Source organism: Mobula hypostoma, chromosome 10 (genome assembly GCF_963921235.1).
Source record: "Mobula hypostoma chromosome 10, sMobHyp1.1, whole genome shotgun sequence".
NCBI classification, from domain to species: Eukaryota; Metazoa; Chordata; class Chondrichthyes; order Myliobatiformes; family Myliobatidae; genus Mobula; species Mobula hypostoma.
Window position 1 is genome coordinate 134,353,787 of NC_086106.1, and position 63,632 is coordinate 134,417,418.

Genomic DNA, 63,632 nt, shown 5'->3' on the forward strand with positions numbered 1-63,632 from the left:
CCTAACATCCTGCAAGAGATCCCTAAACATTGACCACATGTCCATAGTACATTTCCCTGCAAAAAATTCACACCCGCAAGTTCTAGCCTTGTAGCCTCATAATTTGCCCTTCCCCAATTAAAAATTTTCCTGTCCTCTCCGATTCTATCCTTTTCCATGATAATGTTAAAGGCCAGGGAGTGGTGGTCACTGTCCCCCAGATGTTCACCCACTGAGAGATCTGTGACCTGGCCCGGTTCATTACCTAATACTAGATCTAGTATGGCATTCCCCCTGGTCGGCCTGTCCACATACTGTGACACTTTATATGTTAGATCTGGCTTTACTCCATGCACTATACTTGCAGTCCTCGCATGACCTTTATCCTCCTCCACCTCACTATCTGCTCTAACACTCTGGTTCCCCTCCCCCTGCAAGTCTAGGTTAAACCCCTGGAGCAGCACTAGCAAACCTTCCTTCAAGGATGTTAGTCCCCCTCGAGTTCAGGTGCCACCAATCCAATCTGTACAGGTCCCACCTTCCCCAGAAGAGATCCCAATGATCCAAAAATCTAAAACCCTGCCCCCTGCACCAACTCCTCAGCCACACATTCAACTGCCATCTCCTCCAATTCTTACCATCACTATCACGTAGCACTGGCAGCAATCCTGAGAACACCACCCTTGAGGTCCTGTTCTTCAGCCTTCTGCCTAGTTCCTGAAACTCACACTTCAGGACCTCATCCCTCCTCCTGCCTATGTCATTGGTGCCAACATGTATCACGAGTCTGGTTGCTTTCCATCTCGTACCAGGATGTCGTGCACCCAGTCAGAGGAATCCCGGACCTTGGTACCCGGGAGGCAACAAACCATGCGGGTGTCCTTCTCACGTCCACAAAATCTCCTGTCTGCTCCCCTGACTATAGAGTCTCCAATTACGACAGCTCTCCTCTTCTCCGTCCCACCCTTCTGCACCACAGGGTCAGACTCAGTGCCGGAGGCCCTGCCACCGTGGCTCACACCTGGTCGGTCGTCCCCGCCAACAATATCCAGGACGGTAAACTTATTATTCAGGGGAATGGCTACAGGGGTGCTCTGCACTACCTGTCTGCTCACCTTTGCTTTCCCCCCTCTGACTGTGACCCAATGACCTGCTTCTGGCAGCCTCTTTGTACTCTGTACTCTTGTATGTAGAAACTAATAATAAATATTGAAAGAGAAATTTACTTTGATCTTTGACTTCGGCGCTACTGCCACCTTGCCTTAAATACCACACATCTAAGTACTGTAGGTGTTAGATTGGGGAACAGCCACAAGGACTTCTGCACTGGCTGTCTGCCCCTCCTGGTGGTCACCCAGGAGTGACCACCTCCCTAAAACTGTAGCCTACAACACTGCCTTCTGTGTGTGTTCCTCTGTCGGATCCGTGTGGTCAGACAGATGGATACTCTTCCACAGATGATGTCAGGGACACTTGACCAGTCTTTGATCACACAGGAAGAACACATAACTCCGCTGGCTGCCACATTGCCCTTTCAGTAAACTGGAGACTGAAGGAAAAGGATAAGCAAAAGCTTGACCTATGTTGTTACTGCCGACCTCCTGATGGAGACCTAGAGACATCAATCAGATTGAAAGAATATAGAGAAAATTTATAGGGCTTTTGCTGAGGCTTAAGGACCTGAGTTACAAGGAAATGTTAAATAGATTAAGACTTTACTCCCTCAAACAGTGGAGACTAAGGGGAGCTTTGATAGAGGAATACAGAATTATGAGGAGTTTAGAGAAAGTAAATGTAAGCCGGCTTTTTCCACTAAGGTTGGGTGAGACTAGAACTAGAGGTCATGTGTTAAGGTGAAAGGTGAAATGTTCATGGTAGGCAAATTGTTGGAGAAGATCCTGAGAGACAGGATTTATGAGCATTTGGAGAGACATAATCTGACCAGGGATAGTCAGTCTGGCTTTGTCAAGAGCAGGTCATGCCTTACGAAACTGATTGAATTCTTTGAGGATGTAACAAAACACACTGATGAAGGTAAAACAGTGGATGTAGAGTATATGGATTTCAGTAAGGCATTTGGTAAGGTCCACCATGCAAGGCTCATTCAGAAAGTCATGAGGCATGGGGTCCAAGGAGATCTTGCTTTGTGGATCCAGAACTGGCTTGCCCACAGAAGGCAAAGGGTGGTTGTAGATGGTTTGTATTCTGCAAGGAGGATGGTGACAAGAGGTGTTCTACAGGGATCTGTTCTGGGACCGTTCCCCTTTGTGATTTTTATAAATGACCTGGATGAGGAAATAGAAGTGTGGGTTAGTAGGTTTGCTGATGACACAAAGGTTGGGGGTGTTGTGGATAGTCCGGAGGATTGTCAGAGGTTACAGTGGGACATTAATAGGATGCAGAAGTAGTGGATGGAGTTTAACCCAGATAAGTGTGAAGTGGTTCATTTCGGGAGGTTGAATTTGAAGACAGAATTTGGCAGGATGGAGGATCAGCGGGATCTTGGAGTCCATGCCCATAGGACACTCAAAGCTGCTGCTCAGGTTGACAATGTAGAACAGAGGGATCTGGGAATAGATACAAAATTCCCTAAAAGTGATGTCACAGGTAGATAGGATCGTAAAGAGAGCTTTTGGTACATTGGCCTTTATTAATCAAAGTATTGAGTATAAGAGCTGGAATGTTATGATGAGGTTGTATAAGGCATTAGTGAGGCCGAATCTGGAGTATTGTGTTCAGTTTTGGTCACCAAATTACAGCAAGGATACAAATAAGGTTGAAAGAGTGCAGAGAAGGTTTACAAGGATGTTGCCGGGACTTGAGAAACTCAGTTACAGAGAAAGGTTGAATAGGTTAGGACTTTATTCCCTGGAGCGTAGAAGAATGAGGGGAGATTTGATAGAGGTATATAAAATTATGATGGGTATAGATAGAGTGAATGCAAGCAGGCTTTTTCCACTGAGGCAAGGGGAGAAAAAAACCAGAGGACATGGGTTTAGGGTGAGGGGGGAAAAGTTTAAAGGGAACATTAGTGGGGGCTTCTTCACACAGAGTGGTGGGAGTATGGAATGAGCTGCCAGACGAGGTGGTAAATGTGGGTTCTTTTTTAACATTTAAGAATAAATTAGACAGATACATGGATGGGAGGTGTATGGAGGGATATGGTCCGTGTGCAGGTCAGTGGGACTAGGCAGAAAATGGTTCGGCACAACCAAGAAGGGCTAAAAGTCCTGTTTCTGTGCTGTAGTTTTTCTATGGTTTCTATTTTAAGATGGCGTATGGTGTGATGGCCTTCATCAACCAAGGAACTGATTTCAAGAGCCATGAGGTTACAGCTATATAAGACCTTGGTCAGACCCCACTTAGAGTACTGTGTTCAGTTCTGGTTACCTCACTACAGGAAGGATGTGAATACTATAGAGAGAGTGCTGAGGAGATTTACAAGGATGTTGCCTGGATTGGAAATCATGCCTTATGAGAATAGGTTGAGTGAACTTGACCTTTTCTTCTTGGAGTGACGGAGGATGAGAGGTGACCTGATAGAGGTGTATAAGATAATGAGAGGCATTGATCGTGTGGATAGCCAGAAGCCTTTTCCCAGGGCTGAAATGGCTAACACAAGGGGGCACAGTTTTAAGGTGTTTGGAAGTAGGTACAAAGGGGCTGTCAGAGATCTGTTTTTCACACAGTGTGGTGGGTGCACGGAATGCACTGCTGTCACGGTGGTGGAAGCGGATACAATAGGGTCTTTTAAGAAACTCTTAGACAGGTACATGGAGCTTAGAAAAATAGAGGGCTATGGGGTAGGGAAATTCTAGGCAGTTTCTAGAGTAGGTGATTTGGTCGACACAACATTGTGGGCCGAGGGGCCTGTAATGTGCTGTAGATTTCTATGTTCTATGTTCACTCAGAGGGTGATGAGAGTGTGGTACAGGCTGCCAACAGAAGTGATGAATGCTGGTTTAATTTCAACATTTAAGAAAAATTTGGATATGCACGTGGATGGGAGGGATCTGGAGGGCTAGGGTCTGATGCAGGTCGATGAGGCTGGGTAGGTTAATAGTTCAGTATGGATTAGATAGGTTGAAGGGCCTGTTTCTGTGCTGTAGTGTTCTATGACTCTGTCGCTCCTCGCTGAAGCACAGTACATGATGTTTTGCATCTGCCATGACAACAGATACAACATTTCTCTGCTCTCTTTCAGTGTAACAAACCTTGACTCAATCTGTGTCAGTGAATGTTTTTAGCTTTTTCTTTTTCAATCACAAGAAATGTTTCGACTGGGTGTGCAGCTTCCGATTACTGATGTAACATTTTGCTTTTCCATCTGTTCCTGGATTCTGAAATTCCCCCAATGGTCAGGGTGTATGTGAGTGCTTTTTCTTCCCCACAAATTGTTTCCTTTGACCTTACGTCTAAATCTGACACTTCCTTTTGCCGAAAGGAATGTATTATATTTGTTTATTTAGGATATAGCAGAGAAGGTCCTTCCTGCCCACTGAGCCGCGTTGCCTAGCAACCCATCAGCTTAGACCAAGCTTACTCCCAGGACAATTTCCCATGACCGATTAACCTTCTAACCAGTATGTCTGGACTGTGGAAAGAAACCGTAACACCCAGAGAAAATCCACATGATTCACAGGGAGATGTATACTCTCCTCACAGGTGTTACCAGAAATAAAGTCAGAAATACCCTGAGCTGTAGCTCGCACTAATTGCTATGCTATTGTGCTGCCCAAATGTACTTGTAAACAACACATTTATTTTTCATTGTATCATTACTATCACTAAGTTCCTACCTTTATCATTTGTTTTGTCCAATTAATCAAAACTTTTCTCAGACTAATATAAAATTCATAAAGATCTAAATCACTGACAGACAATGTGAAAGGCAGTGGTCCCAAAACTGACCCCCCGAGGAACACCACTAGTCACTAGTAGCAACCAGAAAAGGCCCCCTTCATTCCCCCTCGCTGCCTCCTGTGCGTCAGCCATTCCTCTATCCATGTCTGTATCTTTCTTTTTTTTGTAATTTATTTTTTATTGAAGTTCATCATCAAACAAACATTTTCATAAGATCTATTTCAGACTATACATATATATCATGTAGTCATATTTGCCAGAAATCTCCACATAATATTTATCTGAGGTATACACCTATAGAAAAGAGGAAAGAAAGAACAATCTGAAGAAGAAAACTATGTACAAAGTAGGGAGTGATTTTTTTACAACCTATTCATTGACTTGTGAGAATAAAATCAGGCCTATGAGGTGTTATGTAGTTAAACCATTTTTCCCAGTATGAATAAACTTGCTCCAACTTATGATTAACAGATGCTGTTATCGTCTCCATTTTGTAAATGTCCATTGTAATTTCCATCCATACATTTAAAGTTGGGCTCTCCTGTGATAACCATTTCCTGGTAAGGGTCATTTTACCAGCCACCAGCAGTACATTCATTAAATATTTATCTCTTTTCAACCATTCTTGAGGTACATACCCAAAATATATGGTCTTACTCTCTAAGGGTATTCCACATTTAAACGTGTCTTGTAGGGTATTGTGTAACCCACTCCAATAGTCTTTGATAATGAGGCATTCCCAGAAAATATGATAATGGTTTGCATTCTGATTCCCACAATTTCTCCAGCAAACAGCGGGGTTACTACCATAATGGGATTTCTGAGAGGGTGTAATAAAATATCTTATCAAGTTTTTCCACCTGAACTCGCTCCATTTCTGTGAACTGGTACACTTCCATTGATACCTCCATATTATTGTCCAGTCTTCCTCAGATATTATTATCCCTCCTTCCTTCTCCCATTTTGTTTTAATGTATGAAGTGGAATGTGGTTTAAGATTTGACAAACCCTTATACATACTTGAAATGATTCTACTACTGTTGTCTGAATTATATGCTTTTCTAAATAGCTCTATCAGACATATACTTGCCTTGGTTACATTTTTAAACATCCTATTAACATACAGTCACATCTGTAAATACTGGTAAAAGTCTTGTTTTTCTAGTAAGTGTTTCTCTTTGAGCGTTTCAAAACTGAACAGTATTCCTTCTTTCATTATATTGCAAATAGCTGTTATTCCTTTAGCTGTCCAGTCCTTAAATCTAGCATCCAGTTTATTTGGTGTAAAATCCAAGTCATATGCACACCATTTAAGAATTGCAATGTTTCTCTCTAGATTATATTCTCTTATAATAGTTTTTTCATATTTTAAGAGTCCATTTCACCCACGGGTTGTCAATATTATTTATGTAACTTTGTAGGTTGTTATCAGCCAAAATTGCCTGTTTGAGGATGGAAAGTATCCTCTCCTCAATGTTTTTCCATTGAGTGTCATATGATGGGTTGCACCAGCATATCACGGCTCTCAACTGTGCTGCAAAATAGTAATCTCTTAGAGAAGGTAGGCCCCACCCCGCTTCTCCACGGCTAATTGCAAAGTTTTGAGACGAACCCTAGGCCTTTTACCTTGCCATATGTATCTTGATAGCATCTTGTTCCATTCATTGAATTGATTTTGGTTAATCTCTATTGGTAGGGTCTGAAAGAGATATAGTAGTCTGGGCAGTATATTCATTTTAATAGATTCAATCCTTGAACTGAGAACAAGAAAAGGACGTAAACATGAGGAAATCTGCAAATGCTGGAAATTCAAACAACGCACATCAAAGTTGTTGGTGAACGCAGCAGGCCAGGCAGCATCTTTAGGAAGAGGTACAGTCGACGTTTTGGGCCAAGACCCTTCGTCAGGACCAACTGAAAGAAGAGCTAGTAAGAGATTTGAAAGTGGGAAGGGGAGGGGGAGGTTCTGTGGGAGAGATCGAGAATCCCGGATGGTCTGTTGCCTCCCTGGTGCCAGGGTCCACGATATCTTGGATCGAGTTCTCAGTATTCTCAAGGGGGAGGGTGAGCAGCCAGATGTCGTGGTCCATGTAGGGACCAATGACGTGAATAGGAAGAAGGAGGAGGTCCTGCAAAGAGAATTTAGGGAGTTAGGTGCAAAGTTGAAGGACAGGACCTCCAGGGCTGCAATCTCAGGATTGCTACCTGTGCCACGTGCTAGTGAGGCTAGAAATAGGAAGATAATGCAGCTAAATATGTGGCTAAGGAATTGGTGCAGGAGGGAGGGCATCATGTTTCTGGACAATTGGGCCTTGTTCCAGGGAAGGTGGGACCTGTTCCGACAGGACGGGTTGCACCTGAACTGGAGGGGGACTAACATCCTTGCGGGAAGGTTTGCTAGAGCTGCCCCAGGGGGGTTTAAGGGGAACCAGAGTGTTAGAGCAGATAGTGAGGTGGAGGAGGATAAAGGTCATGTGAGAACTGCAAGTACAGTGCATGGAGTAAAGCCAGATCTAACATATAAAGAGGCTTTGAGGAAAGAGAAGCAGAATAAAGGGTGTAAAGGTAGTAAGGTAGAAGAGCTAAAATGTGTGTACTTCAATGCATGAAGCATCAGGAGCAAAGGTGATAAACTGAGAGTTTGGATACATACATGGAATTATGATGTAATTATGATGGAATTATGCCATTACAGAGACTTGGTTGGCACGAGGGCAGGAATCGATTCTCAATATTCCTGGATTTCAGTGCTTTAAAAGGGATGGGGGAGGAAAGGGGTGGCATTACTGGTCAGGGATACTATTACAGCTACAGAAAGGGTGGGTAATGTAGCAGGATCCTCTTTTGAGTCAGTATGGGTGGCAGTCAGGAACAGGAAGGGAGCAGTTACTCCACTGGGGGTATTCTATAGGCCCCCTGGTAGCAGCAGAGATAAAGAGGAGCAGATTGGGAGGCAGGTTTTGGAAAGGTGCAAAAATAACAGGGTTGTTATCATGGGTGACTTTAACTTCCCTAATATTGATTGGCACCTGATTAGTTCCAATGGTTTAGACAGGGCAGAGTTTGTTAAGTGTGTCCAGGATGGACTCCTGTCACAGTATGTGGACAGGCCGACCAGGGGAAATGCGATACTAGATCTAGTATTAGGGAATGAACCGGGTCAGGTCACAGATCTCTCAGTGGGTGAGCATCTGGGGGACAGTGACCACTGCTCTCTGGCCTTTAGCATTATCATGGAAAAGGACAGAATCAGAGGACAAGAAAATTTTTAATTGGGGAAAGGCAAATAATGAGGCTATAAGGGTAGAACTTGCGGGTGTGAATTGGGATGATGTTTTTGCAGGGAAATGTACTATGGACATGTGGTCGATATTTAGAGATCTCTTGCGGGATGTAAGGGATAAATTTGTCCCGGTGAGGAAGATAAAGAATGGTAGGGTGAAGGAACCATGGGTGACAAGTGAAGCAGAAAATCTAGTCAGGTGGAAGAAGGCAGCATACATGAGGTTTAGGAAGCAAGGATCAGCTGGGTCTATTGAGGAATATAGGGAAGCAAAAGAGCTTAAGGGGCTGAGAAGAGCAAGAAGGGGACATGAGAAGGCCTTGGCGAGTAGAGTAAAGGAAAACCCCAAGGCATTCTTCAATTATGTGAAGAACAAAAGGATAATGGGAGTGAAGGTAGGACCGATTAGAGATGAAGGTGGGAAGATGCGCCTGGAGGCTGTGGAAGTGAGCGAGGTCCTCAATGAATACTTCTCTTTGGTATTCACCAATGAGAGGGAACTTGATGATGGTGAGGACAATATGAGTGAGGTTGGTGTTCTGGAGCATGTTGATATTAATACAGAGGAGGTGCTGGAGTTATTAAAGTACATTAGGATGGATAAGTCCCCGGGGCCTGATGGAGTATTCCCCAGGCTGCTCCATAAGGGAGGGAAGAGATTGCTGAGCCTCTGGCTAGGATCTTTATGTCCTTGGTGTCCACGGGAATGGTACCGGAGGATTAGAGGGAGGCGAATGTTGTCCCCTTGTTCAAAAAAGGTAGTAGGGATAGTCCGGGTAATTATAGACCAGTGAGCCTTACGTCTGTGGTGGGAAAGCTGTTGGAAAAGATTCTTAGAGGTAGGATCTGTGGGTATTTAGAGAATCATGGTCTGATCAGGGACAGCCAGCATGGCTTTGTGAAGGGCAGATCGAGTCTAACAAGCCTGATAGAGTTCTTTGAGGAGGTGACCAGGCATATAGATGAGGGTAGTGCAGTGGATGTGATCTACATGGATTTTAGTAAGGCATTTGACAAGGTTCCACATGGTAGGCTTATTCAGAAAGTCAGAAGGCATGGGATCCAGGGAAGTTTGGCCAGGTGGATTCAGAATTGGCTTGCCTGCAGAGAGCAGAGGGTCATGGTGAAGGGAGTACATTCGGATTGGAGGGTTGTGACTCGTGGTGTCCCACAAGGATCGGTTCTGGGACCTCTACTTTGCATGATTTTTATTAACGAGCTGGATGTGGGGATAGAAGGGTGGGTTGGCAAGTTTGCAGACGACACAAAGTTTGGTGGTGTTGTGGATAGTGTAGAGGATTGTTGAAGATTGTAGAGAGACACTGACAAGATGCAGAAGTGGGCTGAGAAGTGGCAGATGGAGTTCAACCCGGAGAAGTGTGAGGTGGTACACTTTGAAAGGACAAACTCCAAGGCAGAGTTCAAAGTAAATGGCAGGATACTTGGAAGTGTGGAGGAGCAGAGGGATCTAGGGGTACATGTCCACAGATCCCTGAAAGTTGCCTCACAGGTAGATAGGGTAGTTAAGAAAGCTTAGAGTGTTAGCTTTCATAAGTTGAGGGATAGAGTTTAAGAGTCGCGGGGTAATGATGCAGATCTATAAAAGCAACACACATAAAAGTTGCTGGTGAACACAGCAGGCCAGGCAGCATCTCTAGGAAGAGGTACAGTCGACGTTTCGGGCTGAGACTCTTCATCAGGACTAACTGAAGGAAGAGCTAGTAAGAGATTTGAGAGGGGGAGGGGGAGATCTAAAATGATAGGAGAAGACAGGAGGGGGAGGGATGGAGCCAAGAGCTGGACAGGTGATTGGCAAAAGGGATATGAGAAGATCATGGGACAGGAGGCCTAGGGAGAAGTAAAAGGGGGAGGGGGGGAACCCAGAGGATGGGCAAGAGGTATAGACAGAGGAACAGAGGGAGACAAAGGAGAGTGAGAGAAAGAATGTGTGTATAAAAATAAATAACGGATGGGGTACGAAGGGGAGGTGGGGCATTAGCAGAAGTTAGAGAAGTCGATGTTCATGCCATCAGGTTGGAGGCTACCCAGACGGAATATAAGGTGTTGTTCCTCCAACCTGAGTGTGGCTTCATCTTTACAGTAGAGGAGGCCGTGGATAGACATGTCAGAATGAGAATGGGATGTGGAATTAAAATGTGTGGCCACTGGGAGATCCTGCTTTCTCTGGCGGACAGAGCGTAGGTGTTCAGCAAAGCGGTCTCCCAGTCTGCGTCGGGTCTCACCAATATATAAAAGGCCACATCGGGAGCACCGGACGCAGTATATCATCCCAGCCGACTCACAGGTGAAGTGTTGCCTCACCTGGAAGGACTGTTTGGGGCCCTGAATGGTGGTAAGGGAGGAAGTGTAAGGGCATGTGTAGCACTTGTTCCGCTTACACGGATAAGTGCCAGGAGGGAGATCAGTGGGGAGGGATGGGGGGGACGAATGGACAAGGGAGTTGCGTAGGGAGCGATCCCTGCGGAATGCAGAGGCGGGGGGAGGGAAAGATATGCTTAGTGGTGGGATCCCATTGGAGGTGGCAGAAGTTACAGAGAATAATATGTTGGACCCGGAGGCTGGTGGGGTGGTAGGTGAGGACCAGGGGAACCCTATTCCAGATGGGGTGGCAGGAGGATGGAGTGAGAGCAGATGTACGTGAAATGGGGGAGATGCGTTTAAGAGCAGAGTTGATAGTGGAGGAAGGGAAGCCCCTTTCTTTAAAAAAGGAAGACATCTCCCCCGTCCGAGAATGAAAAGCCTCATCCTGAGAGCAGATGCGGCAGAGACAGAGGAATTGCGAGAAGGGATGGCGTTTTTGCAAGAGACAGGGTGAGAAGAGAAATAGTCCAGATAGCTGTGAGAGTCAGTAGGCTTATAGTAGACATCAGTGTATAAGCTGTCTCCAGAGACAGAAAGATCTGGAAAGGGGAGGGAGGTGTCGGAAATGGACCAGGTAAACTTGAGGACAGGGTGAAAGTTGGAGGCAAGGTTAATAAAGTCAACGAGCTCTGCATGCATGCAGGAAGCAGTGCCAATGCAGTCATCGATGTAGCGAAGGAAAAGTGGGGGACAGATACCAGAATAGGCACGGAACATAGATTGTTCCACAAAGCCAACAAAAAGGCAGGCATAGCTAGGACCTATACGGGTGCCCATAGCTACACCTTTAGTTTGGAGGAAGTGGGAGGAGCCATAGGAGAAATTATTAAGAGTAAGGACTAATTCTGCTAGATGGAGCAGAGTGGAGGTAGAGGGGAACTGATTAGGTCTGGAATCCAAAAAGAAGTGGAGAGCTTTGAGACCTTTCCTCCGTCTCCGCCGCATCTGCTCTCAGGATGAGGTTTTTCATTCTAGGACGAGGGAGATGTCTTCCTTTTTTAAAGAAAGGGGCTTCCCTTCCTCCACTATCAACTCTGCTCTTAAACGCATCTCCCCCATTTCACGTACATCTGCTCTCACTCCGTCCTCCCATCACCCCACTAGGAATAGGGTTCCCCTGGTCCCCACCTACCACCCCACCAGCCTTCGGGTCCAACATATTATTCTCCATAACTTCTGCCACCTCCGACGGGATCCCACCACTAAGCACATCTTTCCCTCCACCCCCCCCTCGCACTCCGCAGGGATCGCTCCCTAGGCAACTCCCTTGTCCATTCGTCCCCCCCATCCCTCCCCACTGATCTCCCTCCTGGCACTTATCTGTGTAAGCGGAACAAGTGCTACACATGCCCTTACACTTCCTCCCTTACCACCATTCAGGGCCCCAAACAGTCCTTCCAGGTGAGACAACACTTCACCTGTGAGTCGGCTGGGGTGATATACTGCGTCCGGTGCTCCCGATGTGGCCTTTTATATATTGGCGAGACCCGACGCAGACTGGGAGACCGCTTTGCTGAACACCTACGCTCTGTCCGCCAGAGAAAGCAGGATCTCCCAGTGGCCACACATTTTAATTCCATATCCCATTCCCATTCTGACATGTCTATCCACGGCCTCCTCTACTGTAAAGATGAAGCCACACTCAGGTTGGAGGAACAACACCTTATATTCCGTCTGGGTAGCCTCCAACCTGATGGCATGAACATCGACTTCTCTAACTTCCGCTAATGCCCCACCTCCCCCTCGTACCCCATCTGTTACTTATTTTTATACACACATTCTTTCTCTCACTCTCCTTTTTCTCCCTCTGTCCCTCTGAATATACCCCTTGCCCATCCTCTGAGTCCCCCCTCCCTTGTCTTTCTTCCTGGACCTCCTGTCCCATGATCCCCTCTTATCCCTTTTGCCTATCACCTGTCCAGCTCTTGGCTCCATCCCTCCCACTCCTGTCTTTTTCTATCATTTTGGATCTCCCCCTCCCCCTCCAACTTTCAAATCCCTTACTCACTCTTCCTTCAGTTAGTCCTGACGAAGGGTCTCGGCCTGAAACGTCGACTGCACCTCTTCCAAGAGAGGCTGCCTGGCCTGCTGCGTTCACCAGCAACTTTTATGTGTGTTGCTTGAATTTCCAGCATCTGCAGAATTCTTGTTGTTTGCAGCTCTACAAAACCCTGGTTAGGCCATGCTTGGAGTACTGTGTCCAGTTCTGGTCACCCCACTATAGGAAGGATGTGGAAGCATTGGAAAGGGTACAGAGGAGATTTACCAGGATGCTGCCTGGTTTAGAGAGTATGCATTATGATCAGAGATTAAGGGAGTTGGGGCTTTACTCTTTGGAGAGGAGGATGATGAGAGGAGACATGATAGAGGTATACAAGATATTAAGAGGAATAGATAGAGTGGACAGCCAGCGCCTCTTCCCCAGGGCACCACTATTCAATACAAGAGGACATGGCTTTAAGGTAAGGGGTGGGAAGTTCAAGGGGGATATTGGAGGAAGGTTTTTTACTCAGAGAGTGGTTGATGCGTGGAATGCACTGCCTGAGTCAGTGGTGGAGGCAGATACACTAGTGAAATTTAAGAGACTACTAGACAGGTATATGGAGGAATTCAAGGTGGGGGGTTATATGGGAGGCAGGGTTTAAGGGTAGCACAACATTGTGGGCCGAAGGGCCTGTACTGTGCTGAAGATGTCTTTTCAGCATGCACGTTTATCACTATTGCTACGATTTTTTTTTCTATATGATCCATAATATGAAGGGTCCTTCATATGTTGTCTTGTGTTTGGTGTTGTTGTACAAATCCTGTCTGATTCTTATGTATCAGTGTGGGTAGAAACTCTTCTCATCATTTGGCCATGATGGAGGTCATGCCAGTATCTTTCAAGTAACATCATAGGATTTTATCTTGTTAAGCAGTCTCATGTGTGACATCTTACCAAACACCTTCTGAAAATCCAAGTAAATGACATCCACTGCCTCTCCTTTGTCCACCTTCCTTTTCCTCCTCAAAGAACTCTAACAGATTTGTCAGGCAAGATTTCCCTTTACAGAAACCATGCTGACTTTGATTTATTTTATCATTGGCCTCTAAGTACCCCAAAACCTCATCCTTAACAATATGCTCCAACATTTCCCCAACCTCTGAAGTTAGGCTAACTGGCCTATAATTTCCTTTCTTTTGCCTTCCTCCCTTCTTAAGCAGTGGATTAACATTTGCAATCTTCCAGTTCTCCAGGCGACAAAGAAATGGAGGATGAACTTAAGTATTTTGATTCAGTCTTCATTGTGGAAGACACTAGCTGTGTGCCAGAAATTCAGAGTTTCTCGGTTAGAAGTGATTGTAGTTGCTATTACTAAGGAGAAGGTATTTGGAAAGCTGAAAAGACTGAAGGTATTTAAGTCACCTGGATCAAATAAACTAAACCCCAGGATTCTGAATGAGGTAGCTGAAGAGATTGTGGAGGTATTAGTAATGATATTTCAAGAATCACTAAATTTTGGAATGGTTCCATGAGGACTGGAAAATTGCAAATGTCACTCCAGTCTTCAAGAAGGGAGAGTGATAGAAGAAAGGAAATTGTAAGCAAGTTAACGTGATCTCAGTGGTTGGAAAAATATTGAAGTCAATTTTTAAGGACGAGGTTATGGAGGCACATGATAAAGTAGGCCAAAGAATCCTTGTTTCTTTAAGAGGAAATCTTTCCTGACCAATCTGTTAGAATCTTTGAGGAAATAACAAACTGGATAGATAAAGTAGAGTCAGTGGACATTGTTTATTTGGATTTTTAGAAGGCCTTTGTTAATTGCCACACAAGAAGCTGCTTCATATGATATGAGCCTGTGGTATTGCAGCAAAGATGGCAGCATGGATCGAAGATTGGCTGACTGGCAGGAGCCGAACAGTAGGAATAAAGGGGACTTTTCCAGTTTTCTGCTGGTATCCAGTGGTGTTCCGCAGGGCTTGGTGTGGGGACTGCTTTTTACATCGTATGTCAGTGATTTTTGATGAAAGAATTGATAACTTTGTGAACATATTTGCAGATAATTCAACGATCGGTGGAGGGGCAATTATGTTGAGGAAGTAGGGAGTCTGCAGAAGGACTTGGACAGTTTGGGAGAATTGAAAAAGAAGTCAGATAAAATCAGTGTAGGACGTGTATGGTCCTGCACTTTGGTAGCAGGAATAAATGTGTTAGGCTGCATCCGTTCCTGGGATGATGGCAGAGTCTGGTTCAAAATCGGTAAGTGAGTTCTATTTTGTCACATGCACCAAGGTGCAGTGAGAAACTGTTTAGTATACCATTGTAACAAATCAATTCATTGCAGTACGAGGTAAAATCAATAATAGAATCAGAATAAAGTACAACAGTTACAGAGAAAGTGCAGAGCAGGTAGATGATAAGGTCCAAGGTCCTAACAAGGTAGATGGTGAGGTCAAGAGACCATCTTCTCATACTAGGGGATCATTATAACAGTGGGATAGAAACTGCCCATGACCTTGGTGGGACATGTTTCCAGGGTTTTGTATCTTCGGTCTGATGCAAAAGCCTGGGGCTGGGGGTGGGAGAAGATGGAATGTCCAAAGTGTGTGGGTCTTTGGTTATGCTGGCTGCTTTAATGAGGCAGTGAGAAGTGTAGACAGAGGCAGGTGTCCATGATGTACTGAGCTGTGTCCACAACTCTCTGCAGTTTCTTACGGTCACAAGCAGAGCAGATACCACACCAAGTCATGATGCATCTGGATCTTTGGTGCATTGATAAACGTTGCTGAGGGTCGATGAGGTTGTACCGAATTCCTTTAGCCTCCTGAGGAAGTAGAAGCACAGGTGAGCTCTTGCGGCCACAGGCTCTATGTGGTTGCAGTGTGTCTTAGCGTGAGACTGATGCTAGACCAAAGTTGCGTTCTTCGCTGAAACTGGCTTGTGGGACGAATTATTGCTTCTGCCCACGATTTTCCATTTTGTGGAGGCTGTGGGAGGCAGTGCAGGGGTTTCACTCTTGCTCTATAAGCCAGAGGGTTCCACGTGGGAGGTTGTGACAAAGTCACACTTACTGTTTTAGCATCTGTGTGAAAGGGGCCAGCACTTGAAGGTCCCAGGTGCCCGGGGAATGAACACCTGGAGGTTAGAGTTCAGCGAGCTGGGGTTGTAGCACTTTCTGGACCGGCCACTGAAATCAACCAGTCTGTGCGAAAGTGGGGTTATCGCTTCCTCTCTAACAGAGAGACGGATCCTGATGTAGTCTTTGAGTAGAAGAATCCCTGAGGATTCTCCCTTACCTTGTCTGCCAGGGATTCTTCCTGTCTGATTTTTGCCCTCCTGATATTTTTCTGGTGTATTCCTGCATCCCTGTATTACTCACGGCTCTCGCTCCATTCCAGATGATGTACTCTTCCTTCTCAAAGTTCAAGTTCAAAGTACATTTATTATCAAAGTACATATATGTCACCATATACAACCCTGAGATTCATGTTCTTACAGGCATTCATGGTAAATACAAAAAAACACAATAGAATCAGTGAAAGATCACACAAAACATGACGGACTAATAATCAATTTGCAAAAGATAATAAACTCTGCAAATACGAAAATGCTAAAAAGCAAACAAAATAATAATAATAAAGCAATAAATATCAAGATAATGAGGTGAAGAACCCTTGAAAGTGAGTTCATAGTTTGCAGAAACAGTACATTGTTGGGGTGAGTGAAGTTATCCACTCTGGTTCAAGAGCCTGATGGTTGAGGAGTAATAATTGTTCCTTTGTCCTAACCAGAGCCTCAATATCTCTTGTTATCCTCCGAGCCTTGCCCTTCACTGCAGCAATCATCTGCCACCCTGAAATCTCCGAATCTCACTTTTAAAAGCTTCTCACCCGCCAGACATGCCTTTACCTGCAACCAGCATCTCCCAATCAAGTTCCCATCTAATCCCAACCAAATGTAGGACCAGTCCTATTTTTTCCCTAACTATCCTGAAACTAACAAAATTATGCTCACTGTTCCCAATATGCTCGCCCTTTGACATTTAAACCAGTCACTCTGCCCCATTTGCCGACAGGGGTTCAGTGATGCCTCCTTAGTGGGGCCATCAAGATATTGTTTGAGAAAACTTCCCTGCACACACTTAACAAATTCTGCCACATCTAATGGAAGTCCCAGTCATTATCACCTACTATTACAATCCTAATATTCTTACACCTCTCTGGGATCTTCCTATACATCGTCCTTTAATTCCTGTTGACTATTGGGGGGCCTATTGTTTCATCCCAGTAAAGCGATCCCCCACTTCCTCCTGCCTATTACCTCACAGGACATTCACCGAGGGATATCCTCTCTATGTACAGCAGTGATGTTCTCCCTGATCAATGATACCACTTTCTCTCCCTCTGTCACACCAGTAGCTGCTGTAACCGGAACACCGAGCCGCCTGTCCTGTCCATCCCAGAAGCAGCCATACCATCACTAATGGTGCTACAACAGTGTAGTGGTTATCACACTACTCCAGCTCAGGCTGTCGGAGTTCAAGTTCAAATCCGGCACCCTCTGAAAGTAAGTTTCTATTTCTTCCAGTGTGTTCCCCGGTCTCCTCCCACAGTCCAGTTAGTAGGGTAATTGGTCACTGTAATTTGTCCCGTGGTTGCTGGCCGGTGTACTCTGAGGGCTTACTCAATAAATAACATAAATGGCAAATCCTAGAGAAAGAACTTTCATGAAGAAAACATTTTGCTTTATTTCTTTATTTTATTTATTTGGGGATACAGAATAGTAACAAACCATTCCAACCCAACGATCCCCACCATCCCACCACTCAGTGAGACCCATGTGACCAACTAACCTGCAAACCGGTACATCTTTGGACTGTGGGAGGAAACTGGAGCATTCGGAGGAAACCCACACAGTCACGGGAAGAACATACAAACTCCTGACAGACACCAGCGGGAATTGAACTTGTTACACTGTCATTTATTTATTCTTCGGATCCAGGTATCAGTCCTTTAATACACATAAAATGCTGGAGGAACTCAGCAATTCAGGACACATCTATGGAGAGGGATGAACAGTCGACGTTTCAAGCCCAGACCTTCATTAGGTCGGGAAAGGAAGGGAAATATGGCAGAATACGTAGGTGGGGGAAGGAAAAGAAGGACAAGCTCGAGGGGATAGGTGAAGCCATGTGGGTCGGGGAGGGAGGGTGAAGTGAGAAGCTGGGAGACGATAAGTGGAAAACGTAAAGGGCTAGAGAAGAAGGAATCTGATCAGAGAGGGGAGTGGACCATGGAAGAAAGGGATGGAGGGAGGGCACTAGGAGGAGGTGATAGGCACGTCAGGAAAGATAGTGGGGAATTGAAAAAGAGAGAAAGGGTAGGGAAAAAATGACTGGGAGTTGGAGAAACCAATGTTCATGCCATCAGGTTGGAGGCTACCTAGATGGAATATACTCCTCCAGCCTGAGAGAGAGAGGCCTCTTCATGGCTGCAAAGGAGGCCACGGACTGACATGTCGGGACAGGAATAGAGATAGGACCTAAAATGGAAACAGCGGAGGTGCTGCACAAAGCAGTCAAGCCTTTTGGAACCACTGCAGAGGTGAGATCGAACAGAATTGCCAGCCTCTGATCTACTCTTGTAGTCATAGCTGCTCCAACCAAAGAACCTCCATCATGACCAGTGCCTTCAGAGCCAGCCTCTGTCGCCCCCTGCAGACCAAAACCTTGAAACACATCCAGCCTCATCTCTCCTCTTCCCACCAGCAACTCCTGTACAGGATAAGATGTGAGAGAATAGGAGCAATCCACTGTGACAGTGGAAAAGTGTGCATGGAACTGGAGGAAATAGTGGAGGTACTTAATAAATACTTTGCTTCAGTATTCACTATGGAAAAGGATCTTGGCGATTGTGGGGATGACTTGCAGTGGACTGAAAAGCTTGAGCCTGTAGATATTAAGAAAGAGGATCTGCTGGAGCTTTTGGAAAGCATCAAGTTGGATAAGTCACTGGGACCGGACGGGATGTATCCCAGGCTACTGTGGGAAACGAGGGAGGAGATTGCTGAGCCTCTGACAATGATCTTTGCATTATCAATGAGGACGTGAGAGGTTCCGGAGGACTGGAGGGTTGCAGATGTTGTTCCCTTATTCAAGAAAGGGGGTAGAGATAGCCCAGAAAATTATAGGCCAGTGGGTCTTACTTCAGTGGTTGGTAAGTCGATAGAGAAGATTCTGAGAGGCAGGATTTATGAACATTTGGAGAGGCATAATATGATTAGCAATAGTCAGCATGGCTTTGTCAAAGGCAGGTCGTGCCTTACGAGCCTGATTGAATTTTTTGAGGATGTGACTAAACACATTGATGATAGTAGAGCAGTAGATGTAGTGTATATGGATTTCAGCAAGGCATTTGATAAGGTGCCCCATGCAAGGTTTATTGAGAAAGTAAGGAGGCATAGGATCCAAGGGGACATTGCTTTGTGGATCCAGAACTGGCATGCCCACAGAAGGCAAAGAGTTGTAGACAGGTCGTATTCTGCATGGAGGTCGGTGACCAGTGGTGTGCCTCAGGGATCTGTTCTAGGACCCCTACTCTTCATGATTTTTATAAATGACCTGGATGAAGAAGTGGAGCGATTGATTAGTAAATTTGCTGATGACACAAAGGTTGGAGGTGTTGTGCATAGTGTGGAGGGCTGTCAGAGGTTACAGCGGGACATTGATAGGATGCAAAACTGGGCTGAGAAGTGGCAGATGGAGTTCAACCCAGATGAGTGTGAGGTGGTTCATTTTGTAGGTCAAATATGATGGTAGAATATGGCATTAATGGTAAGACTGTTGGCAGTGTGGAAATCAGGGATCTTGGGGTCTAAGTCCATAGGACACTCAAAGCTGCTGCGCAAGTTGACTCTGTGGTTAAGAAGGCATATGGTGCATTGGCCTTCATCAACTATGGGATTGAGTTTAAGAGCCAAGAGGTAATATTACAGCTATATAGGACCCTGGTCAGACCCCACTTGGAGTACTGTGCTCAGTTCTGGTTGCCTCACTACAGGAAGGACATGGAAACCATAGAAAGGGTGCAGAGGAGATTCTCAAGGATGTTGCCTGGATTGAGGGGCATGCCTTATGAGAATAAGTTGAGTGATCTCGGCCTTTTCTCCTTGGAGCGAAGGAGGATGAGAGGTGACTGATAGAGGTGTACAAGATAATGAGAGGCATTGATCATGTGGATAGTCAGAGGCTTTTTCCCAGGGCTGAAATGGCTAACACAAGAGGGCATAGTTTTAAGGTGCTTGGAAGGAGGTACAGAGGAGATGTCAGGGGTAAATTTTTTAAGCAGAGAATGGTGATTGCGTGGAATGGGCTGCCGGCAGCGGTGGTGGGAGGCGGAAACAATAGGGTATTTTAAAAGACTCCTGGATAGCTACATGGAGCTTAGAAAAACAGAGGGCTATAGGTAAAGCTTAGGTAGTTCTAAGGTAGGGACAAGTTCAGCACAGCTTTGTGGGCCGAAGGGCCTGTATTGTGCTGTATGTTTTCTATGTTTCTATGTTTCTAGATGGAGCATATTTCTGGAAAGCCTGGAAAGACCAGGATGGGATGGGATTTATAAAGCATTGGTCAGACCAAACTTGGACTATTATGAGCATTTTTGGGCCCTTATCTAAGAAAAGTTGTGCTGGCATTGGAGAGGGTCCACAGGAAGATCATGAGAATGATTCCATGGAATGAAAGGGTTAATGTATGAATGGCTTTTGATAGCTCTAAGCTTGTACTCACTGGAGTTGAGAAGAATGAGGAAGGATTTCATTAAAACCTATTGAATATGGGAAAGTCCATATAGAGTGGTGGGTGGCAGGATGGAGATAAGTGTAACACACTCCCTCCCTCCACTAGCCTGCAGGTCATTCTTGGACAAAGTGTACACCTCACCCACCCACCCCCCCGATCAGGGTCATGTGAAACCATGGGAGCAGGTGGCGGATGGCCGTTTGAGCAGCTGGTGCATATCACAAGTCCTGGTTATGTGACCACTGATGCCAGGCAGAGAGTCCTCGAAGAGTATTGGTAATGGCTGGGGTCATCCGTCTTGTAAAGACACTTCCCAGAAGAAAGCAACGGCAAATCACTTCAGTAGAAAAACTTGCCATGAACAATCATGGTCATGAGACCACATTAGCTCATGTCATATGTCACAGTACATAACAATGATGAGATAGAATGGACATGGAGATGATATAGGTGATATAGTGGGGGAGCTTTGGTACAGAGGGCACAGACACAGAATAGAGATCATCCATTTAGAACAGAGGTGAGAACAAATTTCCAGAGCCAAAGGAATTCATTGGCTCAGAAGGCTGTGGATGCCATATCATTGGGTATATTTAAAGTAGAGGTTGATAGGTTCTTGATTATTCAGGGTGTCATAGGTTACACAAGAAGGCGGAGGAATGGGGTAGAGAGGGACAATAAATCAACCATGATGGAATGGTGGAGCAGACTCAATGGGAAAAATAGCCTAATCCTGCTCCTTTGTCTTATTGTCTTTTGGAATGGGAGAGGATGGGATATACTGGACTGCAGAGGGAGGTGTGGTGGAAGTTTGTGGGAGTGGTCGGGGTTAGAGTCAGGAGCTGAGGGTTTGGCTCAAGAGGCTTCAGTGAGAGAGGCAGAGGCCAAAGTGAGTTTCTAGCCTTTCATTTTTTTGGCAGCACAGTCACAGTCGAATCGGCAGGGGAGGCCTCACACAGGTCTGGGAGCGAGCGGTTTTAAAAAGGAGTTTTTGAGAGTTTTTGGCTTTTTTTCCATGACGTGGTCATGATTCATTAGCAAGGGCAAATAAAAATAAGGCAGCGACAAGCAGAGCAGCCATAGTTGGAGCAGACATTGTGAGAGTGGGGAGGCTTTGGTGAGAACAGGTTTGGTCAAGGTACCGATCTGGTCAGTACCTTTTTCATTAGCGCGTAGTGAGAATGGCTCCAGGCGCTGTGTTGTGTTCTTTGTGTGAGCTATGGAATTTCTGGGAGACCTGAAGCTGCTCTGCACTGAGCTGCAGCTCCTCAGACAACGTGTTAAGGATCTGGAGCTGCAGATCGATGACCTTTGACTCATATGGGAGACTGAGGAGATGATGGATAGGAGCTGCAGGGAGATAGCCACCTTTAAGCTGCAGGTTGCAGGTAGATAGGTAACTGCAAGTGGCGGGCAAATATAGGAGAGGGAATGGAAATGGGCAGCCAGGACAGACACCCCTGTGGCTATTCCCCTCAATAATAAGTATGGGGTTTTGTGTACTGTTGAGGGGTGATCTATCGGGGGCAGGAGCCACAGCAACCGGGTCTCTGACACTGAGTCTGCTGGTGTGATTCAGAAGTTCAAAGTAATATTTATACTCCGAATATATACATTTCACCACATACAACCGTGAAATTCTTTTTCCTGCGGGCATACTCAGCAAATCTCTAGAATAGCAATTGCAGTCAGGATCAATGAAAGAGCAAGAGCTTAGAAGACAACAAATTGTGCAAATGGAAATATAAATAAATAGCAATAAATTATGAGAGCATGAAATAACAAAATAAAGAGTCCTTCAAATAAGATCATTTGTTGCGTGAACATCTCAATAGATGAGCGTATTTATCCCCTTTTGTTCGAGAGCCTGATGGTTGAGGAGTAGTAACTGTTCTTGAACCTGGTGGCGTGAGTCCTGATGGCGGCAGAGAGAAAAGAGCATGGCCTTGGTGGTGAGGATCTTTGACGATGGATTCTGCTTTTCTACGGCAACGTTTAAGGTAGATGTGTTGGGCCAAATCCACTACTTTTGTTGGATTTTCTGTTCAAAGGCATTGGTGTTCCCACACCAGGCAGTAATGCAGCCAGTCAATACACTTTCCACTACAAACCTGTAGAAGTCTGTCAACGTTTTTGGTGCCATGCAGAATCTCCACAGACTCCTGAGGAAGTAGAGGCACTGTCCTGCTTTCTTTGCAATTATATTTACATGATGGGTCCAGGACAGGTCCTGTGAGATAGTGACACACGGGAATTTAAACTTACTGACCCTCTCCACCTCTGATCCTCTGATGAAGACTGGCTCATGGACGTCTGGCTTCCCTTTCCTGAAGTTTGAAGTGGGGAGAAGAGGCCCACGGTAGTGATAGGGGATTCCATAGTTAGTGGAGTGGTCACAAGATTCTGTGGATGCGACAGAGACACCCAGATGGTACATTGTCTCCCTGGTGCCAGAGTCAGGGGCATCTTGGATCGGGTCCACAGTACTCTAAGGAGGGGTGGGGGGAGAGGGAGAGCAGTTAGAAGTCTTGGTACATATTGGCACCAACAACGTAGGTCAGAAAAACGAGGAGATCCTGAAGAGCAAATTTAGGGAGCTCAGTAGGAAGCTGAAAAGCAGGACCTCCAGGCTAGTAATCTCTGGATGGCTGCTTGTGGCACATGCCAGTGAGGGTAAAAATAAGATGACTTGACAGATGAATGTGAGGCTGAGAAAAACGGTGTAGGGAGTAGGGGTTCAGATTTCTGGATCATTGGGATCTCTTCTGGGGAAGGTATGAACTACACAAAAGTAACAGATTATACCTGAACCCAAGTGGGTCCAGTATCTTTGCAGGCAGGTTTGCTGGAGCTGTTGGGGAGGGTTTAAACAAATTTGGCAGAGGAATGAGAAATGGACTGATAGGGCTGTTGGTTTACAAGCGTAGGTCGTGTGTAGTGAGACTGTCAGGAAGGACAGGCAGATGATAGGTCAAAAGAGCTATCAGTGGGGCGAGTTGCAGTGTAAGAGAGGGGACAAAATTGAAAGGGTGATGGGGACTGAATGCGTTATATTTGAATGCACACAGTACACAGAATCCTATAGCACAGTTAGAGATTGGCAGGTATGATGTTGCAAGCATCAGTGAGTCATGGCTGAAAGACGATTCTAGTCGGGAGCTTAACAACTGAGGATTCACACTGTATCAAAAGGATAGGCAAGTAGGCACAGGGAGTGGGGTGGCTCTATCGGTAAAAAGTGAAATCACATCCTTAAAAAGTGGTGACATAGAAATAGAAGATGTAGAATCCTTGTTGGTAGAGTTAAAAAAACTGCAAGGATAAAAAGAGCCATTTGGGAGTTATATACAGGCCTCCAAACAGTAGCTAGGACACGGTCTACAAATTACAAAGGGAGATAGAAAATTCATGTCAAAAGGGCAATGTTACGATAGTCATGGAGGATTTCAATATGCAGGTAGATTGGGAAAATCTGGTTGGTGTTGGATCCCCCAAGAGAGGGAATTTGTAGAATAAGTACGTGATGGCTTTTTAGAGCAGCTCATTGTTGAGCCCGCTGGGGGATCAGCAATTCCAGATTGGATGCTGTGTAATGTAGCAGAATTGATGAGGGAGCTTAAGATAAAGAAAGATAGGGGAGAAAGTGGATATTGGACCGCTAGAAAATGATGCTGGAGAGATGGTAATGGGAGTCAACAAAAAGGCAAACTGAATAAGTATTTGCATCAGTCTTCATGGTGAAAGACACTAGCAGTATGATGGAAGTTCCAGACGTCAGGGGTCATGAAGTGTGTGAAGTTACCATTACTTGGGAGAAGGTTCTTGAAAAGCTGAAAGGTCTGAGGGTAGATAAATGACCTGGACCAGATGATGTACACCACAGAGTTCTGAAAGAGTGGCTGAAGAGATTGAGGAGGCATTGGTAATGATTTTTCAGGAATCACTAGAGTCTGGCATGGCTCTGGAAGACTGGAAAATTGCAATGTCACTCCACTCTTCAAGAAGGGAGAGAGGCAGAAGAAAGGAAACTATAGGCCAGTTAGTCTGACCTCAGTGGTTGGGAAGATGTTGGAGACAATTATAAGGCCATTAGATCATAAGATATTGGAGTAGAGCAACACCCATCAAAGTTGCTGGTGAACGCAGCAGGCCAGGCAGCATCTCTAGGAAGAGGTGCAGTCGATGTTTCGGGCCAAGACCCTTCGTCAGGACTAACTGAAGGAAGAGCTAGTAAGAGATTTGAAAGTGGGAGGGGGAGGGGGAGATCCAAAATGATAGGAGAAGACAGGAGGGGAAGGGATGGAGCCAAGAGCTGGACAGGTGATTGGCAAAAGGGATATGAGAGGATCATGGGACAGGAGGTCCGGGGAGAAGGAAAAGGGGGAGGGGGGGAAAACCCAGAGGATGGGCAAGGGGTATAGTCAGAGGGACAGAGGGAGAAAAAGGAGAGAGAGAAAGAAAGAATGTGTGTATATACAGCACCAACCGAAGGGCCTGTACTGTGCTGTACTATTCTATGTTCTATGTTATGTTAGTTGAAAGGAAAGGTTAAAAGTTTGAGAGAGCCATGGTTTACAAGGGATATTGGAAACTTGGTTCGGAAAAAGAGAGATATCTACAACAAATTTAGGCAGCATGGAGTAAATGAGGTGCTCGAAGAATATAAAGAATGTAAAAAGAATCTTAAGAAAGAAATTAGAAAAGCTAAAAGAAGATATGAGGTTGCTTTGGCAAGTAAGGTGAAAATAAATCCAAAGGTTTTCTAAAGTTATATTAGTAACAAAAGGATAGTGAGGGATAAAATTGGTCCCTTAGGGAATCAGAGTGGACAGCTATGTGTGGAATCAAAAGAGATGGGGAGATTTTGAACAAATCACGTGGCCAAGGCATTCATCTAGTTATCTCAAGGTCACTAGTTTGAGCCTCAGCTGTGGCAGCGTGTTTGTGCACTTGAGCAAGGCACTTAATCCCACATTGCTCTAGTCTGTGCGAGGAGTGGCGCCCCACACAGACTTCCAGTCTGCGCCTTGTAAGGCATGAAAATGCCCGACACAGGCCTCTCATGGTCTGAGTTGTCATTCCCCCCCTCTTTTATTCAGTATTCACAAAGGAGAAGGATATTGAATTGTGTAAGATAAGGGAAACGGGTAGGGAAGTTATGGAAACTATGATGATTAAAGAAGAGGAAGTACTGGTGCTTTTAAGGAATATAAAAGTGGATAAGTCTCCAGGTCCTGACAGGATATTCCCTAGGACCTTGAGGGAAGTTAGTGTAGAGATAGTAGGGGCTCTGACAGAAATACTTCAAATGTCATTAGAAACAGGGATGGTGCTGGAGGATTGGCGTATTTCTCATGATGTTCCATTTTTTAAAAAGGGTTCTAAGAGTAAACCTAGCAATTATTGGCCTGTAAGTTTGACGTCAGTGGTGGGTAAATTAATGGAAAGTATTATTAGAGGGGGTATATATAATTATCTGGATCGACAGGGTCTTATTAGGAACAGTCAACATGGATTTGTGCGTGGAAGGTCATGTTTGACAAATCTTATTGAATTTTTTGAAGGCGTTACTAGGAAAGTTGATATGGGTAAAGCAGTGGATGTTGTCTATATGGACTTCAGTAAGGCGTTTGACAAGGTTCCACACAGAAGGTTAGTCAGGAAGGTTCAATCGTTAGGTATTAATATTGAAGTAGTAAATTGGATTCAACAGTGGCTGGATGGGAGACGCCAGAGAATAGTGGTGGATAACTGTTTGTCAGATTGGAGGCCAGTGTCTAGTGGTGTGCCTCAGGGATCTGTACTGTGTCCAATGTTGTTTGTCATATACATTAATGATCTGGATGATGGTGTGGTAAATTGGATGAGTAAGTATGCAGATGATACTAAGATTGGTGGCATTGTGGATAACGAAGTAGGTTTTCAAAGCTTGCATAGAGATTTAGGCCAGTTAGAAGAGTGGGCTGAAAGGTGGCAGATGGAGTTTAATGCTGATAAATGTGAGGTGCTACACTTTGGTAGGACTAATCAAAATAGGGCATACATGGTAAATGGTAGAGCATTGAAGAATGCAGTAGAACAGTGGGATCTAGGAATAATGGTGCATAGTTCCCTGAAGGTGGAATCTCATGTGGATAGGGTGGTGAAGAAAGCTTTTGGTATGCTGGCCTTTATAAATCAGAGCATTGAGTATAGGAGTTGGGATGTAATGTTAAAATTGTACAAGGCATTGGTAAGGCCAAATTTGGAGTATTGTGTACAGTTCTGGTCACCAAATTATAGGAAAGATGTCAACAAAATAGAGAGAGTACAGAGAAGATTTACTAGAATGTTACCTGGGTTTCAGCACCTAAGTTACAGAGAAAGGTTGAACAAGTTGGGACTTTATTCTTTGGAGCGTAGAAGGTTGAGGGGGTTCTTAATAGAGGTATTTAATATTATGAAGGGGATAGATAGAGTTGATGTGGGTAGGCTTTTTCCATTGAGAGTAGGGAAGACAAGAGGACATGAGTTGAGAGTTGGGGGCAAAAGTTTAAGGGTAACATGAGGGGAACTTCTTCACTCAGAGAGTGGTAGCTGTGTGGAACGAGCTTCCAGCAGAAGTGGTTGAGGCAGGTTCGATGTTGTCATTTAAAGTTAAATTGGGTAGCTATATGGACAGGAAAGGAATGGAGGGTTACGGGCTGAGTGCAGGTCGGTGGGACTAGGTGAGAGTAAGCATTCAGCACGGACTAGAAGGGCCGAGATGGCCTGTTTCCGTACTGTAATTGTTATATGTTATATGGTTATATATTGTCAACATGGACTTTAGTAAGGCACTCAACAAGGTTCAGCTGGGAGGCTGTTTGAGGAGGTTCAGTCGCTCGGCATTCAGGATGAGGCGGTAAATTGGATTAGTCCAGCAGTCCAATCAGCGTCAGGAGCAGGCCACAGCGAGGAGGTTTCGCGCAGGTCGGCGGCACTTGTTTAAAGGTACGGAAGGGAAAAGCAGGGCGGCCATTGTTGGGACTGGGACAGTGGTGAGAGTGGGAGTGTCAAAGGAGGCGTTGACCCTGGGTAAGCTTCTGTTCAGGTCCCCTTGTTTTCTCTCTTACTGTACCGAGCGTAGTCAATGGCTGCTGTGTGCTCTTTGTGCTGGATGTTGACGTGCTGGGAGACCCTGAGTCTCCCAGGGAACTACATCTGTGTGAAGAGTATCCGACTGCAGCTCCTTGTTAGGGATCTGGAGCAGCAGCTGGATGACCTTTGGCTTGTACGGGAGAGTGAGGAGATCATCGATCAGTTACAGGGAGGTAGTCACACCGAAGTTGCAGGAGGTGAGTAACTGGGTGACTGTCAGGAGAAATGGAAACGTGAATAGGCAGTTAGCGCAGAGCACCCCTGTGGCCATTCCCCTTAATACTAAGTATACTGTTTTGGATATTGTTGTGGGGGACAACCTCCCAGGGGAATGTCACGGGGACCGGGTTACTGGCACTGAGCATAGGTCCATGATACAGACGGGAAAGAGGGAGAAGAGGGGAGTGGTAGTGATAGGGGACTCAGTAGCGAGGGGAACAGACAGGAGATTCTGTGGATGTGAACGGGACACCCGGATGGATTGTAGCCTCGTAGGTGCCAGGGTCAGGGATGTATCAGATAGTGCCCACATTGTTTTGGAGAGGCAGGGAGAGCAGCCAGATGGCTTGGTACATATTGGTAACAATGACTTAGGAAGGAAAAGCAATGAGGTCCTGAAAAGAGAATTTAGAGCGCTAGGTAGAAAGCTGAGAAGCAGGTCCTTCAGGGTAGTAATTTCTGGATTGCTGCCTGTGCCACGTGCCAGTGAGGGTAGAAACAGGATGATTTGGCAGATAAATGCGTGGCTGGGAAGCTGGTGCAGGGGGCAGGGTTTCAGGTTCTTGGGTCATTGGGATCTCTTCGGGGGGAGGTATGACCTGTTCAAAAGTGACGGGTTGCACTGAGCCCGAGGAGGACAGATATTCTCACGGGCAGCTTTGTTAGAGCTGTTGGTGAGGGTTTAAACTAATTTGGCAGGGGGGTGGGAACTGGAGTGAAGGGACTCAGGATAGGATGGATGGTAAAAAAGTAAAGATAACATGCAGTCAGACTGTCAGGAAGGACAGGCAGGTGATGGGACATAGTCACAGCCGACAGGGTGAGTATCAAATTATTAGGGATGCAAAATCAAAAAAGGTAGCAAGTACAGTACGAAAAGGTGTTGTATCTCAATGTGCAGAGTCTAAGAAGGTAGGCAGAGGAGGTGGGTGGCTCTGCTAGAAAAGAATGGCATCAAATCAGTAGAAAGATGTGAAATAATTCAGACAATGCTGAATCCTTGTGGGTTGAGTTAAGAAACTGCAAGGGTAAAAGGACTCTGTTGGCAGTTATATACAGGCCTCCAAACAGTAGCTGGGATGTAATAGTCATAGTCATAGTCATACCTTATTGATCCTGGGGGAAATTGGTTTTCGTTACAGTTGCACCATAAATAATTAAATAGTAATAGAACCATAAATAGTTAAATAGTAATATGTAAATTATGCCAGGAAATAAGTCCAGGACCAGCCTATTGGCTCAGGGTGTCTGACCCTCCAAGTGGGGAGTTGTAAAGTCTGATGGCCACGGGCAGGAATGACTTCCTATGACGCTCAGTGCTGCATCTTGGTGGAATGAGTCTCTGGCTGAATGTACTCCTGTGCCCACCCAGTACATTATGTAGTGGATGGGAAACATTGTCCAAGATGGCATGCAATTTAGACAGCATCCCCTTTTCAGACACCACCGTCAGAGAGTCCAGTTCCATCCCCACAACATCATTGGCCTGGCGAATGAGTTTGTTGATTCTGTTGGTGTCTGCTACCCTCAGCCTACTGCCCCAGCACACAACAGCAAACATGGTTGCACTGGCCACCACAGACTCGTAGAACATCCTCAGCATCGTCCAGCAGATGTTAAAGGACCTCAGTCTCCTCAGGAAATAGAGACGGCTCTGACCCTTCTTGTAGACAGCCTCAGTGTTCTTTGACCAGTCCAGTTTATTGTCAATACGTATCCCCAGGTATTTGTAATCCTCCACCATGTCCACACTGACCCCCTGGATGGAAACAGGGGTCGCCAGTACCTTAGCTCTCCTCAGGTCTACCACCAGCTCCTTAGTCTTTTTCACCTTAAGCTGCAGATAATTCTGCTCACACCATGTGACCATGTCACACCATGGACCACAGATTGCAACAGGAAATAGAAAAAGCGTGACAAAAGGGCAATGCTGTGATAGTCATGGGAGATTTCAACATGCAGGTTGATTGGGAAAATTTGGTTGGAAATGGATCCCAAGACAGTGAACTTGTTGAGTACTCACGAGATGACTTTTTAGAGCAGTTTGTCATTGAGCCTACAAGGGGATCAGCTATACTGGATTGGTTGTCATGTAATGAACTGGAAGCTTAAAGTAAAAGAGCCCTTAGGAACCAGTGATCACAATATGACTGAGTTCAACTTGAAATTTGATACGGAGAAAGTAAAGTCTGATGTAGCAGTATTTCAGTGGGGTAAGGGAAATTAAAGTGGTATGAGAGAGGAGTTGGCCAAAGTAAATTGGAAGGAGCTGCTGGCAGGGATGTCAGCAGAGCAGCAATGGTGTGTGTTTCTGGGGAAAATGAGGAAGGTGCAGGACATGTGTATTCCAAAAGTAAAGAAATACTCAAAAATGGCAAAAAAATACAACTGTGGCTGACATGGGAAGTCAAAGCTAATGTAAAAGCAAAAGAGAGGGCATACAACAAAGCGAAAATTAGAGGGAAGATAGAGGATTGGGAAGCTTTTAAACCCCACAGAGAGAAACTAAAAGAATCATTAGAAGGGAAAAGATGAAATATGAAAGCAAGCTGGCGAACAGTATCAAAGTGGATAGTAAAAGCTTTTTCAAGTATGTAAAAAAATAAGAGATGAGGGTGGATATAGGACCACTAGAAAATGAGGCTGGAGAAATAATAACAGGGACAAAGAGATGGCAGTTGAACTAAATGAGTATTTGGCATCAGTCTTCACTGTGGAAGACACCAGCAGAGAGCCAGATGTTGAAGGGTGTGATGGAAGAGAAGTGAGTGCAATTACTATTGCAAGTGAGAAGATGCTCAAAAAGCTGAAAGACCTAAAGGTACATAAGTTATCCTGAGCAGATGAACTGCACCCTAGGATTCTGAAAGAGGTAGCATTACAGATTGTGATGGCATTAGAAATGATCTTTTAAAAATGTGTGGATAGTCAGAGGCTTTTTTCCAGGGCTGAAATGGTTGCCACAAGAGGACACAGGTTTAAGGTGCTGGGGAGTAGGTACAGAGGAGATGTCAGGGGTAAGTTTTTTACTCAGAGAGTGGTGAGTGTGTGGAATGGGCTGCCGGCAATGGTGGTGGAGACAGATACGATAGGGTCTTTTAAGAGACTTTTAGATAGGTACATGGAGGTTAGTAAAATAGAGGGCTGGAGGTAAGCCCCCTATTTTACTATTTCTAAGGTAGGCACATGTTCGGCACAACTTTCTGAGCCAAAGGGCCTGTATTGTGCTGTCGGTTTTCTATGTTCCATGTTCTATGTTCTAAAAATCATTGGTGCCGGAGGACTGGAAAATTGAAAATGTCACTCCACTCTTTAAGAAAGCAGGAAGGAAATTATAGAGCAAGGGCCTCTGCCCCTTCCCTCTACAGTCCTGATGAAGGGTTCCGGCCCAAAACATCGACCTATCTTTTCCATGGATGCTGCCTGACCTGCTGAGTTCCTCCAGCATGTTGTGAGTGAAATTATAGAGCTGTTAGCCTGACTGCAGTGGTTGGGAAGATGTTAGATTCAATTGTTAAGGATGAGGTTATGGCATACTTAGTGGTACAGGACAAGATCAGATAAAGGCAGCATAGTTTTCTTAAGGAGAAATCTTGCCTGATGAACCTGTTGGAATTCTTTGAGGAGATTACACATAGGATAGAAAAAGGGGATGCAGGGGATGTTGTATATTTGGACTTCCAGAAGGCCTTTGACAAGGTGCCACACATGAGGCTACTTACCAAGTTATTACAGGAAAGTTACTGGCATGGTTAGAGTATTGGCTGATTGGTAGGAGGCAGTGAGTGGGAATAAAAGGATCCTTTTCTGTTTTGCTTCAGTGACTAGTTGTGTTCCACAGGGGTCAGTATAGGGACCGATTCTTTTTATGCTGTATGTCAATGATTTAGATGGAATCGATGGCTTTGTTGACAAGTCTGCAGATGATACAAAGATTGGTGGAGGGACAGGTGGTGTTGAGGAAACAGCTGGGCTTCAGAAGGACTTAGACAGATTAGGAGAATGGGCAAGAGATTGGCAAATGAAATGCAATGTTGGAAAATGCATGGTCATGCACTTCGGTAGTAGAAATAAATGTGCAGACTGTTTTGTAAATGGGTAGAAAATCCAAAAATTTGAGAAACAAAAGGACTTGGGAGTCCTTGTGCAGAATATCCTAAAGGTTAACTTGCAAGTCAAGTCGGTGGTGAGGAAGACAAATGCAATGTTAACATTCATTTCAAGTGGTCGAGAATACAAGAGCAGGGATGTGATGCTGAGGCTTTATAAGGCACTGGTGAGGCCTCACCGTGAGTATTGTGAACAGTTTTGGGCCCCTCATCTTAGAAGAGTTGCGCTGGCATTGGAGAGGGTCCAGAGGAGGTTCACAAGGATGGACCTGAGTTATAGGGAAAGATAGGGTAGGTTAGGACCTTATTCATTAGAAATAGAAGACTGAGAGGAGATTTCAAAGAGGTTTACAAAACTTTGAAGGGTATAGACAGGGTAAATGCAAGCAGGCTTTTTCCACTGAGGTTGGGTGGGACTCCAACCAGAGGTCATGGCTTAAGGGTGAAAGGTGAAAAGTTTAAGGGGAAAATGAAGGGAAACCTCTTCATTTAGAGGATCGTGAGAGTGTGGAACAAGCTGTCAGCACAAGTGATGCATGTGAGCTTGATTTCAATGTTTGAGAGAAGTTTGGATAGGTACATGGATGGTAGGGATATGGAGCATTTTGGTCCCGATGCAGGTGGATAGGAGTATGTAATTTAAATGGTTATGGCATGGTCTAGATGGGCTGAAGCTCTCTCCTGGCAGTCACAGTGATTTCCTCTTCCAGACAAGTCATGGTGATCTCTTCTCCCAGCCAAGACGTTGTGATTTCTTCTCCCAGCCATGTCGCAGTGATCTCCTCTCCCAGTCACGTCACGTTGATCTTCTCTTCCCGCTGCATGGGTTTCCTTCAGGTCCTCCGGTTTCCTCCCTCAGTCCAAAGACATATTGGTTGCTCGGTTAATGAGTCATGTACAAGATGATGAGAGGCATTGGTCATCTGGAGAGTCAGAGGCTTTTTTCCAGGGCTGAAATGGCTAGTACGAGAGGGCACCGTTTTAAGGTGCTGGGGAGTAGGTACAGAGGAGTTGTCAGGGTAAGTTTTTTTACGCAGAGAGTGGTGAGTGCGTGGAATATGCAATATGAGTGAGGTTGATGTTCTGGAGCATGCTGATATTAAGGGAGAGGAGGTGTTGGAGTTGTTAAAATACATTAGGACAGATAAGTCCCCGGGGCCTGATGGAATATTCCCCAGGCTGCTCCACGAGGCGAGAGAAGAGATTGCTGAGCCTCTGGCTAGGATCTTTATGTCCTCGTTGTCCACGGGAATGATACCGGAGGATTGGAGGGAGGTGAATGTTGTTCCCGTGTTCAAAAAAGGTAGTAGGGATAGTCCGGGTAATTATAGACCAGTGAGCCTTACGTCTGTGGTGGGAAAGCTGTTGGAAAAGATTCTTAGAGATAGGATTTATAGGCATTTAGAGAATCATGGTCTAATCAGGGACAGTCAGCATGGCTTTGCGAAGGGCAGATTATGTCTAACAAGCCTGATAGAGATCTTGGAGGAGGTGACCAGGCATATAGATGAGGGTTGTGCAGTGGATGTGATCTATATGGATTTTAGTAAGGCATTTGACAAGGTCCCACACAGTAGGCTTATTCAGAAAGTTAGAAGGCATGGGATCCAGGGAAGTTTGGCCAGGTGGATTCAGAATTGGCTTGCCTGCAGAAGGCAGAGGGTGGTGGTGGAGGGAGTACATTCAGATTGGGGGATTGTGACTAGTGGTGTCCCACAAGGATCTGTTCTGGGACCTCTACTTTTCGTGATTTTTATTAACGAGCTGGATGTGGGGGTAGAAGGGTGGGTTGGCAAGTTTGCAGACAACACAAAGGTTGGTGGTGTTGTAGATAGTGTAGAGGATTGTCAAAGATTGCAGAGAGACATTGATAGCATGCAGAAGTGGGCTGAGAAGTGGCAGATGGAGTTCAACCCGGAGAAGTGTGAGGTGGTACACTTTGGAAGGACAAACTCCAAGGCAGAGTACAAAGTAAATGGCAGGATACTTGGTAGTGTGGAGGAGCAGAGGGATCTCGGGGTACATGTCCACAGATCCCTGAAAGTTGCCTCACAGGTGGATAGGGTAGTTAAGAAAGCTTATGGGGTGTTAGCTTTCATAAGTGGAGGGATAGAGTTTAAGAGTCGCGATGTAATGATGCAGCTCTATAAAACTCTGGTTAGGCCACACTTGGAGTACTGTGTCCAGTTCTGGTCACCTCACTATAGGAAGGATGTGGAAGCATTGGAAAGGGTACAGAGGAGATTTACCAGGATGCTGCCTGGTTTAGAAAGTATGCATTATGATCAGAAATTAAGGGAGCTAGGGCTTTACTCTTTGGAGAGAAGGAGGATGAGAGGAGACATGATAGAGGTGTACAAGATAATAAGAGGAATAGATAGAGTGGATAGCCAGCGCCTCTTCCCCAGGGCACCACTGTTCAATACAAGAGGACATGGCTTTAAGGTAAGGGGTGGGAAGTTCAAGAGGGATATTAGAGGAAAGTTTTTTACTCAGAGAGTGGTTGGTGCGTGGAATGCACTGCCTGAGTCAGTGGTGGAGGCAGATACACTAGTGAAGTTTAAGAGACTACTAGACAGGTATATGGAGGAATCTAAGGTGGGGGCTTATATGGGAGGCAGGGTTTGAGGGTTGGCACAACATTGTGGGCCGAAGGGCCTGTACTGTGCTGTACTATTCTATGTTCTATGTTCTATGAATGGGCTGCCGGCAACGGTGGTGGAAGTGGATACGATAGGGTCTTGAGACTCCTGGATAGGTACATGGAGCTTAGAAAAATAGAGGGTTTTGGGTAACCCTAGGTAATTTCTAAGGTAAGTACATGTTTGGCACAGCTTTGTGAGCCAAGGGCCTGTATTGTGCTGTAGGTTTTCTATGTTTCTCTATGTCATTCTATATTGTCCTGTGATCTGGCTGGGGTTAAGTCGGGGGTTGCTGGGCTGGGAGGCTCGAAGGCTCGGAAGGGCCTACTCTCTGCTGTATCTGTATAAATCTCCTCTCCCAGCCATGCCGTGGCGATGTCCTCTCCTGGCCACGTTCACGTGATCTTTTCTCAACACGACCTTTCCACTGTTTGAGCTTCCTGTCCCTTCTTCCCTTTAATATTCAAAGCTCCCTTCTCCACGTGTGCTGAATACCGTCACTGACTGACTCGCAACTGCCTTCTGCTGTGGAGGCTTCCGGAGACTTACTAGAAATGTTTTCAGCTGAGGCTGCAGCGTTTGAGCCCAGCAGCTCCCCTGTCATGCCTGTCATCTTCTGGACAGATCCATGGATGGCAATGCCCTAGGAGGGTGGCATCTATCACCAAGGATGCCCACCACACAGGGCATGCCCTCTTCTCATTGTTACCGTCATGAAGGAGGTACAGAAGCCTGGAGACACACGCAGAGTGATTCGCGACCAGCTCTTCCCCTCCACCCTCAGATTTCTGGATGAACAGTGAACCCTTGAACACTACTTCATGTTCTTATTCTCTTTTTGTACTACTTGTTTCATTTATATATATTAATATATCGTTCTTATTGTCATTTATAGATGTTTTATTATTATTGTACCATATAGCCTACAGTATAATAAGGGACTACTTTATGTTTTAGTAACACATGGTTGAATGCGCTATGAGGCACGTATTGATCTGTATGTGTGTGCTGAGTTCGGTTTTTGCCAGTAAAGGACCATGAACCTTAGCTCCCGTCTCCAGCATTTTTATTTATAGCATTGTTGTGTAACCAGGCCACATACACAACAAACTGGCAATGAGGTTAATGAACCTACATCGTATCGGAACGCCGGGTTTTAGTTGATCACGACACTCGGAAGAAGAGCGCAAGGAATGAGTCAAGGAGCGGGAGAAGGAGGCAGAGCGAGGCCGCGAGTCCGAAAGGAAGCGGGAGCATAGCCGGGGTCGGGAACGTTGGGAGACCACGACACACAGTCGGAGCTGCAGCACGTCCAGCCGAGACCACAGCCGGCGCTGACCCCCAGGGGCTGAGGGTCTGCCTGCTCCAGAAGGGAGGTGAAAAGGAGCGACACACACATCTAGATGGAGTGCACTCGTGGCACTAGCAGAAAGGACATGTGAGTCAAAAAGGAAAATAAGGGGAGAACAGGGATTAATTAACATAACAAAGATGGCGATGATTGGAACCATTACAACATTTGATGGTGGCACTGAAGACTGGGCCACTTACATTGAAAGAGTAGAGTGATATTGTGAGGCTAACAGTGTTAATGATGAAAAGAAAGCCAGCAGCTTACTCAGTATTATGGGAGCAAAAACATACGGCCTGCTACGGAGCTTGTTAACCCCTGAAAAGCCAGCTGACAAAACTTTCAAGCAAATAGTAGACACTCTCCAACAGCATTTAAACCCCAAGCCACCGGTCATTGCTGAAAGATTTAAATTTCACAAATGAAAGCATTTCTGAATATTGTGCTGAATTGCGCAAATTATTAGAACATTGTCAATTTGGAGCTGGTCTATCGGACACATTGAGGGACAGGTTAGTGTGTGGCATGCACTGTAAAACCACACAGAAGAAGCTTCTGTGTGAAAGCGACCTTACATTCGAGAAAGTGTTAAACATTGCAATTTCAACGGAAACAGCGGCACGGGGTGCTTCCGAGATACAACAAAAATCTCCGGAATATGCCACAAATAAAATGTCACTGAACAGGAATGAAGGAAAGAAATGTTATCGTTGTGGGAACAGGTCACATGACCCAGATGACTGTTGGTTTAAAGACAAAGAATGCAGAAACTGTGACAAACAGGGCCACATTGGCAGAGTATGCAAAGCTAGTAAACAGCAGAAAAAGGGCAAAATACAGAGAAACAAGAAGTCCCTGAAAGGAAAATACAACAAAGTACACAAAATGGAAGAAAGCAGTTCTGATGAAAATGACTCAGACAAAAGTGAATTGTCTTGTCGGCAACTTCACAGCGTGAAAGAGACAGATGATCGAAGAGTAATATGGATCACTCCACAAGTGGTGGGTGTGAGCTGAAAATGGAGTTGGACACAGGCTCAACTTTAACAGTGATCTCTGTACATGACTACAAATGACTGTTTTCACACATACCTCTGAAATGAGCTAAACTTCTACTAAAGACTTACACAGGATAGAATGTGCGTCCCGAATGCAAAATTAAGGTGACAGTGACCTATGGAGATAAAGCACAGCAAATGAACCTCTCTGTACTGAAAAACGGAGGACCACCATTGCTGGGACGTGAATGGCTCAGGAAAATCCAGTTGGATTGGCACACCATCAAGGCACCAGACGTGTCAGCAAAGGAGGGCAGCAAGGCTACATCTGAGAGACTGTCACAAATACTTGCTGACTCTGAGGAAGTGTTCATGAAAGGACTCGGAACACTTCAGGGTATGAAGGCAAGGATTGAGATTGAGGAAAATGCATGTCTAAAATTTCACAAAGCCAGACCAGTGCTATATGCAATCTGTTCTACAGTAGAGGCAGAGCTGAAAAATCTGGAGCAGACTGGGATCCTGTCAAAGGTGGATTGGAGTGAATGGGCCATGCCTATTGTTCCAGTGATGAAGAAAACCTCCAGCACTGTGACGGGGTCCTGAATTACCCCTATGAACTGTGCTTTTCAAAAGAGAGAGAGAGAGAGATATTTAACACCGACATCTTGTTTTGAAAAGAGAGAGAGAAATAAAGAGCGAGAAAGACGAAGACTAACTGTTGGACTGTCACTTTAAGGCACGAGGAGGAACTGAGACTAACTTTTCTGCTGAATTGGAGAGAGAGAGAGAGCACCCAGCAGCTCGTAAGTTCCTATGGTGACCGAGGGTGGTGTTAATTGATGGACAATAAATGTTATAGCTTCTCTGGAGTATGTTTATACTTTTTTCCAAGGACATTTTCCTGCTAGTACACTCTTACACAGACAAAGGAAGGAGGAGTTATTTGAGAGATAGTTGGTACTCAGTACGGTGAGATAAATAGGAGGTCAGATGATAGACCTCAGGTGCATGTTTTTGGACACTGAATGAGCTTTGTTGTGCCCACAGAAAAAGTGGGTTTTTGGAGGATCGATCAGTGGCTCTTGCAGTGAGGAAAAGGGAGTGACCGGTGGGGAGTTGTCCATGTGTCCATCCTTGCCTAGGTTGATAGCTCCACCACAGAAAAATGTTCCCCTTCGTTGAAGTCACAGTCGGTGACTTTTAAAGGATTTCAGAGGACAACGAGAAGATCGACAGCATCAGCTCACCTGAAGACTCAAATCTCTTCCTCTCTCTCGCTCTCTCTCTCTCTCTCTCTCCATCACTACTCAATTCAATGCCACGAACTGAACTGAACTGAACTTTACTCATTATGGTAAGACTATCTATTTACCCCTAGACTTGAAGAAGCTTGGTTTTCATATATATTTCCACACTTACTAATATACTTACTTACATATACTCATTGCTAACCTGTTTGATTTGTCTATATTTACATTACTGTATTGTGTAGTTACAAATAAATATTATCAATTAATAGCAATACTGGACTCTAAAGTGTTTTCCATCTCTGCTGGTTCTTTAACCCGTCACGGGGTACGTGTCAAGCACAAAACCAGGAAAACCAAGCAAGGTGCCCACATGTGGTGATTTTAAAGTGAATGTTAACCCAGTTCTCTGCACCGTACAGTATCCGCTCCCTCGGATTGAGGACATCTTTGCTTTCCTGTCAGGAGGGAAACGTTTCACAAAAATCAATTTGGCCCAGGCTTATCTCCAAGTGGAAATCGATGAAGCATCCAAGAAATAGCTGACAATAAATACAGACAAAGGAATTCACCAGTACAACAGGTTGGTGTTTGGGATAGCATCAGCTCCTGCAATCTGGCAAAGGGCAATGAACCAGGTCCTGCAGGGGATTCCAGGGACTCACTGTTACCTGGATGACATCATTGTCAGTGGCAAAGATGACGACGAACATCTTTCTAACCTTGAACAAGTGCTCACCAGGTTACGAGAATATGGGCTCAGAGCTAATCGACAGAAATGAGAGTTTTTCAAAAAGGAAATCTCATACTGTGGGCATGTGATCAACAAGGATGGCTTACACATGTCTCAAGACAAGATAGAAGCGGTTCTTAAGGCACCACCACCTGAAAATGTGTCTCAGCTGAGAGCATATCTTGGACTAGTGAACTATTACCACAAGTTCTTGTCTAACCTATCCACAGTCCTACACCCACTAAATGCACTATTACAGACAGGGACACAATGGAAGTGGACTGAGAGCTGTGAGAAAGCATTTCAAGAAACTAAAAGACTCATAACTTCGGAAGGGGTGCTCACGCACTTTGACCCCTCCTTACCTATCCGACTAGCTTGTGATGCCTCGGCCCATGGGATAGGAGCTGTGGTATCTCACAAGTTTCCAGATGACTCTGAAAGACCAATAGCCTTTGCCTCAAGAACGCTAACTTCAGCTGAACACAACAACGCACAGATTGACAGAGAGGCCCTAAGCCTCGTGTGGGGAGTCAAGAAATTCAGTCACTACCTGTATAGTCAGAATTTTTCCTTGTTGACTGACCATCAGCCTCTCATGTCAATCTTCAACCCAAGAAAAGGTGTTCCAGTGATGACAGCACAAAGGCTGCAGCGATGGTCTCTTTTCTTAGGAGGTCACAGGTATGACATTGAACACAAGGGGACCAATCAACATGGCAACACAGATGGGTTGTCACGTTTACCACTGTTGACTTCCAAGATAACGACACAAATGGATTCAGCAGAGGTCTTTTACACTACAGCAGTTGAACAATTACCAGTGACAAACAGCCTCATGGAAAGGGAAACACGCAATGACCCTACGTTGTCAAAAGTGCATGACTCACGGTAAAGGGATGGCCAACACGGGGTAACACACTGTTTCCAGTCTTCTCAGCGAGGAAGGAGCAGTTGTCAGTGCATTGGGAACAATAACATGTGGCTCACGAGTTGTGATTCCTCCCAAGCTACACACCAGTGTGCTGGAGGAACTGCACAAGGGGCACCTGGGTACTGTGAAGATGAAAAGTCTTGCCCGTGCCTATGTGTGGTGGCCAGGAATCGATAAACAGATTGAGGACGTGACCAAGAACTGCTCTGGATGTCAAAAGATCCAGAACACACCACCACAAGCCCCTCTCCATCCGTGGGAGTGACCCTCATCACCATGGCGACGAGTGCACATCGACTTTGCTGGACCATTCATGGACTCCATCTTTTTAATCACCATTGATACACAATCCCAATGGCCAGAGGTCATCAAATGAAGACAACCACATCGGAAAAGACCATTACAGTTTTGAGGACCATGTTCACCAGGAATGGCATACCAGAGCAAATCTGCACAGACAATGGACGACAATTTGTCTCTGAAGAGTTCCAAAGTTTTGTTAAGAACAATGAAATCAAACACTTTACATCTGCCCCTTACCATCAATCCACAAATGGCTTGGCAGAAAGATTTGTACAGACATTCAAGAAAGCCCTCAAGGCAAGGGACAGCGAAAATCAACCAGTACAACACAAGAGAGACAACTTCCTCCTTGCCTATCGTAACGCAGTACATGCCACCACTAACCAGACTCCAGCGATGATGTTTCTGAACAGGAACCTGAAGTCCCGCATGGATTTTCTCAAACCAGATGTACAGTGTGATGTGGAAAACAGACAGTTCAAACACTTGGATGCTAAGTCAACACAAAGCTTCAGTGTGGGACAGTCAGTCCTTGTACGTGATTACTGGACTGAAAGGTGGCAGCTGGGTACAATTTCCGCCATAGACAGACCACTGATGTATAGAGTACAAGTGGGAGAGAACGTATGGAGACAACATGTGGACTGAATCCTGAATGCTCAGGTGAAAAACACAACAACACCTTGCCCGGACTCCCCGGACATAGAAGCAAACACCCCTGGTGTGACCACATCTGCCTCCTCCACAGAGGAGCCTGTCATCAGTGCTGAGGATCCACCTTGTGGAGACTCAGTCCCCGAAGCAAACATTTCAAGTCAGATGTTACCCAGAGAGGCAGAGGAGACCTCCCCAGAGTCTCGAGTTATAAATGGGTCTTAGACCAAAGGGGTGACTCGGGAGGGGTAGCACTTCTGGTGGGGGGGAGCCTTCCGTGCCCTTTTTCAGGGCAGCTCGTCCACCTTTGGTCCCCACCCGGCGCTCAGCTCTCACCTGTGGCTCCAAGTAGCTGTGACACATGCAGCGGCCACACCCGGTAAACTGTCTCGACAGACAGGCCAAACCAGGTGAGGGTAGCCGATCCTCACTGAGGTAGGGGATTTGCCTGTCCCAGCGTGTGAAATCTGGCCCTGGCAGATGGAGCGGAGGAGACCGATTAATAGTCCAACGGTCAAGAAGACAGGCCAGCAGTCGTGGTGGAGCGCTAAGAGCACAACAAGGCACTTAGACGTCCTGGTCATCCACTGCAAGAGGTGGTGATCTCTTTAAACTCACCTGACAGTAGGCAAACCACTGCTGTAACCTGACAAGTACATGATTTCCCAATATGTCAGAGCAGCCTGGAGGGAAATTATCTGCCAACTGGAATTTCCAGATGCGACCTAAAGCAAGTGAGCTTAGATCAAAAGTAAAAAAAAGGCTTGTTATAATTTCATATTATTACGTTAATTTGTTATAATTTGAGATTATTAAATTACTAAGTAAACAAATGGTAGGCATTTGTATGTTAAGGGTAAACATATTTGTTTAGCATGATGCCCCAGTTAAAAAAACAATTGATACACTATTAAAATAAAAAGGGAGGAGTGTACCGTATAGCCTACAGTGTAATAAGGGACTACTTTATGATTTAGTAACACGATGTTGCATGCGCTATTAGGGGCGAATTGATCTGTACGTGTGTGCCGAGTTCGGTTTCTGCCAGTAAAGAACCATGAACCTTAGCTCCCGTCTCCAGCATTTTTATTAATAGCATTGTTGTGTAACCAGGCCACATACACAACAATTATGTATTGCAATGTACTGCTGCCACAAAACAACACATTCATGATGTCTGTCAGTGAACTTAAACCCTATTTTGATTACCTTTTGTTGAAGCTTTGTGGAAAGAAATTCTGAGCCGTGAAATTTTCCAACTACCCAATGTCTTAGCTCAGACCTGACTCTAACGCCAGTATGGGCCTGACACCCAGGGCCGTGAACAGGAAGGAGGGAAATCCCACACCACACCAGAGCATCATAGACACTCAGAATCCATCCAGGGAGGGAAGTATCTCCAGGTTTGTTTTGGAAATGGAACAGTGGCCATAAGGAACAGTAACTACTGAATATGAATTGAAAAGCCAAACAGCAGGAGGAATCTAGCGAGCTAGGAGCAGCTGGGAGGGAAATAAACAGTCGAGCTTCAGGTGGAGGCCTTCATCTTGTCTGACAGAGGAGAGATATCCAGTGTCAAAGGTAAAGGTGTAGAGGCCTCTGCACCCCTCCCAGTGTCCGTGATCACTTTTGGCTTCTACACACCTCGTGTCTCCATAAACCCCTCCAGACACTACACCCCTCCCCATCTCCATGACCCCCACCAGCTCCTGGAACCCTCTCTGACTCTGTGACCACTTCTGGCCCTACAACACTCCACTTCGCTGTAACTCACTCCTTCCCCGAGATCTCTCCCTGCCTCTGTAACCCCCTCCGGCCCCTACACCCCTCCCTGTCTTTGTAATCCTCTCCATCCCCTTCTCCCCTCCCTGCTTCCGTTACTCCCTGCAACCCCTACACCCCTCCTCATCTCTGTAACCCACTCCATCCCCTACACCATTTCCTGTCTCTGTAACCCCCTGTGGCCCATACCCGCCTCTCCATCGCTGTAACCCCATCCAGTCCCTGCACCCCCCTCTGTGTCTGTAACCCCGTGGCCCATACCCGTCTCTCTATCGCTGTAATCCCATCCAGTCCCTGCACCCCCCTCTGTGTCTTTAACCCCCTCTGGCCCTTACAAACCCCCTGTCTATGTAACCCCATCCAGTCCCTGCACCCCCTCTGTGTCTGTAACCCCCTCTGGCCCATACCACCCCCCCGTCTCTGTAACCTCTTCCAGTCCCTGCACCCCTCCCTTTCATCAACTCCCTAGGAACTCTGCGATCCTCTTATTCCAGTCACTGTATTGTCCCCGACTCCCCCTCTTCAATAGTGACAGTGTCTTCAGCTTCCTGTAAACTGAGCTCCACCCCCCAACAGAACTGCACCCCACCCCTTGGTTTTGTACACTGTCTGTCCCATGGGTCTGGAGCTCAGGGTTGGTGTGGTGTTCCTCAGGCCAAAGTAGATGATGCTCGATCTCAAGTCACACATTGTATGTCCGACACCAGCTGAAGACACAAGACTTTCCATCCATAATGTCCATCCCGCCAGCATCAGATCGAGTCCGGCCCAGGGGATTGTGTGAGAGATCCAGGACTGGAACAGCAGCAGACAATTGGGCAGGAGCCAGTACTAGTACCAGTAAATGTCCTTGGGTGTGTCCGGCACAAAGCCTGCCGAAGGAAGCAGTGTCAAGAACCATCTCTGTATAACCCCCAAACACTACAACCTTCACTGTAAGAAACCCCTCACCCCACATCTGTCTCTCTAAACCCCAACCCTCATCTGACTCCGTAAACACCCCTCACCCCTCACCTGACTCTGTAACCCCCCTCACCCTCACCTGACTCTGTAACCCCCCTCACCCCACACCTGACTCTGTAACCCCCTCACCCCTCACCTGACTGTAACCCCCTCACCCCACACCTGACTCTGTAAACCCCCCACCCCTCATCTGACTCTGTAACGCCCTCACCCCACACCTGACTCTGTAACCCCCCTCACCCCACACCTGACTGTAACCCCCCTCACCCCTCACCTGACTCTGTAACCCCCCCTCACCCTACACCTGATTCTGTAACCCCCCCCACCCCACACCTGCCTCTGTAACCCCCCCCACATCACTCCTAAACCCCTCCCAGTCTCTGTTACCCCCATTGGCTCCCACACCCCTGTGACTCCTGTGATGCAGCCATTGTTCATCTCTGGGACCCCGTTCCACCCCTCCATTGTTGATGATCATTACCTTTCTCATTCCCCCATCGTTCGGGCCTCATTCCCCTCTCAGGGTTGATGTCCTTGGGGTGATGGTGGGAGATTCCTGTCCAGGGGTGTGGGACAACTGTCTTCGGTCGAGGAGGGAGTGTGCTGGGGACTGTACTCAGGCCATAGTGTCCCTCCGAGTCCACAGCAGGCAGCATGTTCCGGGGCTGCAGGAGGTGTGGTTGGAAGAGGACGCCCATGTGCTGGGCTCCAGCTGGTAGAAGCCAAGGATCAGCAGCCCCAGCTCCTGGCACTGGGCGCTGGTCTGGCAGTGACCCGGCTGTGGCCACTACCCCCTCCCTTGTGTTTTGTCCCGTGACAGGGAACGTCCCTCCCAGGGACGGCGGTGGCCACATTGTTGCCTGTGGCCATGTCACTGACCGCAGCTCCTCACCTGGAAGAGAAAACAGGGTCAGTGAGCGACCTGGGCATGGGCAGTGATCCCTCACAGTTCCAGGACATCGACAGCAGATTCCTCACTCACTGTACTGACCCACACAGATTATCGGCACGGGCCTGCCATCATTGATTCTGTGTGAACCATGCCATGTCTGGACATGGGGATGTTTGATCCCATGAGCAGTTCCGTGTGTCGTGAAGAGTTTTCACTGGGGTGATGTGTCCACACGTGGATCGCCATGACCCTCACAGACAGTCAATAGTGTGACACATAAGACCATAAGGCATAGGAGCAGAATTAGGCTCTTCAGCCCATCGAGTCTGTTCTGCCATTCCATTATGGCTGATCTCATGTCGCACTCAACCCCAAACACCTGCCTTCTCGCTATATCCTTTCATGCCCTGACTGATCAGGAAATAATCAACTTCCACCTTAAGTATACCCACGGACATGGCCTCCAGAGCAGTCTGTGGCAGAGTATTCCACAGATTCACCACTCTCTACTCCTTCCACCTTCCCCTGTTCTAAAGGGTCGCCTTTTAATTTTGAGGCTGTGCCCTCTAGTTCTGGATACACTCACCATAGAAAGCATCCTCTCCACACCCCCCTTATCTAGTCCTCTCAACATTCAGTAGGTTTCAATGAGATCCCCCCCACATTCTTCTAAATTCCAGAGGCCCAATCGGTGACAGGAGCAGAGCACTTCAAATTAAATAAAAGCACAGAAGGGGCAGGCAGGGCAACCATTGTCAGGAGTGGGCCAGCAGAGAGAGGAGGAGCATCAGGCTTTGACTCAAGAGGTTTTGACGAGAAGCGTCTGAGGCCAAAGAAACCAGTTAGAAGATTTGGTCTTGGTTGCCCATTGTACAGTGCAGGCAGGGTGGCAGATATGGCAGTGGAATGTTCCTCCTGTAGAATGTGGGAATTCATGGAACCTGATGGTCTCCCTGATGACACCTGCAGGAAGTGCAGCCATTCCAGCTCATGAAAGACCACATTAAGGAGCTGGAGCTGGATAAACTAACGATCATCCGGGAGGCAGAGCAATTGATAGATATGACTTTTGAGCAGGTGGTTACACCCAGAGTGCAGAATTCAGGGAGTAGACAGGTGAACACAGAGAGCTAAAGGGAGAAGGAAGTCTGTTCAGGGTCTCCCTGTGGCCATTCTCCTCAGCAACAGCTACTGCTGAGGGGGATGACCTATCTGGACAAGGCAGCGGCAGCCAGACCAATAGCACTGTTGTCAGCTCTGTCCCTCAGAAGGGTGGGGTGAAGTCAGGTGGAGCAATAATCATAGGGGTCTCGATAGTTAGGGGGACATATAGGAGATTCTGCAGCAGCAAAAGGGATACCAGGATAGTGTGTTGCCTCCCGGGTGCTAGGGTCCAGGATATCTCTGAGCGGTTGCTCAGAGATTCTTGAAGAGGGAGGTGAGCAGCTGGAGGTCATGGTACATGTTGGTACACCAATGACATAGGCAGGAGAGGGTTAGGGCCTGAGCAGTAAGTTTAAGGATTTAGGAAGGAAGCTGAAGAGCAGGATCCCCAAGGTGGTAATCTCCAGATAACTCCCAGTGCTACGAGCTAGTGAAGGACTGAACAGGAAGATGGTGCAGATAAATTTAGTGCCTGAGGAGATGGTGCAGGGAACAGGGTCTCAAGTTCTTGGATCATTGGAACCTTTACTGGGGAAGGGGTGCCTTGTACAAGTGGGACGGGTTGCACCTGAACTGGAGGGGAACCAATATCCTGGGAGGGAGGTTTGCTAATGCTATTTGGGGGAGTTTAAACTAGATTTGCAAGGGGTGGGAACTGAAGTGGAGAGGTAGAGGATGGGGTGGTTGGCACCCAAGTAGAGGCAGCTTGTAGGGAGTTTGTGAGAAAGGATAGGCAGATGATAGAGCAAAGATACACCCAGACAGATGGTTTGAGATGTGTCTATTTCAATGCAAGGAGTATCATAAACAAGGCGGATGAACTTAAGAGCATGGATCAATACGTGGAACTGACACTGTGGCCATTACAGAGACTTGGATGTCTCAGGGGCAGGAATGGCTGCTGAGTGTGCCGGGGTTTAGAGTTTCAAAAAGGACAGGGAAGGAGACAAAACAGGTGGGGGAGTGGTACAGCTAATCAGGGATAGTATCACGGCTGCAGAAACAGAAGAAGTCATGGAGGAATTATCTACTGAGTCAGTGTAGGTGAAAGTCAGAAACAGGAAGGGGACAATATCTCTACTGCGTGTTTCTTATAGACCCCCCCCCTCAATAGTAACAGAGACATTGAGCAGCAGATAGGGAGGCAGATTCTGGAACGGTGCAATAACAATAGGGTTGTCATGATGGGTGATTTTAACTTTCCCAATGTCGACTGGCATCTCCTTAGAGCAAGGGGGTTAGATGAGGTGGAGTTTGTTTGGTGTGTTCAGGAAGGTTTTCTGACACAATACATAGGCAAACGAGAGGAGAGGCTGTACTTGATTTGGTATTGGGGAAATGAACCTGGTCAGGTGTCAGATCTCTTGGTGGGAGAGCATTTTGCAGGTAGTGATCATAACCCTATCTCCTTTCCTATAGCACTAGAGAGGGATAGGAGCAGATGTTCTCAGGAAATGCATGGCAGAAATGTGGCAAATATTCAGGGAACATTTCGTAGGCATCTCGTAGGCATTCACAGAACATTTGCTTGGCGTTCTGCACAGGTATGTTCCATTGAGGCAGGAAAAAGAGGGTAGGGTAAAAGAACCATGGTGTATGAAGGATGTAGAAAATCTAGTTAAGAAAAAAGAAAAGCTTACAAAAAGATCCTGGGTACATTCAAAGCGGAGGTTGATAGATTCCTGATTGGTCGGGGCATCAAGGAACATAGCGAGAGAGCTGATGTGTGGAGTTGAATGGGATCCAGGACAGTCATGATGAAATGGTGGAGTGGACTTGATGGACTGAATAGCCTAATTCTGCTCCACTGCCTTATAGTCTCTTTTGCTTTTACATTAGCTTTGACTTCCCTTGTTAGCCACAGTTGTACTATTTTGCTATTTGAGTATTTCTTTGTTTTTGGAATACATCCATCCTGCACCTTCCTCATTTTTTTCCAGAAACTCAAGTCATTGCAACTCTGCTGACATCCCTGCCAATACCTCCTTCCAATTTACTTCGACCAACTCCTCTCTCATACCACTGTAATTTCCTTACACTGAAAAACTGCCACATCAGACTTTACTTTCTCCCTGTCAAATTTCAAGTTGAACTCAATCATATTGTGATCACTGGTTCCTAAGGGTTCTTTTACCTTAAGCTCCCTAATCACCTCTGGTTCATTACGTAACACACAATCCAGTATAGCTGATCCCTTAGTAGGCTCAACAACAAACAGCTCTGAACAGCCATCTCGTAGGCATTCAAGAAACTCACTCTCTTGGAATCCAGTACCAACCTGATTTTCCCAATCAACCTGCATGTTGCAATATCCCATGACTATCACAGACATCCCGCCTCTCCCGGAACTTCCGGGAGTCTCCCGGAAGTGGCTCCCCGATGCCCGCAAATTATAAACAATATCACGGAAATCAATTTTTTCGAGAGCGAGTGAGAGAAAAGCAAGAGAGAGCGCGAGCGACCACGAGAGAGCGCCGAGAGAGAGAGATAGAGAGAAAGAGAGAGAGAGAGAGAGAGAGAGAGAGCGCGCGCGCGCGTGTCATGGCAGAGTGTTCCAAGAAAATATAAAACGTACGTCACCCCAGACTACACTAAAGTGTACCCCTGCCTAATAGGGGTCAAAAATAATGACAGTGTTGCTCGCTGCACTGTTTGCAACAATGACTTTTCTATTGCCCATGGTGGGTTAAGACTGTACATGACATGTTGAGGTGAGTTTAACAGGTGTCATTCGTTCATTAGCACAGCTAACGTTACTTAAACTAGCTGGCTAGCTGCTAAGGAGCTACTCAATTGCAGACATCCCACCTGTCCCGGGAGTCTCCTGCAAATTGATGATGCTAACTCCCTGAAATCAGTTTTTGCAGGGTGGGATGTCTGCTATCATAACATTGACCTTTTGATACACTTTTTCTATCTCCTGTTGTAATCTGTAGCCTACATCTCAGTTACTGTTTGGAGGCCTGTATATAACTGCCATCAAGCTCCTTTTACGCTTGCAGTTTCTTAACCAAAGCCACAAGTACTCAATATGTTTTGATTCTATATCATATCTTTGTACCAATTTTATGTCATTCTTTACCAGCAGAACCACGCCACCCCCTCTGCCTACCGTCCTATCCCTCTGATACAATTGTAACCTTGGACATTCAGCTCCCAACTACAACCATCCCTCAGTCATGACGCATTAGGAACATGAGTCACCCAGACTGTTTTGGTGTGAGGGTCTCCCTTCATGTGGTGTGGCTCTGTCACAGCAGTGGGGGCTGGCTGCCAATCCTATTGCATCCTGTTGTACAACCCAGCGTGTAGCCTGCTGGCTCACTGACCTGTCGTGGTCAATGTGAGGATCCCATCCACGTGTCCAAGACATGACCTGGCCAGTGGAGGTATGCCCACAGATGGGTTCACAGCTCAGTGTGGTCAGGGGTCAGGTGTCAATGTGAGAACACCAGCTGTAAGCATTGAGGACTATAACTCAAGTTTTAAGACTATTACAGATCAGTACGGAATTTATGGAGAGTATTAAACTGGAGCAGGACAAATTACTAGAGCATTCAGCAGGAACGAGGGGAAGTTAAATGGCAACAGCTGTTTTTGGGCAAGTTCACGTCTGACACATGGAGGGCACTTAAAGACCAACTGCACGGAATATAGGATAGGTATCTTTCAGTCAGAAGGAAGAACAAGAATGGCAAGGTAAGAGAACCTTGGATGTCGAGAGGTGTGATGAATTTAGTCAAGAATGAAAAAGTAGGTAAAACTTAGGAAGCTAAAATCAAATAGAGGATAATAAAGAAGCCAGAAAAGACCTCAACACTGAAATTAGGAAAGCCAAGAGGGGTCTTGAAAATTACTTTGCAAGCAGGATTAAAGAGAATGCCAGGGCATTCTATGCAAACATCCAGAGCAAGAGGATAACTAGGGAGAGTGTGGGAGAGCTCAAGGATAAAGAAGGGAACATGTGCCAGGGGTTGGTGGATTTGGGTGAGGTCACACACGGACATCCCAAGGTAAGGAAGGAGATGTATTGGGTCTCCTAAAGAGCATAAAGGTGGATGTTCCCAGGGCCTGATGGGGTCTCCCCCAGAATATTGAGAGAGGCAAGTGAAGAGATAGCTGAGACCATGACCAATATCCTTGCGTCCTCTCTGGTCATAGGCAAGGTCCTGGAGGACTGGTGAGGAGCTAATGTGTTCTATTACTCAAGAAGGGAACCAGGGATAGTCCTGGAAACTATAGACCGGTGAGTCTCACGTCAGTGGAAGGGAAGTTACCGGAGAGAATTCTTCAGGATAGTGTTATGAGTATTTGGAAAAGCATGGCCTAATTAGGGAGAGCCGGAATGCTTGTGTAAGACAAGTCATGTCTTAATAATTTGATTGAGTTTTACGAGGAAGTGACAGGGGTGATTGAGACAAGGGCTGTGCCTTTAGTATGGCACTTGACAAGATCCCTCGTGGGAGGCTCGTCCAGAAGATTAAGATGCATGGGATCCATGGATTCAGAGCTGGCTTGTCCATAGAAGACATAGGGTGGTGGTTGATAGGACCTATTGTGGCTTGAAGTATGTGACAAGTAATTTTCCACAGGGATCCATACTGGGACCTCTACTGTTTGTGATATACCCTCAGTGGTTATGTTATTAGCTACCAACTGTACCTAATAAAGTGGCCACTGCGTGTAAGTTCATGGTCTTCTGTAACCCATCCACTTCAAGGTTCAATGTGTTGTTCATTCAGAGATGCTCTTCTGCACACCACTGTTGTAACATGTGGTTATTTGAGTTACTGTTGCCTTCCTGTCAGCTTGAACCAGTGTGGCCATTCTCCTCTGACCTCTCTCATTAAGAAGGTGTTCTTGCCCACGGACTGCTGCTCTCTGGATGTTTTTTTGTTTTTCACACCATTCTCTGTGAACTCTAGGAGACTGTGTGTGAAACTCCCAGGAGATCAGTAGTTTTTGAGATACCCAAACCACCCCATCTGGCACCAACAAACACTCTATGGTCTAAGTCACTTAGATCACATTTCTTCCCCATTCTGATGTTTGGTCTGAACAAACAACTGGACCACTTGCTTGCTTTTATGCATTGAGTTGCTGCCACATGACTGGCTGATTAGATATTTGCATTAATGGGTCCACCAGTACCTAATAAAGTGGCATCTGAGTGAATGTATATAATCTGAGTGACTATATAGATACAATAAGATCCCATACATCTTAATATGGAATATTTATATTTAATTTGGTTTTTTTGACACTGATCAAAAGAGAAAGACTCTTTTATGTCAAAATGAAAACAGATCTCTACCCCATCTTGGAGAAGGGAAACTCTGTTCTCTGCATTTAACCCACTTAAGTATGAAGTGAAGACCTTAAAGCCACTTTCATTCCCCATCAGGAAGTCTTTAAAGCTCTCTGCTTCTTTCTAGACAACAGATCTAACCAGTTCTCCTCCATCACAACTCTCTTCTGTTTGGCAGAACTGGTCCTCACACTCAACTTCTCTTTCAGCTCCTCCCTCATTTTCCAAACCCAAGGTGTAGCCATGGGTACCTGCTTGGCTCCAGCTGAGCCTGCCTTTTCTCTGGCTACGTGGAACAGTCCATGTTCCAAGCCTTTTACCAGTAATGCTCCACAACTCTTCCTGTGCTAAATTGACATCTGCATTGGTGCTGCTTCATGCACCCGTCTTGAACTCATCAATTTCATCAGCTTGTCCTCTAATTTCCACCCCACCCCTAACTCCACTTGGTCCATTTCTGCCTCCTCTCTCCCTTTTCTCAATCTGTTTCTATCTCCAGATTCAGAGTATCCTCTAACATTTCTATCAATGCCCTGACTCTCACAGATACCTTGATTATACGCTGCCCACCCTCCTCTTTTTCCATTCCCCACTCTGGCTCCCCTCTTATCTCTTCTCTTCTCCTCACCTGCCCATCTCCTCCTTTCCTTCCCTTTCTCCCATTGTCCACTCTCCTCTCCTATTAGATTCCTTCTTCTTCAGCTCTTTACCTCTTCCACCTATCACCTTCACTTCATCCCCCATCCACCCACCTTCCCGCTCATCTCGTCTCACCTGTCACCTGCCAACTTGTAATTTGCCTCTCTCTACACCTTCTTATTCTGGCTTCTGCCTCCTTCCTATCCAGAATGAAGAAAGGTCTTGGCCCAGAACGTCGACTGTTTATTCATTTCCATAGCTGCTGTCTGACCTGCTGAGTTCCTCCAGCATTTTGTGTGTGTGTGTTGCTATGCATTTCCAGTATCTGCAGAATCTCATGTGTTTATGACGTGTTGTACTTTAGGAAGTCAAAAGAGACAGTATACTGTTCATGGCAAAACCCTTAACAGTGTTGATGAGCAGAGGGATCTTGATGTCCAAGTTTGTAGCTCCCCGAAAGAGTCTACAGGTTGATGGGGAGATACAGAAGGCATATGACATTCTGGCCTTTATGGCTGATGAATTGAGTTCAAGAGTTTTGAAGTTATGTTGCAGCTTCATAAAACTCGAGTTTGGCCTCATCTGGAGTGTTGCATACAGCTCTGTTCACCCCATTACAAGGAAGATGTGCAAGGTTTGGAGGAAGTGCAGACGAGGTTCACCACAGAGTTAGAGTCATAGAAAAGTACAGCACAAAAACGAGCCCTTTGGCCCATCTAGTCCATGCTGAACCATTTAGACTGCCTACTCCCATCAACCCGCACCGCAGCCATAGCCCTCCCTGCCCCACCATCGAAACTTCTCTTAAACATTGAAATCGAGTCCGCATGGACCACATCCATGGCAGTTAGTTCCACCCTCTCACAAGCCCCTAAGTGAAGAAGTTTCCCCTCATGTTCCCCTTAAACTTTTCACCTTTCACCCTTAACCCATGACTTCTGGTTGTAATCCCACCTAGTCTCAGTGGAAAAAGCCTGCTTGAATTTACCTGATCTATACCCCTCATAATGTTGTGCAGCAGATAGACATGTCAGAATGGGAATCGGACGTGGAATTAAAATGTGTGGCCACTGGGAGATCCTGCTTTCTCTGGCGGACACAGCGTAGGTGTTCAGCAAAACGATCTCCCAGTCTGCGTCGGGTCTTGCCAATATACAGAAGGCCACATCGGGAGCCCGATGTGGATAGGCAGAAGGGATTAGTTCAATATGACATTCTATTTAGCACAGACATGGTGAGCCGTGGGTATGGGTACATAAGACAATAAGATACAGGAGCAAAATTTGGCCATTTGGCCCATCAAGCCTGCTCAGCCATTTCATCATCACTGATCCAATTTTCCCCTTAGCTCCTTCTCCCCGTATCTGTTCATACCCTGAACAATCAAGAATCTATCAACCTCTACCTTAAATATAGATAAGGACTTGGCCTCCACAGCTGCCTGTGACAAAGAATTCCACAGATTCATCACTCTCTGACTAATGAACTTCTTCCTCAGCTCTGTTCCTCCTCCCTCTATTCTGAGGCTGTGTCCTCTGCTCTTAGAGTCTCCCACCATAGGAAATATCCTCTCCACATCCACTCTATCAAGGCCTTTCACCATTCGATAGGTTTCAATGAGGTCACCCCTCATTCTTCTGAATTCCAGTGAATATGGGCCCAGAGCCATCAAACGCTCTTCATATGACAAGCCATTCAATCCTGGAATCATTTTCATTAACCTCCTTTGAACCCTCTCTAGTTTCAGCACATCCTTACTTCTTACTTCTGCCTCTCTCCCTTCTTGAAGAGTGGAGGGAAGTTGGCAATTTTCTAGTCTTCCGGAACCTTTCCAGATCTGGTGATTTTAGAGAGATCATTACTAATGCCTCCATGATCTCTTCAGTCACCTCTCTAGGAACCTTAAGTTGTGCACCTTCTGGTCCAGGTGACTTATCTACCTTCAGACCTTTCAGTTTCCCAAGAACCTTCTCTCTAGTTGTGGTAACTTCATATACTTCATGACCCCTGACACCTGGAACTTCCACCTTTCTGTTAGTGTCTTCCACAGTTACGACTGATACAAAGTACTTTCTCAGTTCATCCACCATTCCTTTGTCCCCCGTTACTACCTCTCCAGGTATCCACTCTCACCTCTCTTTTACACTTCATGTATCTGAAGAAACTTTTAGAACATAGACAATCTACAGCACTTTACAGGCCCTTCGGCCCACAATGTTGTGCTGACCATGTAACCTACTCAAGGAGCTGCCTAGAATTCCCCTGCCCCATAGCCCCCTATATTTTCTAAGCTCCATGTACCTATCTAAGAGCCTCTTAAAAGATCCTATTGTATCCGCCTCTACCACTGCCACCGGCAGTGCATTCCACACATCCACCACTCTCTGTGTGAAAAACTTACCCCTGACATCTCTTCTGTACCTGCTTCCAAGCACCTTAAAACTATGCCCCCTCATGTTAGCCACTTCAGCCCTGGGAAAAAGACACTGGCTATCCACATGATCAATGCCTCTCATCATCTTGTACATCTCTATCAGGTCACCTCTCATCCTCCGCCGCTCCAAGGAGAAAAGGCCAAGTTCACTCAACCTATTCTCATAAGGTATGCTCCCCAATCCAGGCAACATCCTTGTAAATCTCCTCTGCACCCTTCCTATAGTTTCCACATTCTTCTTGTAGTGAGGTGACCAAAACTGAGCACAGTACTCCAACTGGGGCCTGACCAGGGTCCTATATAGCTGTAACATTACCTCACGGTTCTTGAACTCAGTCCCATGGTTGATGAAGTCCAACACACCGTACACCTTCTTAACAACACTGTCAACCTGCGCAGCAATTTTGAGTGTCCTATGGACACGGACCCCAATATCTCGCTGACCTTCCATACTGCCAAGAGTCTTACTATTATATTAAATTCTGTCTTCAAATTTGACCTACTGAAATGAACCACTTCACTCTTATCTGGATTGAACTCCATCTGCCACTTCTCATCCCAGATCTGCATCCTATCAATGTCCCACTGTAACCTTTGACAACCATCCAGACTATCCACAACACCCAGCAAACTTACTAACCCATCCTTCTACTTCCTCGTCCAGCTCATTTATAAAAATCACAAAGAGGAGGGGTCTCAGAACAGATCCCAATAGAACACCACTGGTCACCGCTCTCCATGCAGAATATGAACCATCCACAACCACACCTTGCCTTCTGTAGACAAGACAATTCTGGATCCACAAAGCAAGGTCTCCTTGGATCCCATGCCTCCTTACTTTCTGAATGAGCCTCACATAGAGAATTTATCAAATGCCTTACTGAAATCCATATACGCTGGATCTACTGCTCCACCTTCATCTGTGTGTTTTGTTACATCCATTTGGTATCCTGTGTATTGGCTAGCTTACTTTCATATTCCACCTTTACCTTCTTTATGACTTTTTAAATTGCCTGCTGTTGTGTTTTAAAAGTTTCCCAATCCTCAAACTTCACACTAATTTTTGTTCTATTCTATGCTCTCTCTTTGGTTTTTATGTTGGCTTTGACTTCTCTTGTTAGCCACAGTTGTGTCATCTTTCCTTTAGAATACTTCTTCCTATTTGCGATGTATATATCCTGTGCCTTCCGAATTGCTTCCAGAAATTCCAGCCATTGCTCCTGTTCTATCATCCCTGCCAGTGTTATTTCCAATCAATTCTTGCCAACTCCTCTCTGGTGCCTCTGTAATTCTCTTTACTCCACTTTAATATTGACATATCTGACTTTAGCTTCTCCTTCTCAAATTTCAGGGTGAATTCGATCATATTCTGATCACTTTCCACAAAAGGTTCTTTCACTTTAAGCTCTCTAATCAATTCCAATTCATTGCACAATACTCAATCCAGAATAGCTGATCCCCTAGTGGGCTCAGCCATGAGCTGCTCTAAAACACCATCTTGTAGATACTCTAGAAACTCTCCCTCTTGGAATCCAGCGCCAACACGATTTTCCCAATCTACCTGCATATTTAAACCCCCCCATGACTACTGTAACATTACCCTTTTGACATGCATTTTCTATCTCCTGTTGTATCTTGTAGACAACATCCTTATTACTGTTTGGGGGTCTGTATACAACTCCCATCAGGGTCTTCTTGCCCTTGCAGTTCCTTAGCTCCATCCACAATGATTCAACACCATCTGACCCTATGTCACCTCTTTCTAATGATTTGATTTCATTCTATACCAACAGAGCAACACTGCCCCCTCTGCCTTCCTGACTGTCCTTTCGATTCAATGTGTATCCTTGGACGTTAAACTCCCAGCTATAATCTTTCAGCCATGATTCAGTGATGCCTACAACACCATACCTGCCAATCTGCAACTGTGCTGCAAGTTCATCTACTTTATTCTGTATAACTGTGCACTTTCAGATACACACCTTCAGTCCTGTATTCACCCTTTTCAATTTTGTTCACCTTTTACATTGCAACTCATCCCATTGACTGTAATTTTGTCCAATCAACAGCTCCTCACTAGACATTGCCTTTGTTTGTAAACAAGCTACCTCATCTTCAGCACTATTATTTGACTTTCCTACAAAATATACGCAGCTCAGGACACTAGTCGCACCATGCTCAACTTTGTGATTCCTAACTTTGTCTAAGGTCTTACCAACATCTGTCTCCACGATCTCTCCACTAATTGTTTCGGCACTCTGGTTCCCATCCCCCTGCAACTCTAGTTTAAACCCCACCGTGTAGCATTAACAATCTGTCCTGCTACGATATTAGTCCCCCTCCAGTTCAGGTGCAAACCGTCCCTTTGGTACCAGTCCCACATTCCCTGAAATAGACCCCAGTGATCCAAAAATCTTATACCCTCCCTCCTACATCAACTCCTTAGTCACGTATTAAACTGTATAATCTTCTTGGTTCTGGCCTCACTAGCACGTGGCATGGATAGCAATCCTGAGATCACAACTCTGGAGGTCCAGTCCTTTAACTTAGCATTTAACTCCCTGAACTCCCTATGTAGAACCTCGTCACTCTTCTTACCCATGTCATTGGTACCTGCATGGACCACAACTTCTGGCTGTTCACTCTCCCGCTTAAGGACACTGAGAACTCAATCTGAGATATCCCGGACTATGGCATCCAGGAAGCAACATACCATCCGGGAATCTCATTCTCACCCACAGAACCTCCTGTCCATTCCACTAACTAACGAATTCCCTATCACCACAGCGTGTGCCTCTTCTCTTCTCCTCCTTTCTGAGTCACAGAGGCAGATTCAGTGCCAGAGACCTGACCACAGTGACTTTCCTATCAGGTCATTCCCCCCCGACAGTATCCAAAGTGATGTTCCTCAGGGGGATGGCCACAGGGCTACTCTGTACTGACTCCTTAAACCCTTTCCCCTTCCCGACTGTCACCCAGTTTCCTGTGTCCTGCACTGTGGGTGTAACCACCTCTCTGTGTGTCCTATCTATCACCCCCTCGGCCTCCCGAATGATCCCGAGTTCATCCAGTTCCAGCTCCAACTCCTTAATGCAGATTGTCAGAAGCTGCAGCTGTAGTTGTCGGGACACAGAGATCTCGCTGCCTTCCCACATTGCACAAGAAGCGCGTTCCACTATCCTACTGTCCTCTACTGTCCTAACTGAGCAGATATAAAGAAGGGATGGAAAAAAAAACTTAACCTAGAGCTTTGCTTTCTCTGTCTGAAGCCCCGATGAGATTTAGCCTCAAGATCACCACTCTGACTCTGCCCACTCAGATGATGACCACTGCGCCTGCCCTGCCTTCCTTTAATTTGCTTTTGCTAATCAATGGCAAACACTGACTGGTTGCAGGACAGAGCTCTTTTTCACTGTACGTTGTTCCCTGACACGGGTACACAGGGTAGTGAAGAAGTTTTAATGCTCTTGACTTCATTACCTGGGGCAATGAGTACAGGAGTTGGCAGATTGTTTTACAATGACAAGAGTTTAGTGACACCTCACCAAGTGTCGTGTGCAGTTCTGGTCACCCGGCTGTGGGAAGGATGTCATTAAACTGGAAAAGGTTCAGAAATAATTCACGGGGACGTTACATCAACTGGAAAGCTTGATGTTTTCCTTTATTTTTTAAATGTTATTTACAGATACAGTACGGAGCAGGCCCTTTCGGGACAGACCCAGCACCCCACTGATTTAACCCTTGCCTAATCACAGGACAATTAACATACTAACTGGCACATGTTTGGACAGTGGGAGGAAACCAGAGCACCTGGAAGAAACGGACAGGGTCACGGGAAGGACGTACAAATTTCTTACAGAGAACATGGGGAACGAACTGTGAACTTGGACACCCGAACTGTAATAACATCATGCTAACCTTTACGCTACCGTGGCATCCCACAGAGAGATTGGATAGGCTGATTGGACCTTATAAATCCATGAGGGGTGTATATCTTTCCTCCCAGGGCTGGGAAATCTCACGCTAGGGGCATAACACCAGAGTCAGGAACAGCTATTATCCCTCAACCCTCAGGCTCTTCAATCAGAAGGGTTAGCTTCACTCAACTTCGTTTGCCCCATCACTGAAATGTTCTCACAACCCATGGAATCACTTTCAAGGACTCTTCATCTATATTTATTGTTAATTGATCTCTTATTGTTTCTTTCTCTTTACGTTTACACTGTTCATTATCTTTTGCACATTGGTCATTCACCCTGTTGGTCCAGTCTTTCACTGAATCTATTACGGCTATTGCATTTCTTGAGTATGCCTGCAAGAAAATGAATCTCAGGGTTGTATATGGTGACATATACTGTACTATACGTGCTGTGACGATAAACGTACTTTGAACTTTTAAAAGTTTTCACCTGGAAGGTGGTGGATGTGTGGAATGCACTGCCAGAGGAGGTGCTAGAGGTGAGCACAGTAACAATAGTACAAGACCCTTGGGTAGGAGGGGTTTCTGAGGGATACGGGTCAAACACGGGGAAGTGTGATTAGCTGAGGAACAGCACAGACCTGTCGGGCCGAAGGGCCTGTACCTGTGCTGTGAGATTGGATGCCTCTTAGTGTGAGGGGGGTTTTGACGGGGAGGGTTACTGCTGTGCCATTCTGGCCTGAAACTCTCCTAATTTCTCCTCACCCCAGCCACCCCTCTCCTCCCTCCCAGCTTCTGGCCCTCTCCCTCTCCATCCCTCCCCCTCTCCTGCCTCTCAGCCCCTCCTCCTCCCCCTCTCAGCCTTTCCTTCTATCCCTCTCGGCCTCTCAGCCTCTCCTTCTACCCCTCTAGTTTCTAACCGCCTCCCTCTCCCCCTCCCCACAGCATCTTACCTGCCTGGCTAGGGGTCTCAGACCGTCCCCTTTGCCCCAGCGCTCGAGAGAAGTGTTCGTCCACCACACTGTTGATGTCGCCTTTGAAGTACGTAAAGACGGTGCAGTGGGAGGAGCCCTCTGATCCTGGTCTCTGTGTTACTGTAACGGTGGGGTTCATGACTTCTGATCCTGGCCGCTGGACTACCTTCGTTGGGTTCAAGACCTCTGACCCTGGTCGCTGGGTGACCCGGATGGTTGGGTGCACGACCTCTGATCCTGGTCGCTGGGTTACCTCAGAGGGGTTCACGACCTCTGACCCTGGCTGCTCCATCGATCCTACACAACGAATTCAACATTCAGGACATGTTGCCATGGTGACCATTCACTCTCGTACCCCCCAGTACCAGACATTCAGCCCATCCAGATCTGCCAGTCCAGCCATACCTCTTCGCTTTGTGACCTTGCTGAAATTTCCTCTCACTTCTTCTCCCAGCAATACTTCTGAAACCAGTGCTTCCTTCTCCCCTCCCCTCCAACCCTCCTCCCCTCCCACCCCTCCGGACCCTCTCTCCACTGCTCTGGCACTGCCCTTCCAGCCATCGATAACCCTATCAGCCCCCACTGAGCACCCATGGCCTGCCCCTAACCTTCCTGCAGTGACGTCAGCTCCAGTCTCCCACACACTAGGCTCCTGGTTCCCTGCAGATTCCCACTCTGCATCCTGTCCCATGTCCCACATCCTGTGTCCTGGATCCTGTCCCATGTCCCATGTCCCACGTGCTGTGTCCTGGATCCTTTCCCATGTCCCATGTCCCACGTCCTGTGTGCTGGATCCTGTCCCATGTCCCAAGTCCCACGTCCCATGTCCCACGTCCCGTGTCCTGGATCCTGTCCCACGTCCCGTGTCCAGGATCCTGTCCCATGTCCCATGTCTCACATCCCGTGTCCTAGATCTTGTCCCATGTCCCATGTCCCACATCCTGTGTCCAGGATCCTGTCCCATGCCCTGTGTCCTGGCCAGTGTCCAGTGGCCTGTGTCCTATTTCTTGTATCCCATATCCTGAGACTGTCCAATATCCAAAGTCCTGTCCGGTGTCCAGCGGCCTGTATCCCATGTCCTGGCTGGTGCCCAGTGTCCAGTGATGTCCAGTGTCCCATGTCCTGTGTCCTGTCCCATATCCCATGTCTGGTGTCTGTTGAGAGGGATGTGGTTGGACTGCTCCTGCCCCAGTTACCTACCTGTGCCTGCCCCCAGTGATGGGCTGCCCTGTTGAGGGGCAACTCTGCGGCTGCTCATACCTCAGTCGCAGGTGTCGGTGCCCAGACTCGCTCTTCTCCCGTCCATGACAGCTCTCCCGCCGATCTAGGCTGTGTGCAGGGGGTGGAGATTGGAGAGTCCAACCACGAGTCCCTCCTTCCACAAGCCAGCAGCCCCGGGCTGTGGCAGAGCGTTGGAATGTTCTCCAACCTGTTCCCCAGCTCCCGGAATGAGGAAACAGCCAGCTCTCGGCTGCAAGATGGAGACCGACTCCATCTGGCTGTTAGGGTCTGTCAGCACAAGGATCAACATCTGGTACACCCAGGCACAGACATAGAAACCAGCACGTACACAGACACACACATATACACACACACACACACACACACACACACACACACACACACACACACACACACACACAGACAAACAGGCACACAGATACAGACACACACGTATACACACAGACAGAGACAAACAGGCACACAGATACAGACACACACATATACACACAGATAGAGACAAACAGGCACACAGATACAGACACACACATATACACACAGACAGACATACATACACAGACACAGATGGATAGCACACACAGACACACAGAGACGTGCATGGTCACACGCAAATATATACACACACAGCCACACATACAGGCGCACATAGACACACACAGATGGACACACACACAAACACAGAGACACACACACATACAGACTCATACATACACACCACACACACAAACACACAAAGACACACACACACACACACACACACAAACAGAGAGAGGGAGGGAGAGATAGCTAGAGGAGACAGAGAGACAGAGAGAGAGAGAAGCCAGCAGCCAACGGACAGATGACAGACACATGTATAGACACCAAACGCCATCAACCACTGCTGATTGTTCCACAGACTGGGACATGGAAGGAAACCAAAGGCAGATAAAGGGTTAATGATGGTGGAGATTGGGGTCGGGATTAGTTCAGGAGTAGGACACTCGAAGTGAGCTCACCCTGTCACTTTTACCCTTGGAGCATGTAATAGAGGTCACAGGATCTCTTCCCAAGAAGACTTATTATTCCCAGTCTACCTGTTCTCTGATGGGAGGTCAATGGTGTGAAGCCTTGCTTCACCCTGACGCTTCCCAGGGGCTCCAAAGAGGACCATCGACAAAGCAGTGGTGGGAATCAGAAAGCAAACCTTCTCTGTCCTGACAACACTGGGATAGGGCAGATTCCAGATGGGCTTGGACCTGGTCCTGGTAATTGGATTACATTTGGAACAGGAATGACTTTACCCCTCCCTGTGACATTGGAATTTGGACCAGCATCTGTCCTTACTGATGAAACAATCCAAATGATGCCCTGCCAAAAGTTAGGATTGCATTTTAATTTCCTTATTATAGGAAGGATGTGGAAGCTTTAGAAAGAGTCCGGAGGAGATTTACCAGGATGTTGCCTGGATTAGAGGGCAAATCTTATGAGGAGAGGTTTTGCGAGCTAGGGTTTTTCTCTTTGGAGAGAAGGAGGATGAGATGTGACTTGATGGTGTACAAGATGATAAAAGACAGAAGTAGCATGGACAGCCAGAGACCTTTCCCAGGGTGGAAATGACGAATACAAGGGGCATAATTTTAAAGTGATTGGAGGAAGGTATAGATGGAATGTCAGGGGTAGGTTCTTTACTCAGAGAGATGTAGGTGCCTAGGACGTCCTGCCAGGGATGGAGGTAGAGGCAGATACATTAGGGGCATTTAAGAAACTTTAAGATAGGCATATGAATGACAGAAAAACAGAGAGCTATGTAGGAGGGAAGGGTTAGATTGATCTTGTAGGATGCAAAAAGGCCAAGGGCCTGTACTGTGCTGTACTGTCCTATGTTCAATATTCCCAACACCGATGTGTCGACGAGAGACAGAGGGAGATGTTCAATATTCCCAATGCCGACGGGAGACAGAGGGAGATGTTCAATATTTCCAATGCCGATGGGAGACAGAGGGAGATGTTCAATATTCCCAATGCCGACAGGAGACAGAGGGACATGTTCAATATTCCCAATGCCGACGGGAGACAGAGGGAGGTGTTAATTTTCCCAATGCCGACGGGAGACAGAGGGAGGTGTGCAATATTCCCAATGCCGACGGGAGACAGAGGGAGATGTTCAATATTTCCAATGCCGATGGGAGACAGAGGGAGATGTTCAATATTCCCAATGCCAACGGGAGACAGAGGGAGATGTTCAATATTCCCAATGCTGACGGGAGACAGAAGGAGATGTTCAATATTCCCAATGCCGACGGGAGACAGAGGGAGGTGTTAATTTTCCCAGTGCTGACAGGAGTCAGAGGGAGATGTTCAATATTCCCAATGCTGACGGGAGACAGAGGGAGATGAGATGCTGGGACCAGAGGGAGGCTATGCTACCCATTGAGTCGATGCTAGTCCCCAGTCCCATTTCCCCACATCTCCCTTTCTCTCATATTCCCACCCTCTCCCTGTCATCAACACACCTGGGTGATTAACACCAACCCGCACACAATCAAACTTCACACAGGCAGTGCCCAAGTTCAGGAATGAGCAGTGGCTCAACGCGCTGCATTCTGCTGAACCATTGTCTTTGGGTCATTTTCCCATCTAATCATTGTGACTGAGGATCGTTGCCTGTCCTGTAACAGCTCCAATGGTAGATGGTTAAGGAAACATTCAAATTATGCAGAGGATGAGGAGAGTCTACAGTGAGATATTGATAGGTTAAATAAGTGGGCAAGGGTCTGGCAGATGGAGTGCAATGTTGGTAAATGCACGGTCATCCAATTTAGAAATAAAAATAGATAATCAGATTATCAACGTGCACGGCCGTTCGGAATGAATGTCGATTATGTGTAACTAGGGGCCGTGCCATGAGACAGCCATGAGAAGCACAGAGGAACACCTGGAGTAGCTTCTGAAATGCCTGCTTTGCTGCTGCTGCTACTGTGTCTCTGGAGAGGAAGGCCCCAAATCCTCAGCTTTGCCTATCGCCTGTTGCCAGGGCCGGAGTCAGAACACTCGGCAGAGATTGTGCTCGGTGCTCGGTGTCGAAGAGGAGGTCGGAGGCTCAGAGTTTTTCAGACGGACTTGGAGTTGGACTGTGGTCAGATGCTTCCGGGATGCTGCATCGGCAAGTTTGCGGCGCTGGAGGTTCACCGTCTGCATGAGGTGATGGGACTTTCGAGAGATTTTGAGACCTTACCGTGCCATGGTCTGTTCTTATCAAATTACGGTATTGCTTTGCACTGTTGTAACTATATGTTATAATTATGTGGTTTTTGTTAGTTTTTAAGTCAGTTTGTCATGTGTTTTTCATGATATCATTCTGAAAAAACATTTTATCATTTCTTAATGCATACATTACTAAATGTCCTCATAATCATAATCATAATCATTCAAATGCTGAAAGATTGCAGTATGCTGTTGCCCAGAGGGACTTGGGAGTGATTGTAATCTACATGATTTGCAAAAGGCTGGCTTGCAGATGCAGCAGCTTATCAAGAAGGCAAATGAAATGTTGGTCTTCATTGCTAGATGGATTGAATTTAAGAACGGGGAGTTTATGCTACAACTGTACAGGGTATAGGTGAAACCATACCTGGAGTACTGTGTGCAGTTCTAGTCTCCTTACTTGAGGCAGGAAATACTGGCTTTGGAGGTGTTGCAGAGGAGGTTCACCAGGTTGATTCCAGAGATGAGGGG

The 63,632-nt window shown here is 46.3% G+C and overlaps 1 protein-coding gene across 2 annotated transcripts; it reads right to left on the reverse strand.

Moving 5' to 3' along the window:
• Window positions 1-42,784: 42,784 nt before the first annotated feature.
• Window positions 42,785-60,003, reverse strand: LOC134353433 (transcription cofactor vestigial-like protein 2). Of its 2 annotated transcripts, none has more exons than XM_063061466.1 (4): window positions 59,877-60,003; window positions 58,656-58,973; window positions 43,828-44,238; window positions 42,785-43,255 (listed from the first exon to the last, which is right to left on the reverse strand). In XM_063061466.1, the coding sequence occupies exons 1-4, from the start codon at window positions 59,932-59,934 to the stop codon at window positions 43,215-43,217; spliced, it is 828 nt and encodes a 275-aa protein (XP_062917536.1). In that variant the 5' UTR covers window positions 59,935-60,003; the 3' UTR covers window positions 42,785-43,214. The 2 variants fall into 2 exon arrangements, with proteins under 2 accessions (XP_062917536.1, XP_062917537.1); XM_063061467.1 differs by having other exon boundaries at window positions 59,937-59,985.
• Between the last annotated feature and the right edge of the window lie 3,629 nt (window positions 60,004-63,632).

Bases quoted from the DNA above. Each gene is read 5' to 3' on its own strand.
- LOC134353433 (XM_063061466.1), bottom strand. From the start codon at position 59,934: ATGAGCAGCCGCAGAGTTGCCCCTCAACAGGGCAGCCCATCACTGGGG. The intron at 58,974-59,876 runs GTAGGTAACTGG...TTCGTTGTGTAG, and splicing joins ATCACTGGGGGCAGGCACAG to GATCGATGGAGCAGCCAGGG. The intron at 44,239-58,655 runs GTAAGATGCTGT...TTTCTCTTCCAG, and splicing joins TGAGACCCCTAGCCAGGCAG to GTGAGGAGCTGCGGTCAGTG.